At 37.3% G+C, this 72,089-nt stretch overlaps 4 protein-coding genes and 1 long non-coding RNA gene across 9 annotated transcripts; 4 read left to right on the top strand and 1 right to left on the bottom strand.

Annotated features, from left to right (window-relative positions):
* Window positions 1–2,260: 2,260 nt before the first annotated feature.
* Window positions 2,261–4,870, top strand: LOC132177158 (uncharacterized). Its single transcript, XR_009439740.1, has 3 exons — window positions 2,261–2,314; window positions 3,451–3,574; window positions 4,810–4,870. It is a non-coding gene; the product is annotated as an uncharacterized LOC132177158 (long non-coding RNA).
* Window positions 4,871–14,733: 9,863 nt separating this feature from the next.
* On the top strand, window positions 14,734–20,381 carry LOC132181135 (protein SLOW GREEN 1, chloroplastic). 3 transcript variants are annotated; one of them, XR_009440224.1, is made up of 2 exons: window positions 14,734–15,957; window positions 20,363–20,381. XR_009440224.1 is itself a non-coding variant. In XM_059594222.1 (1 exon), the coding sequence occupies exon 1, from the start codon at window positions 14,883–14,885 to the stop codon at window positions 15,876–15,878; it is 996 nt and encodes a 331-aa protein (XP_059450205.1). In that variant the 5' UTR covers window positions 14,734–14,882; the 3' UTR covers window positions 15,879–16,181. The 3 variants fall into 3 exon arrangements, 1 of the variants encoding a protein (XP_059450205.1); XR_009440225.1 differs by lacking the exon at window positions 20,363–20,381 and adding an exon at window positions 16,456–16,578; XM_059594222.1 differs by lacking the exon at window positions 20,363–20,381 and having other exon boundaries at window positions 14,734–16,181.
* A 22-nt stretch (window positions 20,382–20,403) lies between these two features.
* On the bottom strand, window positions 20,404–36,964 carry LOC132167266 (uncharacterized). The gene is made up of 15 exons (XM_059578181.1): window positions 36,907–36,964; window positions 35,201–35,346; window positions 33,848–34,390; window positions 32,500–33,720; window positions 32,052–32,379; window positions 31,171–31,426; window positions 30,860–31,076; window positions 30,348–30,721; window positions 29,658–30,191; window positions 27,673–28,870; window positions 26,943–27,296; window positions 26,491–26,728; window positions 21,082–23,714; window positions 20,841–20,983; window positions 20,404–20,600 (listed from the first exon to the last, which is right to left on the bottom strand). The coding sequence occupies exons 1-15, from the start codon at window positions 36,962–36,964 to the stop codon at window positions 20,414–20,416; spliced, it is 8,430 nt and encodes a 2,809-aa protein (XP_059434164.1). The 3' UTR covers window positions 20,404–20,413.
* Window positions 36,965–37,456: 492 nt separating this feature from the next.
* Window positions 37,457–38,287, top strand: LOC132167275 (uncharacterized). The gene has a single exon (XM_059578193.1). The coding sequence runs from the start codon at window positions 37,457–37,459 to the stop codon at window positions 38,285–38,287; it is 831 nt and encodes a 276-aa protein (XP_059434176.1).
* Window positions 38,288–47,323: 9,036 nt separating this feature from the next.
* LOC132164354 (pentatricopeptide repeat-containing protein At5g13770, chloroplastic) lies at window positions 47,324–55,161 on the top strand. 3 transcript variants are annotated; one of them, XR_009438371.1, is made up of 6 exons: window positions 47,324–49,218; window positions 50,151–50,254; window positions 50,601–50,945; window positions 52,883–53,213; window positions 54,597–54,906; window positions 55,005–55,161. XR_009438371.1 is itself a non-coding variant. In XM_059574865.1 (2 exons), exons 1-2 carry the CDS (start codon window positions 47,364–47,366, stop codon window positions 50,609–50,611), a joined length of 1,866 nt encoding a protein of 621 aa, XP_059430848.1. In that variant the 5' UTR covers window positions 47,324–47,363; the 3' UTR covers window positions 50,612–51,065. The 3 variants fall into 3 exon arrangements, 1 of the variants encoding a protein (XP_059430848.1); XR_009438370.1 differs by lacking the exons at window positions 52,883–53,213; window positions 54,597–54,906; window positions 55,005–55,161 and having other exon boundaries at window positions 50,601–51,065; XM_059574865.1 differs by lacking the exons at window positions 50,151–50,254; window positions 52,883–53,213; window positions 54,597–54,906; window positions 55,005–55,161 and having other exon boundaries at window positions 50,601–51,065.
* The last annotated feature ends 16,928 nt before the right edge of the window (window positions 55,162–72,089 follow it).

Genomic DNA, 72,089 nt, shown 5'->3' on the forward strand with positions numbered 1-72,089 from the left:
TGCTTTCACTCTTCATGTTTTGTTGCTGAGATACTTCTCCTGCTGTGGCCTCAACTGCTTCTTCTGTATCATGTACTCGATCCATGGGTGTTTGACGAAGATGGCCGGGTTTTGGCTTTGATGGCCGAGACTTGAATTATGTTTTCTGGGTAACCAAAATGAGAGAGAAAGATAGAGAAGGTTCAGCTGACGATTAATATATAAAACCTTCTCCGCGAAATTTCTCGGAGCTTCACCTTCTGCATGTTCTACTTATTATTATTATTATTATTATTATTATATTAAGATAAAACAAACGATTTTATAGATCTGCATGGGTCGGTGGTGATGATGAGTGAATTCATGGAAGCTGTCAAGCATGCAATCAACAAGATGCATGTTAAAAATGGGTTTTGGGCCTAACTCAACTCAAAAGCTAGTTTAAGAGTTGAGGTTTCTCCTCATCCTTATAAATGGCCCATCTCCTTCATACCCAAGCAATGTAGGACTTCCAACATGCCCCCTCACATGTGACGGGAGGACATCCAAGCTAACACGTGCAGCAATGGGAGACGGTAGGACACAGCCAATTCGGCCTGGCTCTGATATCATGTCAAGCATGCAATCAACAAGATGCATGTTAGAAATAGGTCTTGGGCCTAACTCAACCCAAAAGCTAGCTCAAGAGTTGAGGTTTCCCCTCACCCTTATAAATGGCGCATCTCCTTAATACCCAAGCAATGTGAGACTTCCAACATACCATATTAGAAATGGGTCTTGGGTCTAACTCAACCCAAAAACTAGCTCAAGAGTTTAGGTTTTCTTTCACCCTTATAAATGATCCATCTCTACAAGACGGAATGCAATATTTTATGCTTTTTATTTCTCTAATACTAATCCTATATATACAAATGGGTGAATTTATCGTTGAATTTGTGTATACTCACATGAGTCTGCAAATCTAATGATGGATTCATTGAATTTGCAAAATAAAATGGTTGAAAGAATAATGTGTAATATACATTTTCATGATCATTTAAAATGGCATCAAATCTATAAAACTGTTAAATAAATCCTAACAAAATCATATTTTTCTTACTGTCCATCAATAAAAGAGTAATGTTAGGAACTATATTTTTATTTAATAATTATTTTATCATACTGATGTGGTAGTCTCAATCAACATTTTGATTTGTGCTATTAAAAAAATCCAATAATTAGTTAAAACGGTTGCATCAGCCTTGTGGGATCAAAATATAATGGGAAACTTTACTTAAAACCCCTAAACTACTACGCATTTTGAGAAGATTCCCACAAATTTCAAAAACTTCCAATTTCACCCGCTGAACCTTTAATTTAATGCAATGTATCCCCTCGGTTAATTTTTAAACGTTACAAGTAATAAAATGGCCTTTATACCCCCTGAATTTTTTATAAAATTTCAAATTAAAAATTTTAAAAAATAAAGTTATTATAAAAATAAAAAATAAAAAAACCTACATTGGGTCACCTTGGGACCACGGGTCTCGACTAGAGACCCGCCATGGGTCAACAGACCTACAGATGGGTCTAGTCGCTACCCAGTTGTGGGTCATGGCTGTAAGACCCGAGAAAATAATTAAGTTTATTATTAATAGTCTCATAGTAATTAGATTTAATTAATGAGATAAATAGCAGATGGGACCAATTAGAATAATTGATATAATAATAATTACTCTATCATAATTGAAATATAAACAAGATTGATTAATAATAATAATATTTGTGCGATAATAATATAATAACAATATTATTTAATGATGATATATTATGTAATGTAAGTTTTAAGTGATAAAGAGATTAACTGATAATAATGTTAGTGTGACAAATGATTAATAAATAAAATAGATTAATGGTAAGTTGTAGCTAGAATAAATAAAAGTAGTGTGGGGAATAAAAGAGGACAATAAAAATAGAATCAATATGTAGTGGGGTAATCTTGCAATTTTAAAAAGATGGAGCTTTAAAATAAAAAGGAGATCTAACTAATGCCACGTGTCGGGCTACCATTGGCTATATGGGATATCCCTTATCCCTTTATCCCATCTCTTTCCCCTACTCTCATCTCACGCACACCCTCTCTCCCCCTTCTTTCTTTCCTTCGTTTATTTCCTTCTCATCTCCTTCTCCCTTCTTTTCTTTACACACACACGCACACATGGCTGAGAGAGAGAGAGAGAGAATGATGGTGACATTGAGGGAGAGGAGCTGCTGACCATGGAGAAGAAGAAGAAGAAGTAGAAGAAGAAGAAAGTGAGGAATGAAAATGGGATTTCCAACCATGGATTGTTGTTGGGTAAATCTCTAAGCTGCTCATGATTTTCTCTTCTACCCATTGGATTGGAAGCTTGAAATCATAATAATTTGGGGAATTTCTACTTAGGTCCAAAAATTGAGTGAATTTTAATGAGAAGCCTAATTCCTATAATTAGTTTGGGGGGGCTTTTGTGGATAGTGGATTGCTAAGCATGATTTAAGTTTTGGGTTATTGAATTAATGAGTTGAAACTCTAATTTTACCTATTGGTAAAGTATGGACATAAACCCTAATTGGTATAGTATGAATTAAATTGGGGCTTTTGGTATGTGAACACTAGGATGGCTAATTGGATGGGTTAATTGCATTTGAACTGTTAATTAACCCTAGGCTTTCATGGGTTTAATAGAAATTGATGAATATGGGTTTAGGTTCTAATGTCATATTAGAATCATAGTAATTATCATAAGTGTTTATGAGTATTATAAATTGGGGTAAACGACAATGAGAATGGATATATACATGTTACGTATGATAAGGGAGTAAATAAGTATTTAATGTAATGAGTAGTAAATAGATAAGTAGATGGGTATATTGGTAAACATGTTGATAAACATAGAGTATGATAAGGTTATGTAATAAAATGATTTAAGATGAGATGATTGTATATTATTGGTTATCCAAATATAACCTTAAGGCATTAGAGTATTATATGTATAAATTGGTTATGTTGTAAAAATGCATAACTAGACTTTGAATTCACTTAGTATTGCAATTAAATATATATATATATATGTACAATAAAAGTGACATAAGCGCGTTATTGAAATTGGATTAACTTGATATGCGTTTAAATTATATAATTACCAAATATACTTTCATATCATGAATTAATAAAGAAATAAATTGCTAATGTAAAGATGGAATTCATTAAGTGTGTATTTAGTAATGAAGTTAATACATGGTGTAAGAATATGGTAACCTTGGGTGTCTTAGTGTAAAGCAATTAATTAGAATAAGGGCCTTAGTTGAGTTGGCTTATATGGAGGGTCTTTGGTGCTTAGTTAATGTCTAGGAGAGTAAGCGATGCTACGTAAGAGCATGTGGGTAGCTATGTGTGTGATAAGGTGTAGAGTTTGATAGTTTAACCAAGTCTAATGATGCGGTTAATTGCAGGCATGTAATGTGATATTGGAGGCTTAGGACTGGATCTAGTCTTCCAATGTGTGGTATGGGTAATCGGGTCGATGGAGCACTTCGAAAGGATTACTTGAGTCATGAGTCATTTGCAGGCTACAATGTAAGTATTTTACTTACTGGGCAAAAAGATAGTATGTTTTAAAGTATAAAAGATGCTTTGGATGAATGTATGACTATTTAATGATGTTCTATAAGATGTGTTGGATGAATGTTTGATGTAATGTTTCTATGAGCTTTTATGGGTTTACAAGATAATGTGATGATTATGTTGTTATGAGCATTGGATGGTTCTCATGGTTTATGACATGATTCTATGATTTTTATAATATGAGTTATGATAGTAAATGAGTTCAAGGTATTGTTATCATGAGCATGAGCAATGTAACAGAAACGGGGTTCAACTCTGGTAGCGATGACAAGTCTTATACCGTAGAGCTGGCACATGCATAACGAGAAAGGGTTCAACTCCAGAGTAATGACAAGTCTTATACCGTAGAGCTGGCCTCATGCATAACGAGAAATGGGGTGACGGCTCCCGGTAGTGATGACAAGTCTCCTACCGCAGGGCTGGCCTCATATGAAAAAGAGAAACGGGGTGACAGCTCCCGGTAATGATGACAAGTCTTTTACCACAAGGCTGGCCTCAAGCATAACAAGAAACGGGGTGACAGCTCCTGGTAGTGATGACAAGTCTCCTATTGCAGGGCTGGCCTCATATGTAAAAGAGAAACGGGGTGATGGCTCCCAGTAGTGATGACAAGTCTCCTACCACAGGGCTGGCCTCATATGTAAAAGAGAAACGGGGTGACAGCTCCCGGTAGTGATGACAAGTCTCCTACCGCAGGGCTGGCCTCATATTTATAAGAGAAACGGGGTGACAGCTCCTGGTAGTGATGACAAGTCTCGTACTGCAGGGCTGGCTTCATAATGAAAATTGCACAAGATGATGAGCATGAGAATGAGCATGCATGGCATATGATTGGTTGATGATCTTTATACTAGGCGTATCTGTATGCATATGTGACTGGTATGAGACAGACGCATATGTATACCGTTACGAATGGTTGCATATAATGGTATTTATGTTAGATGTATCAGTATGCATATGAAACGGGAGATGGAACCATGCGTATGTATATCGTTATGGATAGATGATGCATATTGACTTTCAATATATTTTATTGTTAAGCTAATTAAATTGTAAGCATGTTTTTAAATGATGACTCTTTTAGATAGCCCAGTGAGTTATATACTGCTGAGCGTTTCTATTTAATGGAGATGGCGGGCTCATGAAATCTGCCTGCATCATGGGTGGTGGTGATTCCCATGGTGCAGACGATGTTGTGGATGCAGGTACAGAGACGATAGATGAGGATCCTGTCGCCATGTATTTGGGCCATGATGTTTGAGGCCTCGATGCGTCGAGGGTTGATTTTGTTGGACTAGTTATTAGTCCTCTTTGTTAGAGCATTTATGTATATGTTTAGATGTTGGTATTTTGTCTATGGCTCGTGTCGCATGTGACACTTTGTTTAGCCATTCTTTTGTATATAAAGCTCTACTCACATAGATGTATTTGTTAGCTCTAATGTGTTATGTATGTCTTATGTTATTTATGTTCCGCAATAAATATATGAAATCTAATTAATCATGGACGATGCATATAGCTTTGTAAGACTTATGATATTGTCAATCAAGTTAATGCATGGGTTCGTGGCATACTGTGGTATCGTCATGCCACTGTGACAATCCGCTTTGTTGTGGGTTATTGGTTTTTAAAAGAAAAATTTTTAATCATGATTTTATCAAGCAAGTCACCACAATGGCCGGGACCCAGCCGTGGGCCACAAGTGGTTGGGTCACCTTGTAACTCCTTTTTTTTAAAAAAAAAAAAAAAAAAAAAAAAAAGAAAAATCGAGATCGAAGGGTAACTTGGTCTTTCAAGGATTTCTGTTAGGGTTCAACGACAAAAATTAATGGGGTAAATTACATCAAATTGAAAGTTCGAAGGGTGAAATTGAGAGTTTTTAAAATTTGTGGGGTTTTCTCAAAATGCATAGTAGTTTATGAGTCCTTTAAAAAGTTTCTCCAAATATAATTTTTAACACTTTTCATCAATAAAAAACATCTAAAATTGCAAACCGTTGGAAAGAACTTGGCAGAAATTTTCCTCAAATTATGTTGGAGAAAATTCTAGAATCAAATTTAATAAACTTACACGTGTCCAAACGTAGTTGTACACGTGTAACTTGATTGCCTTCAAGGTCTTAGGGGTTAATGTGCCATAACTGGTCAAACCCGTACTTGGGTTGCTTTTTTGTTAACATTGGTTTATAGTGGGTGAAAGTGCATGAATTTAGTGAGCCCTAGAAACTTGTAAAAGTTGCCTTTGTATTGCAAGTTGGTGCAAAAAAATTAGATACAAGTGAGAGACAAGAAGAATAGAAGAAAGAAGTTAAGGAAATATTCCTCTTCTTCACCACTTCTTTATGTTTTTTCAATGGGAAAAATATATAAAAGCTCCCAAAATTATCAGTTGTTTGCAATGTAGCCTCTCAATGTTCAAAAGGTACTAAAGTAGATTTATTATTTATGCTTTAGGTTTTCTTTTTCAATAAGGATTGGGTTTTTCCTGTCCTATTAGGATTTATTTTCCTTTTCCAATTAGGTGTGCTTTTTATTTTCCTTGTTAATTTAGGAGGTGCCTAGCCTATATAAAGGCATCTAGTCCTTGTTATTTTTCAATCCAGTTTATACTATCAATTAAATTTAAGTCTTTTAGAGTTATTTCACTGTTTGCTTATTTGTGGCACTTAGGGATTTTCTCTTCCCTATTTGTTATTTCCTCTCTTCCTGAATTCCCTTTTCTATCTTCAAATCTTAGTTTATGCTACTTTTATATGCTGTTAGAACAATCCTAGTTCTATCTGTCGTCAGTTGGTATCAGAGCTTAGCGTCTTCTTGGGGTGAATTTTTCATCAGTTTTTATGGCTAGTGGTCATGGTCGTGGTCGGCGTGGGCAGGTTCCGAATGAGGAAGTCCCCTACCATGAACGCAATGTACGAAACTTGATGATTGAAGATTTGGAGAGGCAGGTTGCAGAGTTAACCCAGCGTCTAGTGGCGCAAAACTTGGAGAGGGATCGCGAGATGCATGATCGCGATTCAAAATCCAATTTTGAGAACCAGTATCACAATCTTGTTCTGGGTCAAGAACAACATGTTCGGGATTGGCGGCATGGAGACTTAGGCTTCAAAGTTCAGCTTCCAGAATTTTCAGGCACTTTACAAGCCGAAGGCTTCATTGATTGGCTGCATGAGGTAAAGAGGATCTTTGATTATAAGGAGGTTCCAAATCGTATGAAGGTGAAGCTTGTTGCCATCAAACTAAAAGGTCGCACATCTGCTTGGTGGGAGCAGCTAAAGCAATTGCAAGATAGATAAGGCAAGCCAAAGATTTGTGATTAGGAGAAGATGAAGGGACACTTTTTACCCTTCGGATATACACATACATTATTTCAGCGACTTCATATGCTAAGACAAGGTGCGAGATCTGTTGATGATTACACTGAAGAGTTCTACCAGTTGGTTGCTCGGAATGACTTGTTAGAGACTGAGGAGCAGTTGGTGGCACGGTACCTGGGCGGTTTGTGGCAGTCCCTACAAGATGTCCTTAGTCTCCACTCAATCTAGACGGTTTTTGAAGCCTACCAACGTGCCTTGACTGTAGAAAAGCGGCAAGCTAGGAATAATACTAGATCTACACCGAGAGGAGATCAAAATACATGAGGAACCTGTCCTTAAGAGCCTCGTCCTAATCTTCAATCTACACGAGGTCAGAGTTCCAATTCCAACATTTGTTGTTTTAGATGTGGGGAGCTCGGTCATCGATCGATAGATTGTCGAAAATCTGCTAGCAGAATGGTTAAGAATCTCTTGATTGAGGATGAGATAGTAGAAGAGCAAGTCGACATCGGAGATCCTATTTTTGATGAAGGTAATGACAGGGATATTTTGTATGGAGATGGGAACAAAACTCTTGTTGTCAAAAAAAGCTTGCTTACTCCAAAAAATGATTCCGAAGAAGACTGGTTAAGAACCAATATCTTTCATACCACATGCACAATCGCAAAGCAGGTTTGCAAGCTTATTATTGACAATGGTAGTTGTGAGAATGTGGTGTCAAAGGAAGCAATTAAGAAGCTTCAGCTGAAGATTGATCACCATCCAAAACCATACAAATTGTCATGATTAAAAAAAAAGGGAGTGAGGTAACAGTAGATAAGAGGTGTTTGGTCTCTTTTTCAATTGGTAGAAAATATTTTGATAATGCATGGTGTGATGTAGTGTCTATGGATGCATGTCATTTATTATTAGGCAGGCCTTCGCAGTATGATCGAAGTGTTATTTATGATGGGCGACGAAATACCTATACCTTTAGCATCAGGGAAAGAAGGTGGTATTAGCACCTCAACGAGAAATAATCATTCATGGACCAGTAATTGAAAAGGGCACTAATCTCCTATCAATGTCACGATTCCTAGAGGAAGCAGAAGAAGAGGGAGTTGTATACGCCTTGATGCCATGTGAAGAAGGTGCCAATGTAGATGATGAAGTGTCCATAGAGTTACAAGAGGTGCTTACAGAGTTTGCTAATTTGATGCTAGAGAATCCACCCCCTGGTTTACCACCCATGAGAGATATACAACACCACATTGACCTCGTGCTGGGGTCAAGCTTGCCCAATCGACCAACTTATCGCCTTAGTCCAAAGGAATCTGAAGAATTGCAACGCCAAGTGACAGAGTTGCTAGAAAGAGGTTACATCCGAGAGAGCATGAGTCCATGTGCAGTTCCTGGTCTCTTAGTTCCGAAGAAGGATGGGTCCTGGCGTATGTGTGTCGATAGCCGAGCCATCAATCGAATAACGGTGAAATATAGATTCCCGATTCCTCGCTTAGATGACATGCTAGATCAGTTAGCAGGTTCTAAGGTTCTTTCCAAAATTGACCTTAAATTGACCAAGCTTAATTTTAGCAATGCCTACCACCCCCAAACAGATGGTCAAACTGAGGTAGTAAATCGAAGCTTAGGGAATCTTTTAAGGAGTTTAGCTGGAAATAAACCAAAGCAGTGGGACCTGGCTTTGTCACAAGCAGAGTTTGCTTACAACCGGTCCAAGAATAGAACGACTCAATTGAGCCTTTCCGAGATCGTGTATAGGCAAAACCCATCGGGAGTGCTTGACCTCGCACCTATTCCCCGTATTGGTCAATTGAGTATTAAGGCTGATGAAATGACGGATTATCTCCGAGGAGTTCATGACCAGGTCAAGAAAGCGATAGAAGATAGCAATGTTAAGTACAAAGCACAATCTGATAGCCATAGACGCAAGGTAACTTTTGAGGTTGGTGATTTAATTTGGGCTGTACTCACACGTGATCGTTTTCCTGTTGGTGAGTATAACAAGCTACGAGAGAGGAAGATTGGGCCTTGTGAGATTCTGCAGAAGATAAATGACAATGCATACCGACTACGTCTTCCAAGTCATTTAAAGACCTCTGATGTATTCAATGTGAAGCATTTGACTCCATGTTTTATTGATGCAAACACTGATGACTTGAACTCGATGGCGATTTCTTTCCAACCCTGGGAGATTGATGTAGGAGAATAATAATAATAATAAAGTAGATTTATTATTTATGCTTTAGGTTTCCTTTTTCAATAAGGATTGGGTTTTTCCTTTCCTATTAGGATTGTTTTCCTATTAGGATTTGTTTTCCGTTTCCAATTAGGTGTGCTTTTTATTTTCTTTGTTAATTTAGGAGGTGCCTAGCCTATATAAAGGTATCTAGTCCTTGTTATTTTTCAATCCAGATTGTACTATCAATTAAATTTAAGTCTCTCAGAGTTATTTCTCTGTTTGCTTATTTGGGGCACTTAGGAATTTTCTCTTCCCTATACAATTTTCTCTCTTCCTGAATTCCCTTTTCTATCTTCAAATCTTAGTTTCTGCTGCTTTTATACGATGTCAGAACAATCGTAGTTCTGCCCCGTGTCATGTATCAAACAGGCCAATTATTTCTTTTTTTATATTCATGTAATACCCATATTCTTTTAACAAATAAAATAATAAAATAATTGTAAAAAAAAAAACCAATTTTCTTTTTTTCAAAAAAAAAAAAAAACAAACAAACAAACAATTTTTTAAAAATAAAACAAAACCATTGGGTGAAAAGATAAATAAAAATAAAAATTGGAATAAATAAATTATTAGTCACTGTAGTTGTCCTAAATGACAAATTGCTTTATGTCGTATTAAAGTAAAATCAATTTGGTAGTTTGATGGGCTACTTTAATACCCTTTTTTTTTTTTTTTTTTGAATATCTCAAGAATTGTACCTTTGATTTTACTTTAATACGACATGAAGCAATTTGTAATTTAGGTCAACTACAATGACAAATTATTTATTATTTATTCCAAAAAAACTTCTTTTTTGTTTTTATTCACCCATTGGTTTTTATTTTATTTTAATTTTTTTTTTTTTACAATCATTTTATTATTTTATTTGTTAAAAGAATAGGGGTATTATAGGAATATAAAAAATAAGTGACCTTTTTTATACATTTTGGTAGTTTAAGGACTACGTACCTTTTAAACATTAGGGGGCTATATTGCAAACGGCTAGTAGTTTGAATGGCTTTTTTATATTTTTCTATTTAATTACCCTTCTTGCCTTTTGTTTTCTTTTTCTACTTTACTGCCATTTAAGTTTGTCTTACTAGATCAACCAGCCAACACAAGAAAATGGCATCAGCATTCATAGCAGCTTCCCTCTCACTTTCCATAAGTTTAGGAAACCAAACTACTTTTTACCTCCCTATTCAAATACACTCCACAATAACTTCTTTTTACAGTTCTCTATAACATTAAAATATTATTTGTTTTACTTTTGTTTTGTTTTTATATTCATTTATTTTGCATAGGAAAGTGTGAGAGTAGAAAGAATGTCATTTTATGATTATAATAAACTATATGGATTGGGTTCAACTGTAGCAAACCTAATGTATAAGGAAGATATAGGAAATTTGCTGTAGGTGAGTTTTTGTGATTTTTTTTTAGATTTTCCTTATGTAAGGTTAATGAAAATAGTTTTAGGGTAACTGTTGGTAATGCTCTAACTGTCCATGCGCAACATTAATTGACAATTATAAAACATTTGGGAAGCATAAACAGTGCTCCTCACCAGTAGAGAGTCATGTTCACTCCAAAAATGATTAAAACATAAAATAAAAAAAAATTAAAATTAAAAAACATAAAGAAATATTACTCAAAACCCACAAAATTACTCAAGTTCACTCCTATCTCTTTCTTTCCATTTTCATTATGTTGCCTAAATACATAGGAATATGACTTATAAATTGATAATGGTGAGGAGTTCAGATTTTGAAATACATGACCGTTAGGAAAATTGAAATTTTGAAAATATGACCGATTGACCATTAGAAAAAAGATAAATTTTCGAAAATGAACCATTAGAGAAAAAGACAAATTTTCAAATATATGAATGTTAAAAAATGAATAAATAAATTCTTTAAAAATAATATTTAAATCAAATAGTGAAAATGAATCCCTAGTTTAGGAAGCCGGATATAGGTGCTTAGAAAAAGTGAATAATTAAAATAGAAAAAGATGATTTTTTAGCTTAAATACATAATACATTTAGAGAGCCAAATGAGAATGCTATAAGATATAATAACTTGGTATATAATTAGTATGTGTAACATTTCTCTTATATATAATGTCAAAAGCTCGTAAAAGGGTTAACAAACTATAATTATAATTATTATTTAAACATTTGATCAGATTAATAAAAATTATTGATTTCAGCATAAAAATATTACAGCTCATTAGATGATTTTAACAAAGAAATTTCGGGGTGATTGTTGACATGTAAAATTAGCCACGTCTTTGTTCTGATGGTTTCCTCAGCGACACACTTAACGTTTGGACAAGTGAGAACTAGTATAAAATGTGTGTGTTTTTTTTAATTAGGTTGGATGAAATTTCTCAATGTGTGTGTGTTCCAATGTTTTTTTTAACAAATGGTAATTTCTCAATTTTCACAAAATTTTATACAAATTAGGTTGGATGAAATTCTTTCAACCCTGTCAGTTAAATTGACATATATTTTTGGAGTATCAAGAATGTGATTTTCATCTACATTTTTAAAGTGCATATGAGAATTTATGTAATCCGTTAATCATATTAAAAATGCATTTAGAAATTACATGCTTTAAGAATAAATATATGTTTAATAGACTAAATTTATCCAACTTAAAACAAAGAACTTTGATATTGTGGCTTGCTCATATTGCTCACATGACAATTAAAAAAGATAAACCATGTTTGGGGCATCATCTATTTTATTTTAGAAAAAAATATTAAAAAATTCCCCAAACTAATGGTCGTTTTTGAAAGAGCTCCAAAATGTTTAAAAAGTATTAAAGTAGTGTAGTAACCCAAATAATTAATTAAGCTTAGGTAGCTTAGTTAGAGGGTTAAATTGAGTTTTGGGTCACTAGGTACAGCTGGAAAGGCATTTTAGAAATTTCAGATTTTCTGACCGTACGCACGCATGGGAACCATGCAGACGTACGCTTGCAATAGTACGCGGACGTACACATAGGGACCACTCATACATACTCTACAAATAGTACGAGGACGTACGCATGGGGACCACCCGGACGTACGCTGACTTTTGGATAACTCCTAGTTAATGCCCGAACGTATGATGTAGCCTTTGGTCCACTGGCTAAACAGTATCGCACGTACGCCCTTATGGTACCGTATGTACGCTGCTTTTCAGAATAGCCCTGCAACACTCACAGCTTTTCTTACCTATAAATACCCTAACCCCCACGCGTCCCTTGAGCCATTTTTGCCCCCAGGCTCTTTGAAACCCCTTGTGTGAGTGTTCTTATGAGTTTTGTGGAGAAGGAGAGGTGATTCTTGGAGGTTTTTGGCTTCATGGAGGTAACCTTTTAAGCCTTACTTGTTCCTTAGTTATGATGTTTAAGTGTTTTTTATAATTAGCTTAGTTGGTAGTTTTGAGTCCCCAAGGGATAACTCAATCGGCTGGGGACCACGTCTTATGAAGCAGAGGTCATTAGTTTGAATCCCCCCTCCTCCCTCTTGTGTGGACATGTCAAAAAAAAAAGAAAAAAGAAGGAAGTTTTGAGCTTCTAGTTATGTTGTTTCCCTTTAATCTTCATTTAAGTTGGTTTAGCGTTTCACCTTTGTTGAACGGATTTCCTTATGCATTGAGGCATTATTTTGAGATAGGAGGTCATAGGAATCCTTTTCGGTAACCTTAGAACTAGTTTGGAAGGATAGGAGGACGCTTAGACCAAATGAGGTTTTACTTGAACATTCTAGTCAAACGTATGGCCATGAGCTTGGACATACGCCCAAAAGCGTTCTAGGAAATGCCACTTTGGCCAAACGTCCGATAGCCTTTGCTTTCATGTTTTAAGTTCGTTTTAGTTAGATTTAGAACTAATAATAGGTCTTTTCTTAGTATTTGAGGTTATCGAGCCTCATGGGGATTTTATGGAGAAGCCTTACGACCCAGGTAACTACAAACTCACATGGATACTTGTTGTTACTTTTCCTGCATTGCACGATTATTCTATATATATCAAACCTGCATATTTTGCAACTCTCATGAAATATATTTTGGAACTATTGTGAACTCGCTCTTGTGAAAATGTATGTTGATTAACAAAATAATGATAAGACTTGTAAAACTATGCATGTAAAAGACGGATAAGATTAATTATATCGTATGATATGGTACACCGGTACGTGCAGAATAATGGCCATGTGCTTACTATACATGTTAACTTTATGGTCAAGTGTGTGGGCCTTGGATCCAATGATTTTTGTGATTGGCGCATCCATTGCCAAATAGTTGGTCATTACAGGATGTACATCACTAGAAATGTGGGCCACCCGAGGTCGGACTCTGTCAGGCTGCTAATGGTAGAGGGTCGCGTACAATGGTCGGGGCACCGGTATTGTATTATAGGTCTCTCGGGACAGTGCCAACCCTACTAAGAAGGGGTAATATCTCGGGTAGATCATATTGTTGAGCTATGACATGATTATCATATTATAGCATATATTATATCTATATTGCATTCTTGATAAACTGTCATCTCATACTGTTGCATGTGCTTTATAAACAACTAAATTCACCATTTAATAATGGGTACGTCATATGCATTTATACTCACTAAGTCGTCGGACTTACCTTTGTATTCTTTCCCTTTTTCTCCATATGTACAACTATGTTGTTATAAATAGTTTAGCAAAAGATAGATACCGCGAAGCATCCGGTTATTGTGGAGGACTTACTCCGGGTGACACTTGATGACTTATTGCAAGATTATGTGGATGCTTATGGTAGGTCACTAGTACTTTTGGGCTATGTTGTAAGTTAACTTAAAAGCTTTTATGCATGCTTGCATATTAAGGTATAACATGAATCATTTGTAAAGATGATGACTTGTATTGTGTGATTTCAACTACTTTGATATTCTTTGGTAGATGCTCTAGTTGTAATGATTAATGTTTATAGAATCTTGATGTTTTAGCTGCTTAGTATCCTCTCTTTTCAAGAAGTAGAGATTCCTAAGTCTTGTTCCTCATAGAATATTGTTGGGAGACGAACCGTGGAGTTAATTACCAGTTAATGTTTGAGGCATTACAAGTAACTTATCAAATTATCAAATTGTGTCAAAAAGGCCCACAGAGGTGACTCGGCTATCCCATGTGGCCAAATAAGAGTGACTTAAACCACTTATGATTTGGCTAAGCCACCCCATTTATATGTGTTTGTGTTTGGGTGGGCGCAATTTAAAAAAGGGAGTGAGATTAATAAAAATAAAAATAATCAATAAATGATTTTATTGAAACATGAATATCACTTACTCTTCAAAATGTTATATATATATATATATATATATATATATAAATGATTAGTGTTAATAATTTGTCTATATTTCTCTTATATTATCTTATAAATTCAATTGATTAATTATTAAATTTGTGAGGTATACCATTAACTTAATTGAAGTAGTCATAAATTTATAAATCTAATAATTAATTTATGAAATACAGTAATTATTTCTCTTATAATTTGGCAGGTGAAGGTTGGATGACCCAATTTGCATTCAAATTCCCGTTGGTAAAAGTAAGAAGTATAGGTGGCTTCACCAATCCAACACCACCTACTTCTTTCTTTCTTTCTTTCAGCAGTTGCCTCCTGGGGTTGAAGAAAGAAGGGCAACCAGATTCCCCATTTCCCCGTAAACCCTAAAAGCAAAAGAAACAACCAAACAACCATGAGCTTCTTCACCTTGGCCTCATCATCCCCAACCTCCTCACTCAACACTCTCTCCAACTTCACCCCCAACACAAGACAATCCCCATCCCCACCGCCTTCTTCACTTGTTCGTTTTCCCACCCCAATTCCCCACTCTCGCCTCACTGTCTCCGCTTCCTCAAACGCCTCCCCCCAAACACCCCGACACCTCATTACTCAAACACTTGTGAAGTACACAAAAGCCGCACTTCTCATCGGCGCCGCCGCATCCATGATCGGGAAGCTCTCGCTGTTGCCGGCGAGAGCGGAATCTCCCTCCGTAGTTGCCCAAGAAGCCCCAATTCCTGAAGAAGCCCAGGCCCAACCCAATGACCAGGCCTCGCCCTTGTCCGAATTTCTCGAATCCAATTCAGAGGCCGTCGAGGCCTTGAAGTCGCTATTGCAGCAAAAGCTCGAGAGTGGCGAGGACGAAGAGGCTCTCAAGATCCTGGGACGCCTGGTTTCGGCGCAGCCTTCGGTGACCGAGTGGAAGTTCCTCATGGCGAGGTTGTTTAACGAACTGGGCGACGCCGAGAACGCGCGCAAAGTGTTCGAAGAAATTCTGGCGTTGAACCCGCTGTCGTTTGAGGCGTTGTTCGAGAACGCCTTGGTAATGGATCGGTGCGGGGAAGGCGAGGCGGTGATTACGCGGTTGGAAGAGGCGTTGAAGATTGCGGAGGAGGAGAACAAGGCGAAGGAGGCACGGGACGTGCGGTTCATAATGGCGCAGATACAGTTTTTGCAGAAGAATGTGGAGGAGGCTTTGAGGAATTATCAGGAGTTGGCGAAGGAGGACCCCAATGATTTTAGGCCGTATTTTTGTCAGGGGATGATTTACAGCTTGCTGGAGAGGAATGCAGAGGCCAGAGAGCAGTTTGCTAAGTACCGGGAGCTTTCTCCAAAGAAGTTTGAGGTGGAGGGTTACTTGAGGACCCCATTGTCAAGGATGAAGCTATTTGGGTCGGATGAGAATTGAGTATCTAGCTGGGAACATGCCGGAATAATGATGGGGAAATGGGTTTTTCTCCGCATGGTGAAGGCAATGGCTTTTTTGGGTAATCGGCTAATCCTATGCCTTTGTCAAGTTTTGATAGTTAGTTTACTTTTTTTCATTTGATTTTTTTGCTATTGATGTGGAACCACTGTTGAAGCTTCACAGAGGATAATTAGAGAAACAAGGAAATAAGAACCAAATTTTGTGGAGATAAAGATATAACGACCTTGTTGAATAATCTGCTTCAGCCGAATGTGGTTCTTTTCTGCTTTCTCTGGTTCTTTATCATTGTTGTGCTATGTGATTTTAGTTGATTTGCATGGTTGCTAGATTTCTGTTGTGTTTGGAGTAGCTGGTATGGATGTTCTGAGGTGACTGCCATGAAGACACCTGATGCCTGATATTTTGGACTAGGAGGAAATGCATGAATGAGTGTATGGTTAAGTAAATGTCTGAAAGTGGTGTCAGAAGAATAGGCTAAGCTAAAGGTCTAGAATTCTATGTGCATAGATGGTCCGCTGTAACTCAAAATTTGAAATGCTTCTTTTGGTAAATGTAGGTGCAAACGTTGATTTTTTGTGCCAATTTTTGGATCACCCAATTCTCCGCTATCTCTTTATCAAAGAAAGGTTCATAATCCACTTCAGATTTTCATCATATATTCAGGGTTGGTAAAAACATTTCAGCAATTAGAATGCTAGATCATTCTGCTTTATGATTAATTCTAAGCATATTCATGTCACATGCCATTTCATTATGGATTTATGATGTTACTTCTATATTAGAAGGAATTAGAAGAAAGGACAGGAATTTGAGGGGGGATTTCTGCAAAGTGAATCATCATTGAGTATCAAATCCTTCGGAGCATAGCATTGAATTGGACTTTTGGTGGCACGTATTACTTTAACCTCTATTTATTCTGTCGAACCAAGACAGTCACACATAAAGGGGTTCATTCTTACTAATTTCCTTGTGCTCTGGCCTAACTCTTGCTTTGAAGAGAATAAGAGTCAGCTTCAAACTGTTCTTTATTTAGGGTGTCAACCAATTCTAGGCTGCTCTTGTACGGTTTAGCCTTTAGTGTATTAGGAAGCTTGCTCAAACTCACTCACTAATATTATGACTCAGCTAAACCAGACTTTTCTGAACTCAGTCAGCCCCGAGCGGTACGTACATTTAGTACTAAGTCATTATGTAGAACATAATTTAAGGTATAGTTCTAGGAATTTTATGTATAAGGTGACACTTTCTGTTTTGAAACCGCAATTTTCCTTACCTTACCAAAGATTTCATGGAGTATTTTGCTTTTCATTTAAGATTTCGTGACTTTGTTAAAACTTACTGTCCTCCATCTTTTAGTTTCCAATGCTCTATGAAGTCTGTACACCTTTAAACTTACTGTTAACCTTATGTATCCTTGGGAAGCTAGGGCACTGTTCTGCTGCTGATTGGGCATAAAGTTTGAATTTGTAGGACAACCCAGTGTAGATGATCATTGTGCTTACGAATTAGAGAAAACGTCTAACCTACGTCATAGTCACTCGACTAAAAGATGGGCAATCTCCTTTGATAACCTTATTTCTCTATAACCTTGCGAACCATAAGGAAATATGACACATATGACATTGTAACAGCTTTCAACTCTTATACAGCGATTTACTGTTTCCAGCCTCCTTTACCCCCTCTTGTTTTTATGAACTTGCGCTTCCTCTTGTTCTTTCCCTCCTGTTTTTGCTTTTGGCTCCAGATACAACACCAGCTTTTGAAGCCTTTGGTTTATCAGCATGGATCAGATCTTGTACCCCAAAATGTTAGACTTTGATTGGGTGGGTGGATTATAAAAGTATTAATGAATGCTAAGTATTACATTACTTTCTTATTAGGTGAAACTAGGCTTTTATAAGTGATTGTAAGGAGTTTCAATTGTAATTTGATTAGTCTTTTTGGAGCGATTGGATAAATGTGACCAACACTTTTCCTAAGTCATTAGAAATGGTATTAGATCAATCTAGTAACATCATGTGGCGCTAAGGTACTACACATCGTCGACCCTTACGTGGATGTTAGGGATTTAGTGGGGGAGATTATGAGAACCCAAGATTTATTAGGAAAGATTATGATACTCCAAAAAGTTAATTCTAAATTAGGTGGGTAAATTATAACGGTGCTCAATTCCTTTCCTCTTCCTTAAGAGTAAAGTTATTTACTATACTCTTGTACAATTGCCATACCATTAGATGGCGTGATAGTAAAAATCAGTCATTGAATTAGTAGTTGTAAAAATTAAAAAAAAAATCAATTGTTGGTCCAAGAGCTAAATTTTACTGCCACTCGTCTAGTTATCTGATAACTGTATAGGAATCTACTAAATATAATTACTTCTTTCATCACTAATAATCTTTTACCTCCTTTGTTTATTTTCTTCTTCTTTTTTAACAAAAATTATATATTCGTTGTCAAACATCAACATTCTTGCAAGACACGACGTTATCATCATAGTGTTAAGTTGTATTACTTCAACATTATATTTTAATTTATTTGATTTTTGTACAATTATTAACTGTAAAGAATATTTACACTGTTTATAAGTTTTTTTTTTTTGGTCAATGTTAAATATGTTTGGTATAAAATATGGCCATATATATATATTTTCTAAAAAAAAATGAATTCAACCTCGGAAAGAAGCGCTTGATAAATTTGTTGTTAGTAATAGACAAAATATTACATCAAATTCAACTGAAGAATTAATAATTGAATAACCAATTATTTTAATAGAATTAGAAAACAATATTGAAATAAAAAAAATGGTAGTGATAATCAGAATATTATTGACAATACATGTAATAGAATTTTATTTACGCTCAATGATATCACAAGAAAGATTAAATGGATTTAGCCATATTATTTGTTGAGAATAATATATTAACAAAACTTGAATATAAAAATTTGATTAGTAATATTGCATTTTAAAAAGCGAGAAGAATAATATTTAAATAAAAATTTAAAATTTATTTAACCATTAAAGACTTAATAGGATTTAGGTTGTTTACAAAGAAAAAAAAATTAAACTTATAGTGACGGAAAAATGATGTATAAGTAAAAGATAAAGGATAAAGTTTTCCTTTAATCTAGTTTATTAAATTGACATCTGTCCTTCTAACATACATTTTTTTAATATAAACAGATATTTGTCCTTACAGTATAGAATTCTCACATGCATTTTTAAAAATACATGTGATAATTACATGCTGAAAAACAAATATCAATTTAATGTTTGGAGGAAAACTATGCAGAAAGTCAAAACCAATGTTTCCTTTAGACATTGGTTATTCATTTATAAACCGCACGCCGTTTCTATAAACTACAGTTATCGTGGCTCCATGCCATATACTTGGTACATGTCGCTTTTGAAGCTTAAACCAAGTTTTGTTCTAAAACCACATCTTTCCGCTTCGTTTCTAGCAACTTCACATCATTTCCATAAATTACATGTCGTTTCTAACTGCTTGCCATAACCATGTGTCCCATACTTGTTGCAAACTTATTTGGTTAAGAAATTTTCGTGGGTTTCAAAGTAGAAACACCTGGTAACTTATAGTTGGTTAAGAAACTTTCTTCAAGAAGTGGGGTTTAAGGTAGAAACACCTAGGAAACTTTTCTATGATAATAAGGAGACAATTCATATAGTCCCAAACCCAGAATTGCATGAGCGCTCACAGCATATGGAAGTCCATTGTGACTTTGTTCGTGATAAATTGACTAATAAAGAAATAGTTACTCCATATGCTAAGACAGAAGATCAATTTGCAGATTTGTTATTTATCTATTTGTAGTTGGGAATATGACATATATTCTCCAACTTGCAGGAGAGTGTTAGATTATGATTAACTATATTTTTTAACTATTTGTTATTTGATGATGGAGATGAGATCAAGTATATGTTGCTATTAGATGTATTTGAAAAACCTTTCTAGTACCAGAGACATCTTAGAATGATGAAGTCAACTTTCCTCTATTTAGTAGCTTCTAATGTAGTTAGAATCCTCTACGAAGTCCATACACCTGTAAACTTTCTGATCCTTAAGAAGCTAGGACTCTTTTGTGCTACTGATTAGGCATGAAGTTTTTACATGCTTAGAGTTGGGGGATTAGAATTTGCGAAGCTAGGGCACAGAAAAACCTCTAAGTAGAGGGAAAGACCCACATCATATTTATGCACAATCATGTTGCCCTCAAATTGCAAGTGCAGACCAAATATCGAGCTTCATTGATCTGTTCTAAAATGCTATATTGTTCAACACTTTTAAAGAGAACATATGAGGAACATTTCTGAAACATATCATGTCAGTCATAGCACCTTCCAACTCATGTTTATTTCTTCCTGCCTCCTTTACCCTTCTTTTTCTTCCCCTTGTTACCCTTCCCCTTATGACCTTTTTCCTGGCTGTTTTTCTTCTTGTCACCAGGCACAAAATCAGCTTCTAACTCCTTTGACTTACCCTTATCAGCACCAGTATCTATCTTAGCCTCGCTACGACTGTCCTCCTTTTCATCACACTGCTCAACAGATGTCTCTCTACCAGAAGGGTTTTGCCATGTTGCAAGAATAGCCGACTCAAGATCGGTTCCACTTTTGGCCTTCTTGACTGCAATCTCTTGGAAAGTAATCCAATTGTTGACATATTGTTCCCAAGTTCTGGTTCACTGAGAAGGTGAAAAAGCAAATCAACGAAATAAAAGCAGGATTTTGATATTCCGTGGAAACTAACTATACTACAGTTTTAAAACAAAGTTAAAAGTGGGTCCCATATAACGCGCCAATCACAGTCATCATATATAGCATCAATCATGGGTAAGTTTGAGTTAATATTCAGATCCATGAGAAATTCAAGACATTTTAAGATTTTACCATAAAAGAAGGAAGGCGTGTCAACCTATACTGACCTCACATCCAATGAAGCAGAAAGTAGCTTTAGTTCATCAAGCATGCTGGCTACTTCATGCTTTTCATCCTCATGGCAAGTAGTGTTCTGAAGGCTTTCGTTCGTAACAGTACTTGCAAGGTGAATACTTTTGTCGACATCCACCTGATATTTACACAGGAAAAGAGGAAAATTCAGTATGGATCTCATGTGCATATGCTTTTCCTTGAAGTCACAAATAATGTTGAACAATTTAGCATTACCTTCATTGCTCGAGCATTGGACAAAAAGCTCTTTGGATCTCCACCATTCTCCAATGACTTCAATGCTTCAAACATTTCCCAAAAGTAACTATAATTCATTGGCAGCTTGCTTCCATTTATGTTGTTCAAAGCACAGTTTGAAGGTGCAAGCTTACAACCGTCCTGATTATAACTGCCTGAAGAAAGCACTTCACTGCAAGAACTACTTGCTTCCACTTCAATAATTCCAGTTTGGCTTTGCACGACTTTGACCGTCTTTGGAAACAAGACTCTTAACATGTCCTCCCTGCACTGTTTTATTGTCATGTCGACAAAAATGGCATCTGGACATTGATATTGTGGACAGTTTTTTCTCAAACTCACAATTACAAGAGGATTGTTAATTTTTTTGAATGCTTCAGCAAGAACATTTATGTGGAAATTCCTCTGTTGAAGTCTTCTCCGAAGGACATCATAAAATTCCCATGGAAGTTGCTCATAAATATAGCTCCTACGAAGCAAATGAAAAAGTAAATCTGAATAGTTCCCATAGTTCAGATGAACCAGACATAATATGGAAACCAATCTCAACAACAGCAATGGATAGTAGTCTTTTGCATATATCCTAGACATTTTGATCCATTCCAATGTACCCACCTTATTGTCAAGAAGGTTCCTAACAACATTGGCAACAAAGTCACAGACCCTTCTGAGTAGTTGCACTTGCACTTTAGCCACTGAAGTGGAATCTGGGTTGGTATCTTCCTCTTGGTAGATAAACCATTCAGTGAAAGAAGACATTGAAGTGATAAAGTAACCCTGGGAACATGATGCCAACATCAGCAGGCGCTCAACAAGATACAAAAAACAATCAGGTGAAATATAGTCCTTTTCTGTCTTCCAATCTACCCTGTAAGTATTTACCAAAGCTTCATATAGCGTCCACGGAAGGGACAACACTCTTGGAGATTCACTGCTATTGTCAGGCATGGTAGCATGTGGAACTTTTGATGCCATATTCCCACAGAGAGTTTGAATGAAGATCTTCCAGGGTGCATTTCCGTAAACCCCATCAAACCTTTTCAAAATCTCCTCATATAAATCATTGTTAAGCTTACCCAATCCAAGAATTATCATTACAACTCTTCCAATTTGCCCATAAGTCAGATTACCCCTTGAGCTGATGTTTTTTAATATGACTTGTTTTAGTAAATTCTTCGAAACATCAGTTCCTCTCAGAGAAAACATGTTCTCTGCCAATAATTTCCGCCAGTCCAGAGGAAATATATAGCCAAAGATATTAGTGGAAAGTTCAACATATCCTGACAATGTATTATCAGTATGGTACTTGATGTCCAGATATTTGGATTCCCTAAGAAACTTCGCAATCTCATAGATATGAGTAAGAGATATGCTTTGGCAGAACGTAGAGAGAGAACTCTTTAATGAGAAATAATAAAGGGCTTCAAGATTGCCCAAAACCTTCATGCCAACAGAAAGTAATTCTGAACACCAGTAATTTCGAGCAGTTGAAACAAACTGGTGAACATCAACAGAAACCAGCTTCCCATTCCGATGAAGGAATCTATTGTCCAATTCTCTCACCCAATAAGCATCAGAGTTGAGCAAAAGATAGATGGCATTATCATTTTGAAATTGCTTCCGAACTCCAAAGTAATTCAAGCAGAAATCTCCATATTCATTAACATCTTGGGTTTTAGAACATCTGAGGTATTCAATAATGTTCACAATCTTATCTTTCCAAATTTTCCAAAAGCAAACTAGTGTTTCTACAGACATCTGATTTGTAGAGATCTTCTGCTCTGAATGCTTTATCAGATCAAAAACAAAATTATCTTCCCATACATACTTTGAGGAGTTTGAATGAAGATGAGCATCTAGAATTTTTCGAGCAGATATAATTTCACCTCCAACACTCTTATGTCTCTGAGATGCATTCAAATAATTTTTCATCATGGACAAGTTACTCTGCTCATTTGACAAAACATCAGCCTCAGTACAAACAAACCCAAAAAAGTTTCCTGACCCATTCTTTGCAAATGTCCTGGCTTTTGCTAAAAGCTCCTGCTTCTGTGTAAACTGCTTCAACGGCCAGCCTTTGCTTCCAGGTGCCCAAATTGAGTTGGACAGAACATAGAAAAGAATTAACAAGGATGCTTCAGTGAAATTCCCAGCCTTCCCTAGGAGATCAGCTTCATGTAGAATCTCCCCTTTCAGTCTCGCTATGTTTGCAGCCATCAAGAAGTTTCCTGATTCTTCTTCCAACATCAGAAGCTCATCAAGGCAACCACAAGACTTCAAAAACTTGCGCATCAAATCCATGGATTGAAAAGCTTTAACAAATTTCATCATGGATCTGTTGTCTTTAAGCTTATAATAATGAAGAGCACAACTCTCTAGAAACTCTTGTTCAATTTTGTCCACACTAAAATCCGTAGTTGCATGTTTCCAATACTGAATGTACTGCAAACCCATGTCAAATAATTTTCCTTTGGTGCAAACTTTCAAACAGTCAGAGAAAAAATAGCCCCTAGCATAGACATCAGCTGCAAGTTCATAGCACCCAGCTAGAGAAAAGCATTCCCCAGCTCTTTTCAGCCCAGTCTCGCCACATTTTTCCAAATAAAGTCTCCCTGAAACAATAAATTGAAATGTTCAAAGTCAAAGTCTACTCAAACTTTGGCAATTATAAACTAGAGCATCAAAAAGTTTTTCATGCGCCACAAATAAAAAATAGCATTCATGTTGATATTTTTGTCCTCATCAAGGTACCAGTTATCCCCAGAAATTCAGAGATCAATTCAGGAAATTTCCCATTGTCACATGACAAGTTTTCAGCTACAAACTATAACAGATATTCTAAGAAGATTGCAACAAATAATGGAAAAGAGATTAAAGTAAACAGTAAAAAGACTACAGAAGTACACATTTTTATAGTGGAAGAAAAACCAAAATAGTTGGACAAGACACCAAGGCTTCAGTGCACACTGATTAAGAGAAAGTGGGATGGAAAATTCTATTTTATGCAATGCAACTAAAGTTTTGTACTTGAGACAAGGGGTAGTTGCATAGTATTAATTTTCAAGGATATAACCGAGTTTACCCCACTCCAACCTGGCAACTTGATGATATTCTTTTCACTTATCAAAAAAAAAAAACTTGATGATATTCTTATCATATTTTATTTTGGTTGCAATTGAAGCTAAGACCTGGCCTTAACCCACCCAATTTAGCACTTGAGCTAAAGCCCATGCACCACCAATAACTGAAGTCCAGCTTCTTAGGATACACTACATCAATATTTTGGTTTGTTAATGTGAGCTGCTGACTGAAATAACTAGTTGCACGCAACCTAACTTCTGCACAATATTCTAGTGTCCACTGCAATATGCAAAGTCAGAAAACCTGCACATCTTATACCTGCAGGGTTCTCAAAACACACTATGGCAACAGCTTATTTTGATCAAACAGCAATAGTAAGTAAGCTATACAATTTGTGACACATTTCCCACTATAAACTATCACCTCAGTGACTCATTTCTAAAAAGTGTTATTACCCAATGCTAGTTCAATCTAAGTGGGGTCTGGAGAGTAGCTTGGATGTGGTACTACCTGCAATGTTTTCTCATGAAGTGGCCATTCAAACAGGCATGTGCACCCGTACTTGGAAGCACATAACTTTACCATTGCACCAGTAAATGGTCCCTCTCCCCCAACTTATTTCTATCATAAAATCCAGCCACGAAACAGAATTCCAACATAGATTTTACATCACCAAGTTGTATTAAAGGGTAAAACACCTTTTTAGTACCTAAGGTTTAAAACCTTTATCTTTTCTTCCCTCAGTTTCATTTCATATCAGAGATGGTACCTAGCTTGTAGCCAAAAACCAAAATGGTCCCTCTGTCCAACATTCCGTCCAAAATTTAACAAAAACCCATGTGGCCAATGGAAGGGATGACACAGCCACATGCTCATTAAAAATTAAAAGCTTAAAAACTACAAATATTAAAAAACATTAAATATATATATAAACTTGAAAAAAAGAAAATAAAGAAAAAAAGTAGCTACAACCACCCCATGGCCAGCCACGGGTGGCCGAACCATCCCAAATGGCCAAACCCTAAAGAAATTTGAGTCTAAAGCCTATAGCCATTGCAACAACCTCAACATGCCATCCGGTGCACTCACTCAGCCACGCCTTGTCACTCTGCCACTCACCAAATCCATGTTCAACTCCAGCCCTAGACTCTCTCTCGGTCTTGTATGACACTGCCTCTTCTCACTCAGAACTTATTAATATGATTATCATCATTTCTTATTCTTTCTTTTGGGTTAAGGAGAATAGAGGAAGAGCATGAGAGCAGATCTGGCAGCGATAACATGAATGGCGATTCTGGAGACGATCAAGATGTAGCCGACAAACTCTAAGAAAGAAGTGTTACCACTAATACACACCATAGCAAATCCAAGAACTCAAATCATAGAGGAAAGCATACAAGAAGGTTTTTAAGAACTCAGCCTCCAAAAATTGCAACATCACAACCATCAGAAACCCCATTCGGCTGTTCTCAAACCGAAAATCTAGAGGCCCAAATTTTTCTGCCCTCATACCCATTCGGCCAAGGCAGAAAGGAAAGAACCAAAAAAAATTCGTCTCCTTCGCCTACTCATTCAATGATGGCAGGAGAAAGACCAAGAATTTTCCTCTCCTTCACAAACCCATTCAGCCATGGCAGTCAAAATACCAACCAAGAAAATCCAACCCAATCTCAATCAAACAACATATCCATTAGTTGCAGAAAACCCAAAAGCGAATATTCAAAAACAAAATCTAAATTTTTCTCTCCTCCCCATGCCCTTATGCAGACAATCCATGCCCAAGATGTGGTGCAGACCAATCAAGGCATAGTAGAGTCCTCTCTTCTTGTTTAGATTGTTTTCTTTTCTCTTTTTTCTTTCGATTTTTTTTTTTTTTTTTTTTTTTAAATAATAATTTTTTTTTAATATTTTTAGTTTTCAAGCTTTTTAATTTTTTAAATTTTTAATGAGCCTGTGGCCATGTGTCATCCCTTCCATTGGCCACATGGATTTCTGTTAAATTTGAACATAATGTTGGACGGAGGGACCATCTCGGTTTTCAGCTATAAACAAGGTACCATCTTTGATATGAAATAAAATCGAGGGATGAAAAACTAAGTCGGTAAACCACAAGGGGGTGATGAGTGTTTAACCCTATATTAAAATTCCAAACATTTTAAAAGGTTAACTTTCAATTGTGAGACAGATTAAAGATGATGTTTATGTTCAATAAAAATGATATAGTTGAGATAGTAGAACCTAAACACGAAAATTTTCCTCAAAGATGGTAAGTTATAGTTGACCCATGTCAGAGAATCCAATGCATACCTGCTCTTTCATGCTCCCCCAAATCAGAGAAACATTGTGCAGCAAAATCAGCCTTGCCTATGGCTTCAAATATTTCAGCAGCTTCCCTAAGGATAATATCTGCCTTTTCTGGATTTGAATGGCGCATGAGGTCAGCAGTGGCTCTAAGGCCAGAAGCCTTAGACCTTCTTTCCCAATGAGTATCTCCAGCTCTCTCAAAGCACATTGTTGCCATTTCATAGTTACACTCACGATATAACTGCAAGAAAATAGACAAAAGAGTTAGACATCACCATTCTTGTTTTAGACAGTTAATTTTTGAAACAATTGTAAGTCTCATACAAATAAAAATGAACGATCTTATTCCTTCACCATGATTTGTTCCATGCAATAACCCAATATTTTCCATTAACAACCGCAGCAAAATTTGTTTCAACAGTTGACGGTCAAAATCAATGGCATAATGTACTAACCTTAATTCCCCGTGATCTCCACTCCTCTGGGCTGCTAGCAACTTGCATCGCCTGAGCAAGTGATTCGTCCAATTGTTTGACTTGGACAATATACTTTTTCTTCCAATAGTCAAACATAGGTCTGCAGAACTCATCTTCATTCTCACAAATCCACAACCTCTGCCTCGTACGAGTGACAGCCACATAAAGTTGCTTCAGTTCTGAGCACAAGACATTGTGTTTAGCCTCATTGAACCTTGGAAAAGGGCAAAGTGAAGTTGGGTCGAGTAAATCTTGTTCCTTCATATAATTATATATCACCCTCCACTGATTTTTCAGAGGTGATGAACCAAAAAAGTTGTACAACAATACATCCTACATGAAGAGAAATATAGGAGTCACAAATGGGGAGAAAAGTATAACTCAACAAACTACTGACAAAGATATATATTTTGAACAAATAAAGTGATGATTGTTTACATCTAAAATAAATTTTGGGAGGACAAATTTTTTCATTTTTTGTTACTGCACCAGACCTCTAACAAAACTGTGTTTAGACATAAAGCTTAGAACTTTAAATTTTTGCAAGAAGATTGCCATATATGTACTTAGCCGTATTTTGATACTGGATTTTGGCAAACATACTGTATTTGTAAGAAAATTAGCAAACAAATAGGCAAATGAAACTCCTCATGATAATCACCTCCACATAAACCAGTAAAATGAATAAATAATGATGAATTATAACCACCTGAAACTCAAGGCCCTTGCACTCCACAATGGTTAGAACAAGAGCTTGCTTCCCAACAGCATTGGTAATTTCCTTCCGAACACAATCATCTCGTACCAATATTACCTGCTCGGCACCAAAGCCAACAATACTCCTTCCAGCTATTCCACTATTTCCAAATATAGTTATGATTGCATTTTGATTGTTCCCTGATTCAAGCAAGATTGGAGCTTCACCGTATATAAGACTAGTCTCAGGCTGCAAAACATCAACAGATTGAGGAAAGAAATGATAAAGAAGTTCGATAACACTGTGTGATAGTTTAAGAACCCCATCATGAGTACGGAAATTCTGGCTCAAATGGAAAATATCTGAGACTATTCCTTTCTCTTTTCTTTTATCATGTCCACAGCTTTTAGATTCCAGTAGAAACTTATTGTAGAATAGAGATCGTATATCCTGAAATCTAAAATCGATTCCCCTTGCAATTGTCTGTGCTGTGTCACCAGAGAAAACAAAACCTTCTTCTACATTTTTGCAGATATATTTGAATAATGCAATTTGGCTCAATGTGAGATCCTGCACCTCATCAACATATACAAAATCAATTTCATCACCTTCGTATCTTTCAACTCTCAATCGACGATGAAGATCAATTACAAGATCCGCCATATCAAAGTCACCATTTTCAATCTTCATTTTTTCATAATTTTGAAAGAGTTCATATATTTTCTCTCTCTTCTCTTTATTTAAACTGGACACTCGGCCCTTTGATAGGGAAACATACTCCTCACGACTGAGTTTACCATCACCTGCCCCTACAGCGTGTGGGCCACCTTTTATATGAGAAATAATCTCTGTGAAAACTCTTGAAGAGTCAAGCTTCTTAGTCAATTGGGTATTGAAATGGGGCCAGTATGATGCACTAAAGCTCTCAAAATTAACTTCTTTCTTCCTTATAAATGTCTGCAAGGCAACTGATCCACCAAGAACCTTACCATGAGAGTGTTTCCTTACTTCATGAAATCTTTCAAAGAATGAATTACCCACAGTTCCATCAAGCATTATCAGAAAATTATGAAATGTAATGACAAGAGGGTATGAATTGGGTGGAACATCAAGAAAAGTATCCGGGACATCCTTGAATTGAGTTGCATCATCTAAATCATCAGTATCAATTGAACTGCTTCCTTTTGAAAAATTACCACCACAGGCAAAGCTGCACGTAAAAAAAAATAATAATAATTAAAAGGCTTATCATTAGATATAAAACAACTTTTATGCAACAAAAAGTGGATATCACAATTATGGAACAAAACAACCAATGCACATGAGGAACTAAAAGACATTAAAAAAATTTATCCAGAAAATAGAATCTGATTTGGGGTTTAGAAAACATGGTGGAAATGCTTATCAGTTTATTAAGACAATATGGAATATTTAAGCCAGAACCTAAACATTCATAGAGATGGATCTGTCCCCTAGATACCAACAAAAGAAAGACATATTTTACTTCATGCTTATGCGCTACCTTAAGCTCTAATCTCCATATCACAGATTTGAAAGCTAAACATATGCAGAAACGCTCCCGTGTAAAATTGATGGGAAAAGAATAATGATGGTCGGACATATATGTTTGAATCAAATCGAAGAGTATAATAATTTAAAAGCAACATAAACGTTTGGCTTCAATATAACATATCCACCCAACTTAAAATTATAATCCCACCCAAAAAAAAAAAAAGTGACTGGGATTCTGGGACCCATCAATGGCTTATTGAGGTTTGTATGCATCCAAACAAATGTTTGGACTTTCTCAAAAAACTTAAAGAAATTAAAGTACATGCAGAGTACCATAGTTTCTAGTGAAAAATTCAAGCAATCAAATTCAAAAAGAACTAAATTTTCCCAAATTGAATGAAACTCAAGGCTTCATACTTTCACATGAGAAAAATATAGGAGTGATAGCAGATTGCAACCACCATTTCATCCAATAATCTACACACCTTTTCAAGCGAGACACATGTTGTTTGACAGCATGACACAATTTATTACTGACTGTCACGAAAAGCTGGTGCAATGTAGTTTCCTTTTTTTCTGCAATAGTCTCCTCCTCAGCCTCCTTTTCCTGACTATGCACAGGTCTATCGCTCTTGACACCATAGAAATCTTTTGCCATATGGTGCAGTTTTTCTTTCTGAAATAACTTCATAGTCAAAATAGTTGTTTTCCCAGTACCTGACCGTCCGAGAATAAAGGTGCTTCTACGAAAAAGGATTATCTCCAACTCTTGCTCATTTACCTCAAATGGAAGATCCAATTCGCTACCATCATTGTTAGAAAGCAAGTGGCCCACTACACCTAATGATAAAGAGTAGAATTTCATCAGCATCAGACTCTCACTCACCTTTACATTCTCAACATAACTTCTACCATCAGAAGCTGAATCAGTTAAGTCGATCTCATTTTCACTGTTATCAAAATTCTTAATCCTGACAATTTCAGAAGAACATGACCAACTCTTCGGAACTTCCAAATCCCTATGCGCAATGAAAAAAAATAAATCAAGGTTAAGCCAATTGGAACGTCAAACATAAAGAAGAGATGCTTATAAATGTAAAACATTCAAATAAGGCATCATTTAAGTTTCAAAATTTAGCATACAAATCAACTAGAATGCAAAAGAACCTACATACCCCTCAAGACATCTCTCTTTGCAGTGATTAATAAAGTCATCTGTGTATTTTCCAAACATACTATCAAGACGTTTGATTAATTTTGAAATATCTTCTACAGGTAATATATCCCAAATCTTCAAAACTTGATAGTAACTCAATTCCTTCATTGCGTCACTCCATTCTTTTACTATGTCATTTGCACAAACAACATAAAGACCTTCAACCTTAAATTGCTTTAAAATCTCTGAAGAATCTCCACAAATGGGATCTACATTCTTCTTCTTGGGTCTCCAGCCGCTGGAAAGTTTAAGTAGAAGGTTTAAAACTGACTTCTTTGTCTGTATAGACTTCAGCTTTTGAAATGATTTCAGAAAGTTATTACTGAAAAGAACCTGTTGATAATAGAGTACATAAGATTTAATAAGAAAAACTACAGAACCAATTTAAGAAAGAATACAAAAGTTGCCACTAATGGAAGTTACCAATATAAATATTTTGAATGAAAAGTATTACTACGGAATGCCATGTACCTTCCACCTAGCAGTTTTGAAAAGTATACTATCCCCTTTGAGCAAATCATCAAATTGTTCTAACTCTTTCTTCACATCTAATATTGCCTTGTTCAAATCCTTGTCCTCATCACCATTAAAGAAACATTGACGATTCTTCGCATCAAGGACCAAGGCTTTCCAAACAGATTCACTATTACATAGCGTTTTTTCATTTCCCAAAATCCACAGACAGTGCCTGAAAGGCATTATAGGGCCACTTATTATTCACCACACTTGTTAAAATGGAAAAGCAAAAGCAAACTTACCAAAAGAGTTTCCATAAGTATTACCTAGCCCTTGTAAGAGCAACATTAGTTCTCTGAGGATTTGATATGAACTCAATTGATGCACGACTATTAGATCTTACAGTTGATATTATTATTATGTCCTCTTCCCCACCCTGAAACCCATCAACTGATTTAACCTTCACTGCAAACCCATCAAGGTTATCATACTTCCGTCCTAGTTTCTCTTGAATTGCAACTACTTGAGCAGCATAAGGAGATATAACACCAACACTGAATTTCTGTTCCGAACCATCCCAAGCTGTATTCAGAGCAAGCGACAAAAGAAATAAAAAATAAAAGTTAATTAAAGGTTTAAGCACTAGTTTCTCTAGGAGAAGTAGTAGTATCGTCATGAGATTTGGAGGGAAAGACAATATAACAGGATAGACAGAACAAGAATCCTCAAAGACAAAAAGATGTTTTTAAGTCGTTTTAATGGATTAACACACTGACTTTTACTTTCTTTTAGACGCCACCACATGTACCAGTCCTATAAGCTGAATTAACATACTTTCAAGGTAAACATGTACATGACCTACCATTGCAAGTGTCTCATTTCATTACCGTATAACATAGGCAAGATCGTTAAGCATTTTAACAAAACTCATCAACTTACTCTGTGTACACCATCCGTGGAATTAGAAATAATCAAATCAATCTATACTGGCATCAAATTAATGACTTAAATTTGCAAAGAATACAAAAATATAACGGATTATGCAACTGGACAATAAAATAGCTTTAACAACTAACATCGTTCTTTAGAACAGTAATGTCAACCGTGTAAAGTGCTCATAAGCTACATTAAGCTGCACGGACTTAATGTTGAAATCACAGAAATATCTTTTGATGTCATAAGAATATGAGAATTCAAGTTGAGTAACCTTTGAATAATTTCTGCAGTATTTTCATAACGACAGCAACCTCAACCATGTTTCTCCTGCTACGCCCAGCATCATCCTTCTCCTCTCTTCCACCCACTACATTTATAATAGAATAGGGACCAAACATTGGCCAAGGAAGATAATGCTTTTCGTGGCTTTTTCTTTTAACATTCGGAGCATCTAAAATCTGTTCACGATAAAATTTTGAATTTGGGAACAAACTTATGGATGGATGCATTCGGTACTGTATATTGAGAAGATGCTTTGAATGACCCAATGAGCTCAACCTCTCAAATAAACTTCTTCCAAAGCCAGCTTCATCACAAATCTGTGAAAAGAAACATGATAGATTTTGAAAGAATATTAAAAAGAAAATTAAAAAGTAATAACCAGTTTGCACAAAAACAAAGGGAGGGATATGTAAGATAACCAAATGACATTTACATACATTGCTTTCAACCATTGCTGGTAATTGGCACTCATCGCCAACAAGAATAGCATGTGTTAAACCCGGAAGTTGTAACGGTATAGTTGACTCGCACTCCTTTAATTGTGCAGCTTCATCAATAACCAGAATGTTCAGTGGTTCCATTTCCACTGAGTGCAGCTTATACGAACTTGAAGCAGTGCAAAAATGTAAGGAAGCTGTTGAAAGACAATATTCCGCTATAGACCGTTTGTTCATAACACTTGGGAGGTCAAGTTCAACAAACGAACCGTTAAGTGTTCTTAAAACAGAAAGGCATTCTCTTCTCCTTTCATACAACAGGAATGGCATATCCACAAATGAATGCGATATATCTGCAGCTAATTCCGGCTGAGAAAAAAGCTCCTCAAGTACTTTAGACTCTACATTATCTTGAAAGAGCAAGGTTTCAAAAGACTCTAGTAGGCCGAAAAGAGAGACCATGTTTTGGAAATTGTGTTCCATAACATATTTTTTTGGTAAATGTCTACAAAAGACGAGAATACAATTTTTGAGTGATGATGAAATCAAAACAAATCTTTTCCTCAGAAAATCAAGAAATGACTTATACTTCCTCTCGCTACCATCACTTTCATCCCCACCTCCTTTCTCCTTGATTTCATTTTGATTGTTGAGTTCTCTCTCTTTGATAGATTCATTTTCCAAAAAGATGTTATACTGAGAAACACAATCTTCAAGAAGATCAATCATTGAAGCAAAACAATGCCTCCAACCAGTCAGAGGCCCTAAGCACTCTGTAAGCCTTTTGACCCGATAATCCAAATGTATCTCTTCAATGTCTGAACCAAGTTTGAGCCGCTCCTTATTCCCAAATAAAAGAATATCTCCCAGTGAGAGAAAGAAAGCATCAATTCCAAAGTCTGTTTCAAAGGATTCTTTCACCAGCATTAGGGTGCGAGAAGCCACTTGTGTGATTGCAGCATTGGTTGGGGCACAGGTAAGAGTCCTACGTCCCATTCTTAACAGGGTGAAGAGCAGTGTACTAGTGGTTTTTGTTTTCCCTGTACCCGGTGGACCCCATATAAGTTCCACAGCTGACTTGTGGTTACAATGCATCTTATGAAGACATGCCAGAACTGCCTTGGTTTGGGATTCATTCAGTTTAGAAGCAACACCGGTCCCAATTTTCTCATCCCAGCTCCCACCTCCCTGGGCAGAACAGAGACCACAATCTTCTTCAATCTGTTGTACAACATCAGAAAAGGCAAATAATCAATTAATGTCGGTAAAACAAATATGAATCTGGATAACCCAAAACCAGCTTCTAAAACATAAAGGAAACTACAACATTCATCCCCCAATTACTTACCAAAGGATCAGTCCTTAAAACTTTTTTGATAATCTCCAGATTCCTAGACATGTGCAACGCTTTCCATATTCTCTTGTTAGTAGTCGTATTTATCAAGAAAACCACAAACAATGATTTCTGGTGCCCAATGACTTCAGTTTCTTTCAATGCCTTGACTTTAAAACTAGTAGATGTGCTATTGTCCTCATTTTCATCATCTGGGATTTTAGAGACCGTCACAAAGGTCCATTGCCTTTCTATTCTTTGTAAATCAGAAACATGCTCAGGTTTGGCATCTGCTAAAACAAATATATCTCCGGGCAACGTTTTGTAGGGCTCCTTGCCATGAACACCGAATCTGTTTCTCCAGGAATCAACCTTAACATCATACAAGTTTGACCCATAGGGCCTAGATTCATCAAATGCAATTACTTCAGCAAAGGGTGCTTCTGATATAATCTCAATACTTGAATGCAGTTGTGCACGCGTTTCTTCCAGTAAGGGGTAAACATACGATCCCAAATACTGCTGGACAGATTCAAACAACTGTGGAATTTGTTCTACCTATAAAGAATCAAACAAGTATTCAATTCAAAAATGGAGTACCAAAAAAACTTCGTGGAAGTCAACAGGCTCAAATACCCCAATTAATCCACAGAAACATGCAACTTAATTGTGTATTTCTTTCTTGTAGATGCAGCAACACTGATTAAGCCACAGATAAAAGGATGTCTGAAGGCTTCAACAAAATTAGTTTTACATATTTTCTGCTAGACATGATCTACAAGCATAGACCAAACGGTTCAAGAAGCCTAAACAACGCAAAATGAATATCCAATTATATTTGAAGGCCAACATATGTCAATTTAAATCACATTGTGTAAATTCCTCCTACCAACATATCATTATCACTCAAATTAACCTAAGAAAATAAAAATTTAAACAAATACATCTTTTTTTTTACTAACCCATTAGTCAATTCAAAATCTTGGTGGATTTTTCCAATAATGGCATTCAAGGAACGAAAATGACAAGCAAAAAGGAAGAAGCAGTCCATAATTTTATTTCTTTGTTCTTTTTAATCTTTTGGTCTTGATATATTATACACATTGTAAAAGAAGAAAGAACAAGCGTAGAAAAACTGGGCCTGAAATGATCAAGCCCATGAAGGCAAACAAACTGGGCTAAGTATAGAAATAAAATATTAACAAAAAGTAAAACTCTTTTCTTTTCTTTTCTTTCATTTTCTTTTGCAAGCATCATCAATAAAATCATCCTCAATGTTTCATGGAGTATTAAATGCTATAAATAATCGAAAAGGGATTGTAATAAACAAAACCAAGAGAGCGAAGAGAATGTTGGATTAAAGCAAACCTGGTTGTTGTAAAGGTTTTCATTGTCAATGTCTTCAAGGGACCAAGAAAGAACAATATCTAGGAAACCATGATCATTAGCAAGTGCTGCTCTCTTTGTTTTTGAGCTTTCTCCCATCATCGTTTCCACTCTTCCTTTCTTCTGATCTGCAGGCAATTATATCAATCAATGATTTGGAAACCTTAAAAACTCTTTACAACAAGCTAGATATGTAGTAGTAGGAGAGAAATGAAGGGGGAATTCTTAACAAGAAAGCAATGAACTTTCAAAGGAGAAGGCAACTAGGAATCATCACTACAAAGGTAAAGGTAAAGGTAAAAAAGAAAGTTCTTTGGGCAGGTCTTCTCATTTCCTGATACCTTGTTGACCTTTAAAGCTCCTTCCTTTTCCTCGTACTATACAGTCTTTATTGTGTTCTTGGAATTTTCAAACTTGTTTGGTCGGTCGGAAAAGAAAATTAAAGGACATGTCACTTGGACAGTGTGATAAATGATTTTGGCAAGGCAAAGCAATCTCCCATTCTCTTATGTTTTTTTACATCATATTAATTATTTTTTATTATAATTTAAATAAAAAATTATTATAAAATAAATTTTTACTTTTTTATTTTTTCAAAAATAGTATTCTGACTTTTTTTAACACTAACTAATTTTTAATACAGTACAAAACCAATGCCATAAAAAAGTTTGTCAAACACACCAGGGAAATCCGCTCCATGGTTAATATATTAAAAAAAAAAAAATGAGGAAATTATATATATCACTCACCGTCGCTTTCAATTGATAATTTTTTTTTTTTTTTTGATATGACTATGAAGGAGAAGCTGAAGAGTGTGAAGAAGGCACAGATAAAAAGCTTCAACAACCAGAGGAATCCGTTGCAAAGGTCTCCATCTCGGAAAAAAAATGAAACGAAAAAAAGTCGGGTAAAGTGTAATGTGTGGGCCCTTCCACGTCATCAAGGTATCGTCATACTATGACGTCTATAGCTAATGCTAGTATGAAATGGTGGAATTGACCCGATCTATGTTTTCTCTTTTCTTTATTATTAAAAAAGAAAAACAAAAATAAAGTATACCTTCTATATATTCCTTTCATTTAGACCAAATAATATTTAGTAAGGGTGTATGTTACACATAAACCCACCGCCCGAGCCCACAGGTCATCTCAAGCCCGCGGGTTAAGGGCCCATGAGCCCAAGAAAGCCCGATACATCCAAATGTGCTCACCAAATGTGCCCAATGCAAAACAATGGATACGACATCGTCCCATACGCTCTCGGACAACCAGAATCCAGGCACAGGATCACTATGAACCTCCTGCACTTGACGTCCGGATACACAAACAGCCTGCGCCTAGCAAGATCACCGGGACGGTTACGATCTTGCTCTTAAAGCCACCTCGCAGGTATAGGCAATCATCGGATCAACGTATGTAACGGCCTCCTATCGGTCGTAAAGAGAGGGAACACATGCATTAACATTTCCTACCGTTACGACCAAATTCCGGATCCTCCGCCCGGCCATCATAACCACCTCCGCATGCTCAACTATAAAAGGCCTCACTCCGAAGGTATGAAGGACCACAAATTCGCATACTAAGCTAATATACATAATGACTTAAGCATCGGAGGAGGAACCGCCAGCCAACACCCGGCGTATCCTCTTAATGTGTGCTTTGGTTTTGCAGCTTTACTAAAAGACTCACAGAAATACGAACAACGAGAGGCGTAGCTCGAAGACTTGGGCCCCCTTTGATTCACCATGCCGAAAAACTGCTTCAACAATTTGGCGCCATCTGTGGGGACGACTGTTCGTTCTTATAAAAATAAATATCCGCAGCAATGGTGAATACAAGGTCAAGAAGCCAAGCTCGCACCAAAGAACTACCGGCGCAAGATAATCAGAGGCCCCCACCGATGCATCAGAATGCCAGGGACAAAGAGCACATTGCTTCACTCGAAGCACAAATGGCGCTTCTGATCCAGCAGAATGAGGAGTTGCGGCTCCAATTTCTGTCTCCATCTCAAGTCAATCAGGCTGAACAGTCAGATGGGCTAAGAAACCACGATCATCACTCTAATGACCAGAACCTCCACTCTGATGGTCACAGCAATAAAGGCGAGAGTCGCCCTCCCCCACGCAACCATACTCGCAAAGGTGAAAACTCCCATAAAACGGCGGAACCACTACCAATCACAGCTCCGCAAGGGGAGGTAGACAAATCATTGGCAGAGCTTAAAACTTAGCTAGAAGTCATGGAGAAGAAAGAGAAGTACAAGGCTGCAGTGGTGAGCAAGCTCTTCGCTGGGACGGAGACACCCTTCACCAAACAAGTGATCGATCATCCACTCCCCCACAAGTTCAAAACACCGCAAATTCCAAGCTATAGTGGAGTTGGAGATCCAATCGAGCATCTGAAGAACTATCGGATACATCTGACGCTGCATGCTATTCCCGACGAGATAGCATCCAGAGCCTTCCTGACTACACTCTCGGGAAACACTAGGGAATGGTTCCGAAGCTTAGCCCCTAATTCTGTGGCTACCTTCGAGGATCTAGCTCGGATTTTTCTCACCCATTTCCTAGGTTCCAGAGAAAGGAAGAAACCGTCCAGGTACCTATTGACACTCCACCAACGAGAAGGGGAGAGTTTAAAGGAATTTATGATTCGGTTTAACACCGAAAAATTGAAGGTGGAAAATCCTACGGATGGTGTAATCTTCTCCGCCGTCTACAATGGAATCTCGCCCGACGAGCCCGTGGCGAGGAAGATCGCAAGAAAGCAACCAAACACCCTCCAGGAGCTATTGGACAAAGTAGAGGAGTTTATTAATGAAAAAGAGACCTTGAAGGCCATGAGGTCGGCCCAAAAAACTCCTAAGAAGCTGGAAGAAAAGAAGAGGAAAGATCTACCAAGGTTCGACACCCCAAAGCATTTCAAGAAGAAGTTTAGTAATCACAACTTTACTCCACTCAATGCCAACATTTCCAAGGTCCTGATGGAGATCAAGAAGGATCCAGAATACCGAAGACCTCTCGGGGCCCCGCAGAATCAGAACTCAGATCGGTATTACGAGTTCCACTAGGTTACCGGGCATTACACAAAGGGCTGCATCGCCTTGCGGCACCTCATTGAAAAGTTTATCCAAAATGGTAAACTTGTGCGATTCTTGGGAGAACAACGGAGAGCGGCTCCACCTTGGGAAAACTTCATCTGAGAAATACACTACCTTCCTCCCAAGAATCAATAGTCGCAAGAACGGTACCGAAGCAGAAGCTCTAACCGTCGAAACCAGGACAGGTATCCTCGGGAAGAGAGAGTAAGGCGAGAAGAGCACCAAGGAAGGCCAACGCGCCCAACCCATGAACCCCAACATCAAGCTAACCCCGAGAAATCTGCACCATAATTGGAGGATTCGTCGGGGGAGGAGAATCAGGGAGAGTGAGGAAGGCTAACGCTCGACAATTGGAAGGCTCTCACGAAGTCTATATTGTCGGGAGGCCCGTGAAGCAGTCCTGAAGAAGCGAGATGGTGATCGGATTCTCGGATGCGGACTACCTGGGTATCTCGCACCCACACACGGACGCCTTGGTTATCACCCTAACGGTGGCAAATTATAACGTCCACCACATCCTGGTGGACAATGGAAGCTCGGCAGACATCCTGTATTGGTCTACATTTAAGAAGCTGAATCTGGGACGGGAGAAAATCGTCCCAACCAACTGCCCCTTGATGGGATTCACGGGGGAACAAGTACAGTCGGTCGGATCAATTGAGCTACTGGTCACAGCCGGGTCATACCTAAGACAGGCAACTATAATGGTACGTTTCCTATTGGTCAATCGACCTTCAGCTTACAATGCCATTATCGGGAGGACGGCTCTCAATGAACTAAGAGCCATCACATCAACCCCACACCTCAATGTGAAGTTCTCGACGAATCACGTAGTCGGGAAAATTAGGGGTGATCAACGGGCAGCCCGGCAGTGTTATAACATTTCTATGAAGGAATACCCGAAAATCCCAGCCCCGGGGTACGCCAGTAAGGAGGAAAGATAGCAATTAAAGGACGGTGAACTGGTTGAAGATCTTAAGGAATTCTCGTTCGGCGAACCCGACAGAATTATCAAAATTGGGTCCCAACTAGACCCAATCACCAAGAAAGAGCTCGAGTCCTTCCACCACAGTAACTACGATGTATTCACCTGGAGTCATGACGACATGTCCGGAATAGCACCTTCAGTCATAGTGCACAAGCTAAACACTGACCCTAATTTCAAACCAGTACAACATAAGCAAAGGGGATACTCAGTTGAAAAAAGTAGAGCGGCCGTTGAAGAAGTCAAGAAATTACAGGAAGCCAGATACATCAAGGAAATCCAGTACACCACTTGGTTGGCGAATGTGGTGCTGGTGAAGAAGTCAAGCGGGAAATGGAGGATGTGTGTTGATTTCACAGATCTCAACAAAGTGTGCCCTAAAGACAACTATCTCTTGCCTTGAATCGACCAGCTTGTGGACTCAACTTCAGGACATGAGCTGCTAAGCTTTATGGATGCATTCTCCGGATACAACCAGATTTCTATGCCTGAGTCCGACCAAGAAAAAACGGCTTTCATGACCAACACGGATCTATAATTCTACCGAGTCATGCCATTCGGACTGAAAAATGCAAGAGCTACATACCAACGGTTGGTCAGCAAAATGTTTCACAAGCAAATTGGATGAAACATGGAGGTGTATGTAGACGATATGCTGGTAAAAAGTATACGGGTTGTCAATCACGTAGCGGACCTAGCCGAGGCATTTGATATGCTAAGGCACTATGGGATGAAGCTCAATCCCTCTAAGTGTGCATTCGGAGTAGCTTCGGGCAAGTTTCTCGAGTTCATCATCTCCTGAAGGGGAATTAAAGCTAACCCTGAGAAAATCAAGGCGATCCTAAACATGCAAGCGCCTCAAAGCACAAAGCAACTTCAACAGTTGACAGGCAGAATAGCAGCATTGAATCGGTTCATCTCTCGCTCGACCGACAAGTGTCTTCCCTTCTTCAAAATCCTAAAGAAAGCCTTCTCTTGGAGTCCAGAGTGCGACAAAGCTTTCCAGGCATTGAAAGAATACCTGGTCAGCCTACTGTTACTAAGCCAACCGGTTGAAGGGGAAGCTTTATACCTATATTTGGCGGTATCTCCATCAGCTATAAGCTCGGCCTTAATTCGCTTTGGTAACATCCTCTTGGAGGTTGAGGCCATATTTTCAGGCACACATAATCAAGGTATTGATTTAGTATTCCTTACGAAAAATCCTGCAAAAGCCAGATTTATTAGGGAGATTAGTCAATTGGGCCATAGAACTTGGAGAATTCGACATAGAATTCCATCCGAGAACATCCTTGAAAGGGCAATCATTAGCCGATTTCTTGGCCTAATTTTATGACGTCTCCGAGGAAGAAGGAGCCAATCCGGGAGAGACATGAGTAGCATCTATAGACGGGTCCTCAACTCGAAAATGCAGCAGGATCGGAGTGGTGCTCGAAGGACCCGACAGTGAAAAATGTGAAGTAGTTGTACAGCTAAAGTTTAGCACCACCAACAACGAGGCTGAATATGAGGCCATGATCCTCGGTATGAACATGGCAAGAGAAATGGGGGGTCAAAAACTTGGAGGTTAGAAGCAAATCCTAGGTAGTGGTCGGACACGTTCGGGACAAATATGAGCTCGGGGAAGCAAAATGAAGAAATATTTGGCAAAGATGAAGGAGATCATGGAATCTTTCAACAAGATAATCTTTACAAAGGTTCCTAGAGAAGAAAACTCGCAAGCAAATGCCCTAGCTCTATGGGCTCCGCAGCCGAGGAAGAAATCATAACGGTCGATTGCCCAGTCCAGAAACTAGCCGAACCTTCAATTAGCCAAACAAATCAAGTGGCGTGCATTGAGGAGAAAGAGCAGTGTCCAAATTGGGGGCGTGACATCCTACAGTTTCTCAAGGAGTGCAAGCTGCCATCCGATAACAAACTAGCACGGAAGATCCGCATCCAAGCAGCACAGTACACGCTAGTTGATGGTGTTCTGTATCGAAGGGGTTACACCCTCCCTCTGCTCAAATGCCTATCCAAAGATGAGGCCGCATACGTGCTCAGAGAAATTCATAAGAGGGTGTGCGGTAGCCACTCGGGAGGGAGAATGTTAGCCCATAAAGCCATCCGAGCAGGGTATTATTGGCCGAGAATGAATCGAGATTCCCATGAAATGATAAAGTATTGCGACAAATGCCAACACTTTGACAGAATGCTGGCCAATCCACCCTAAGAATTAAGCCTAGTTTCAGCCTTGTGGCCCTTCGCACAATGGGGGGTTATTTAGTGGGCCCACTTCCAATGGGAAAAGGAGGGTGTCGGTCTATCGTGGTTGGTGTTGATTATTTCACCAAGTAGGCAAAGGCAGAAGCATTGGCTACTATAACCACTGGAAATATAAGGAATTTCCTCAGGAAAGTGATCATATGTCGGTATGGTATCTCGCATGCTTTTGTAACCGATAATGGAAAACAATTCGATTGCGAACCTTTCCAAAGTTGGTGTGCCGAGCTCCATATCAGAAATTATTTCTCATCTCCTAGACATCCTCAGGCCAACGACCACATAGAAGAAACAAATAAGACTCTGATGAAAACTCTGAAGAAGAAAGTCGAAGACAAGAAAGGAGTGTGGGTAGAGATTCTTCCAGAAGTGCTATGGTCCTATAGAACAACCATCCGAACACCAACGGGAGAAACTCCTTTTCCTTGGCATTCGGATCTGAGGCAGTCATCCCAGTGGAAATCGGCTCGATCAGTTTCCGAGTAAAGCATTACAACCCTGAGATAAACGAAGAAGGAATAAAGCTTAGCTTGGATTTGCTCTAGGAAAAGAGGGACGATGCTCAGGCGATAATGGCAGCCTATCAACAAAGAACAACCAGATATTTCAACAAAAAGGTCAAGCCGAGGCAGTTCAAGATTGGGGACTGGGTCCTCCAGAAGGTCAGCATAGCCACTCGGGATCCAGCGGCAGGAAAGCTCGGACCAACATGGGAGGGACCATACAAAGTTATTCGAAGCCATAGACAAGGAGCCTATTACCTATAAGATGCAGAAGGAAAGCCACTGCCAAGACACTAAAATGCCGAGCACCTAAAAAAATATTATCAGTAATTTTCCATTGCATTCATTTCTTGTAATTCTTGATTATTTATAAAGATCGATTTATGGCGACTCATTTGAGTGTCGGAAAACCCTTGGTCAAAACAACCATTGGGCCTAGTGACAAATTCCTTGTCTTGCAGTAAGCTCGGAACAAGGGAGAAAATCCTTAACAAAAAAAAATCTTCTCGCCTCGGAACAAGGGAGAAAACCCTTGACGAAAAGAAAAATCTCCTCGCCTCGGAACAAGGGAGAAAACCCTTAACGAAAAAAAATCTCCCATCTCGGGAATTAGGGAGTAAATCCTCAGCAAAAAAATCTCCCATCTCGGGAACTAGGGAGTAAACCCTCAGCAAAAAAAATCTCCACTTCGGGAACCAGAGGGGTAAACCCTTGACAAAACCCAACTGGGCCCTTAACTAGGAAGATCGAGGATTCATCAAAATATGATATTTTCAAGCACGACAAAACAAACAAACAAAGCCAAAAGACAAAGCACAGCAAAGGAGTCAAAGGTAACCATTTCATTTAAGACTTTGCATCACCAGAAGATCAAGAGTTTGAATTCTCTCCTTCCAACGTCTCGGTAGAAGGAATTCGGGGGGTAATTGTTACACATAAACCCATCGCCCGAGCCCATGGGTCATCCCAAGCTCGCGGGTCAAGGGCCCATGAGCCCAAGAAAGCCTGGTACATCCAAATGGGCTCACCAAATGCGCCCAATGCAAAGCAATGGATACGACGTTGTCCCATTTGCTCTCGGACAGCCAGAATCCAGGCATGGGATCACTGTGAACCTCCCGCACTTGACGTCCGGATACACAAATAGCCCGCGCCTAGTAGGATCACTGGGACGGTTACAATCTTGCTCTTAAAGCCGTCTCGCAGGTACAGGCAATCCTCGGATCAACGTATGTAATGGCCTCCTACCGGTCATAAAGAGAGGGAACACAAGCATTAACCCTTCCTACTGTTACGACCAAATCCCGGATCCTCCGCCTAGCCATCATAACTGCCTCCGCATGCTCAACTATAAAAGGCCTTACTCCGAAGGTATGAAGGACAACGAATTTGCATACTAAGCTAATATACATACTAACTTAAGCATTAGAGGAGGAACCGCCGGCCAGCACCTGGCGTATCCGCTTAACGTGTGCTTTGGTTTTATAGATTTACTAAAAGACTCACAGAAAAGCGAACCACGAGAGGCGTAGCTAGAAGAGTTGGGCCCCCTTTGATTCACCGTGCTAGAAACTGCTTCAACAATGTATAAACATAGTGGATATAACCGTCTCGTAACCGCATAATCAATTTTGTAAGTGGTTATAAAAACCGTTAATCACCTAGGACGGGACTATTAGCAATTTTAGGAGTAGAAAAAAGCGGTTAATAACCGCTAACCGCCTACCCTTATATATAATAATATAAATATATATTAAAAATTATATTATATACAATAACCACTTTAGACGGTTGCGATTAGTAGTTTTAACCAATAATCGCAACCGCTTGAACACCCCTAAATTATTTAGCAGAGTAGAAGGTTTAAACTATTTTATTAATAAGAGTAAGCTATTTTTCTTGGATCCGGATCCCCTCTCATTAATAAGAAATATGAGATGCTCATATTCCTAATATCAGCCCTATGATGAATCTAAGGGTTCAAAATATCCCAATATCAAAACCCAACACTAAACACAACCACACTAGATTATATATCAAATTTGAATTAAAAAAATTAATTAATTAATTTTTTAAAACAAATTGATTAAAAGAGGCGGCTCTACCCATCTGGGGGTGGCGCACGACCACCTTTAGGCCATGAGGGTGGCCGACTCGTGAAATCCGAGGTGGCATGGGGTGGCAGCGTGGCCCACCCGATTCGGGGGGTGGCCCTTGGGATACCAGCCTAGGAGATGCTTGATGTGTTAGCCCGCTGATTTTTTTTTTCTTTTTCATTTTGTTTAAAAATAATTAATTAATTAATTTTTTAATTCAAATTTGATATATAATTTAGTATGGTTGTGTTTATTTTTGGATTTTGATATTGAGATATTTTGGACCCTTAGATTCATTTAAGAGTTAAAATTAGAAATACGAGGATCTCATATTTCTTACTAATGGGAGGGATTCAGATCCATTTTTCTTACTCAATGAACTAGAAAATAAAGAAAAAAAGAAAAAGATGTGACTAGTCTTGACAGCTTTTCAATTATGAGTTGACAATGCACGAAAGCTCTCAAACAGCAAACGAAAATCATAGAGGGGGGAGGAGTGTTGGGTTTTTTTATTTTTTATTTTATTTTTTTATCTTAAAGAGATATCATTTTTTAGAAAAGTAAAAAATAAAGTGATTTATATTTCTCTTATTTATTTTTTAAAGAATAATATTAATCAGCAAGAGAATGCCTAATATTTCTTTAAATAAAAACACCATTTATATATTAAAAAAATTAAAAATTATTGCAACACACTGGATAAACTGAGTTGAATTTGTTCAACATCAATGGTCTGTTAATTAAGCATTTTAACATACCTTAAAAACCAACGGCCATCCAGTATTCCTCCAACTGCAACCTTTGGATTGGCTTAATTACTTATATTTTCGATCTCCGGGGGGTCAATTTCTTCTTCTTCTTCTTCTTCTACAATCTTCTTTTTGGCCGGAGATCGAAGGTCATTTTATCAGCTCGCTTAACACGGAAAAGTGGGAAAGCTTGTGACGGTCAGCGTTCCCTCTAGAGCGGGAGAAGCTCAATGGTCTGCTCTACATTACCCGCGCCTGATCGCATCCAATTCGGGTGCATGCACCAAATGTTTTATAAATTTTTCAGCTTTAATGCTTGCATTTTAAGAAATGTACATTTCCCTTTGTTTTGATACAAAACATTTCTGTTAGAAAATAATTTCAGCTAAAAATATTTTTATAACTTTTAACCGTGGCTACAAATAGCTGGCGACTTTCGGCAACCTCAAGAAAACACCCGTTACAAAATTCCAGCGACTTCAGGTGGTGACCGACTGACGAAGTTCATTGAAAAATTCCGACGATTGTTGAAAGTGGTGGTCGGCGCAACTGGTGAAATCTAATGGCAAACATCTATTTCTAGCAACCTTTGGTGAAAATAGAGAATGAATTACAAAATGGAACAAGGTTTTCCCGATCAATTGAAAATGTTTTCGATTTGACTACGAATTTTTGTCATGCCAAACACTAAAAAATATGAAATTTTTTTTGTAAAAAATCATTTTACATCAAAACAAATGGAGCCTAAGTAGAGATTTTATTGCCATATATATATAAACCCATCACCCAAGCCCACGGGTCAAAGGCCTGTGGGCCCAAGAAAGCCCGGTGCGTCCAAATGGGCTAATCAAACGCACCCAGCACAAAGCAATGGATACGACGTCGTCCTCTACACTCTCGGACGGCCAAGGTCCAGGTACAGGGCCGTAATGAACCTCCCGCACTTAACATCCAGATGCATCTATCATATTAGGGACAAGGCTCGGCTACATAGATAGCTCACACAAAGCAAGATCACCGGGACATTTACGATCCTACTCTTAAAGACACCTCACAGATACATGCCATCATTGGAATCCTGTCAACATATATAACGGCCTCTTACCGATCATAAAGAAATGAGACACAAATATTAACTCTTCTAGTCGTTATGCCCAAATCCCGGATCCTCTGCCCGGCCATCATAACCACCTCTGCATGCTCAGCTATAAAAGGCCTCACCCCGAAGGTATGAGGGACCACGAAGACGCATACTAAGCTTATATACATACTGACTTAAGCATCGGAGGAGGAACCGCTGGCCAACACCCTGCGCATCCTCTTAACGCGTGCTTTAGTTTTGCAGGTTTACAAAAAGGTGAACAACGAATGGCATAGCATGAAGACTTAAATTCCCTTAAGTTCACCATACCGGAAACTGCTTCAACAATATATATTTTAGCATAATCCTTCTTTTGATTCACATTATTTTTTTATGCAATAATTAGTGTTTTGTAGTTTTTGGCAAAAGTTGGTTTTTCATATCTATTAAGTTCAACTTGTGGATGAAGAACATGTTGAAAAAGCTTAAAAATAAAAGTGCATTTTTGCAAGAGCAAAAACGTTATTAAAAAAAACTAGATTTTTATTTTTCTACCAAACATATTACAATTTTTGTTTGGCATAGTTTTTTATGCACTAAAAGTATTTTTTAAAGTCATTAAGGTAATCTCAAACATGTTCTTAGTTTAGTACTTTGAATTTTAACAAGATTTATGTATTTTTAGAGTCATTCTCGGACGACTAAGGCTTGTTCTTATTCTTATTCAATATTGTTTTTTTTCTTCTTCCTAAATTACCTTCCAACTTCAATATATAGGTTCCGTTTGTAATTTTACAAATAATTTTAGATGGGATAAAGTTTTACTCCAAATTAAATTAAATGAACTTCTTCTCATCTAATTTATAAAATTATTATGTATCATTTTGGTATATGAGAAGCACACATTTTTTTTTTCAAATAGCATGCAAAAAAACACTTTTTAAAAAAATAAAAAATAAAATCATCCAATTTTATCATTACTATAAAAAAAAAAAAGAAAAAAAAAACGAAGATAATTTTATCATTACAATTTTATTACCTGAATTAATTAAAATAAGTTTCTCCAATTGAATTCAACCTAAGGGAAATCTTTGTCAGTGGGCCCCAACAATAATCTCTCTCATCCAAGCAATAACCGACGCAAAAATGAAACTCACGTGGCAAACTCCAGGGCTTTAGGATGTTTTCATCCAAAAATGTTCCACGCGTCAGTTTTGTAGTGGCAGACACAATACCGTGCATCGCAAAAAAATGTTGTGGGGGGATATAAGATAATAAGGTGTATATATATATATATATATATTAATTATCATATATAAAGCGACACAATAGTAATCTCCTCCCCCACTCCCTCAAACCTTATCCGCAACATGGCCATTTCCAGTTGCTCAGACTGGCCTCTAGCTTGCATCAACTCTTGCAGATCAAATTCCCACGGATCAACACTCATCCCGGCATGCAAAATCCTCTCCATTCTCTCAGTGTCATGCTCAAAATTCCAAAATTTTCGGGTCAACTCCTTCGGCTGCTCCCCGTCGCCCATATTAGAAGAGGCTTCCGGCAGCCTACCCGTCGTCGAGTTGAACGTAGACTTTCCAGATTCCGAGCAATGCACCGTACCAGATTCTGACAATCTAAATGATCTTTTACGTCGGTTATTTGGAGATCCCAAAACCCAGGAACTCGCTTTCGATTACTATGAAAAACTGAAACAACGGCCTGAATTTAGACCCGACAAATCGACGTTAAAGCAAGTAATCAGGTATTTGTCAAGCTCAAAGAAATGGCATGCGATTTTACTTCTTTTCAAGGATTTTAAGAATTATCATGTGTTCCCAGATGCCTCCACTTGTTCTAGATTGGTTAGCAGTTGCATTAGAGCAAGAAAATTCAAAATTGTTGAGACTTTTCTTGAAGATTTTAAATCTAATAGGGAAGTCAGCACTGTGTTGACCTTTGGATCTGCAATGAGAGGCTATAACAAGCTTCATATGTATAGGAGCACGATAGTAGCATTTAGGAAAATGAAATCTGCCGGAGTTTTTCCGGATTCTGAATGTTATTGCCATATCATGGAAGCTTGTGGCAAATTGGGTGATTCTCAGAAATTGATTCAACTGTTCAATGAGCTTCAAAATAGGGATGAACTAGATTTTTATTCATCACCCTTTTGCACTCGGATTTATGGGATTCTTTGTGAGTCACTCGCCAAATCAGGAAGAGCTTTTGAAGCTCTTGATTACATGAGGGAAATGACAGAGAAAGGGATCTCCAAGGATTCTTCCCTTTACTCTGCTTTGATATGTTGTTTTGCGGGCATGCGAGAAGTAAAGGTTGCAGAAGAGATGTACGAAGAAGCAAAAAGCAAAAAGATGGTGAGAGATCCCGGGGTGTACTTAAAACTTGTGTTGATGTATGTGGAAGAAGGGCCACTGGAGAAGACTCTTGAGATTGTTAAAGCAATGAAAGATTCAGGACTCAGGATTTCTGATTGCATATTCTGTGCAATTGTCAATGGCTTCTCAAAGAAAAGGGGGTTTCTGGCTTCTGTCAATGTCTATGAAGAGCTAATATTGCAGGGATGTGAAGCAGGGCAGGTAACCTACTCATCCATTATAAACGCCTACAGCAATCTGGGCCTTCATTGGAAGGCCGAGATGGTGTTCTCAGAGATGCAACAAAAGGGGTTTGACAGATGTGTGGTGGCGTATTCTAGCATAATTGTAATGTATGGGAAAACAGGGAGGCTTAGAGATGCAATGAGGGTGCTGGCGAAGATGAAAGAAAAAGGGTGTCAACCAAATGTATGGATTTACAACTCCTTGATGGAAATGCATGGGAGGGCCAAGAATTTGAGGCAGGTTGAGAAGTTGTGGAAGGAAATGAAGAGAAGAAAGGTTGGACCAGATAAGGTTAGCTACACTAGTGTTATTAGTGCTTATAGTAAGGCAGGGGAGCTGGAAATTTGTATGAGATACTACAATGAGTTTAGGATCAATGGGGGTGTGATTGATAGGGCCATGGCCGGAATAATGGTCGGAGTTTTCTCCCGGAGTAGTCGGATTGATGAGTTGGTGAAGCTTTTACGGGATATGAAATCTGAAGGAACTCGATTAGATGGGAGGCTTTATCATTCGGCTTTGGATGCCTTGAGCGATGCTGGTTTGCAAGGCCAAGCCCAGTGGTTGCAGGAGTCCTTTGCCACCACCTACTTGAATTCTTCACGTAAATAAATAAACCATTTTCTTCTTGTATGAAATTTTCAATTTTTGACCTCGGAAACAGCCACATGAATTGCTTCGAAACCAGGTTGTTTTACAGATGATCAGACTGCCCCTGTTTTGTGAGTTCTTCGTGACAAATTCTGTACACACACACACACACACACACACACATATATATATATATATATATATATATATGTCTTAAAATACATTAGGGTGCACCAGTTTGGTAATTACCTTTTTTTTTTTTTTTTATGTAAGAATGATTATGTAATTACTTATTCTACTAGAAAATTGTAATTGCATTATAATATTTATTTTGATTAATCATGAACCTTCTTGACTTTTATAGTTTCATTTGACGCCTCTGTAAAATATCCATCGTAAAATTAAAGTCAAAATGAATTTATTGTCACTATTAATTTCTGCAATGGCTCTACCTCCTCCAACCTATTTACCGAGTAAATGTTAGAGATAATATGTGGGTTGTCCCACATTGTCTAAGTGAGAAGAGTCTTTGTCCATTGGCTTGTATAAAAGTCTCATCATCTTGTCTCACATTGCAAAGATACAAGGAGCTCTTCTTCCTTTAATTTCTATATAATGAAGCTTATATATAATCAAATTATTCAATAAAAGCCAAATGTAGGGTTTTAGTGTGTAGATATAGACATATTATCGAATCACCTTAATTTTGTCTTTCTTATTTATATTTCTGCTTTATATTATTTTTCACATTCTTTCATTGTATCAGAGTTAATAAAACTAATGCCAATTATTAGATTTGGTTTATTTATTATTTTTTAATCTGTTGTAATTTCTTACTTCTTTTGTTTTCATTTCCCTGTAATTTTTTATTTTATTTTTCATTTGACATTTGCTATTTGCTATTTTGCCCTTTCTCTTGTCTTTCTCCTTTTGAGCTCCACCTAGTTGAAACTCATGGCCGAAGGTAGACCAATTTCCTCACTATTATCCCAGACAGTAAGAGAAGAAAAGGCAACGTTGAGAGCCCAGATAGGATCAAGGCTATCTGGGTAATTTTCTTCTGAGTCCTTTCTCCCAATGCATCAATTTTTGGAATCTATAGCATTTGTGTTATTTTCTTTTGCATCTTTTAGATCAGATCTGTTATTGTTATCCATCTCATTGCTCATATCTATCTGAGTCATTTCGTCGAGCACCTTCCCTACTCACTGCTCACTCGTGTGAGCAAGTCACAGAGAACATCATTCCTCTTACTTCTTTCGAAAGGCTTGTGCTTCTTCCTCACTCTTCCTTTATTTTTCTAATGATTTTGCTATGATCATCCCATAATATCATACGGCAAAGCCATATGAGAGACAATAATATTTGTTTTGTTTTTCATTTTCGTTGTCGTAGATTGTTGGTAAAAAAAAATGCCGAAGAAGACATGACCCGATCCTCCTCCTCCGGCACCTTTCTCAGCTGCCCAACCACTGGCCGGCTAAGACCAGCGGCGCCCCACCTTCGCCATCGCATACCGCGTCCTAGATGCGCCGCCGCAAGAATCCACTGCCAGCCAAGCAGGCCGCCGTGCCAGCCAGCCGGCGTCGTTCCTCCGTTCATCCTTGACTCGTCGCAACCATTCACAGGTCAGATCCAGCACCATCCCATCCTGCCGGTTCAGCCACGGAAATTGCCCAGTGCTGCTGCAGACTTCATCCCACGGATTTGTTTTGTGATTTTGAGAAGACAAAATGTTTGGTTAGAGATTTTATTTACCCTTGTTTTAGTATTTATATATTCTTATTCTAAGTTAGGAATAAGATATTCTAGTTTAAATTCCAATTTTGGTTCTGTTTGGTTATGGTATCCTTATCCCAGCGTATCTAATCTGAGATTAGAGTCTTATCCCCAAAAAAAAAAAAAAAAAAAAATCAAAAGAGGCCAAAGATGCCCACAAAAGAGGCTCAAGTTGCCCACCAAAAGAGGCTCGAGTTACCCATATTATTTTGGCCCTTTGATTGGCCTAGTTTATTTCTCTTGGCCCTCTGTTGGCCCATTATTTGTAATTTGGCATTTGTGGTATTGTTTCAAACCCATGCCAATTTTAGCCCATAATTGGCTTTTCTATTTGGCTCATAGTTAGCCTCATGTATTTTGGCCTTTGTGGTATCGTTTAAAACCTAGGCCCAGCATTTGTGGTATTATTTTAAGCCCATGCCCATTTTAGCTCATAGTTGTCTTTCATGTAAGGCCTATAGTTGGCCCATTCCGGCCAAATGTTGCCGATGTTCAAGAACCGCCGATGTTTCAAATTTTGGCGCCATCACCTCCAGTCTCCACTGTCACCGATCAAGAAGCAAACTCAAAATTTCACAAGTTTTCAACTTGAGTTTGAGAGGGAATGTTAGAGATAATATGTGGGTTGTCCCACATTGCCCAAGTGAGGAGAGACTTTGGTCATTGGCTTGTATATAAGCCTCATCCTCTTCCTCTTGTCCCAAATTGCTAAGATACAAGGAGCTCCTCTCTCTTTAGTTTCTATATAATGAAGCTCTTATGTACAATCAAATTATTCAATAAAAGCCAAGTATAGCTAGGGTTGGCAATTTCGACACGACCCGACAACCTGACACAAACACGACAAGAAATTAGCGGGTTTGGGTTTACTTTAAACGGGTTTGGGTCATAAATGGGTCGATCCGTTTATGGGGTGTCTGGCGGGTCATGTCAAGAGTCACCCATGGGTGACCTGCTAGACACATTTACTTTTTTTTTCTTTTTTTTTTTTAAACCTAAAGGAAAAACGTTTATGATTTTTTCCTCTCTAGCTCTCCAGACTCCACCCTCTCCTCACACTGCGCCGCCGCTCTTCTTTCTCCATTGATTTTCCTTTCTTAGTCTCTTTCTCGGTTTCTCCCTCTCATAGACGCACTCTCTCCCGCTTGCCACTCTCTCTCTCTCTCTGTGCTCTCCTCTCGCTGCCGACATCGCTACCGCTCTCCCCCTCTCTCTGCTGCGCCGCCTACGCACTGCCGCTCTCTCTCTTCTGCCGATGTCGCATCTGATATGTATCTCTCTCTTCAGTCTCTTGCTCTCTCAAGTCTCATGCTATGATTTTGTGCGGTTTCTTGGTAGGCTGTTCGGTTATTGCAATGGTTGTTGTTTGCACATAAGATGGTGTCCGTGTGTTGGTGTGGCCTGTGTGGGTGTTGGCATGCATGAATCATTGAATCAACCACTCTGATAGACTGATTATAAGAAAAACATGTATATATCCCTCCCTGTTCTTGAAATGAGCATTTGACTATTTGTTAGAATTGAAAATTTGTTGTGTTTGTTGATAAATAAAAATCTATAATTGTTATTCTAGACTCTGATTCTAAGAAAAACATGTATATAATCCGATTGTTGTTCTTGAAATGGATATTTGTTAGAATTGAAATTTGCTGTTTTTGTTGATAAATAAATGCCTACAATGTATTTGATGAATGGTCTACTTGCTATTATTCTAAACTGTCAACAACCAAACGGAAATGCTTACTTAATTAATGACAACAAACAATGTGTTTGATGAATGACAAATAATTAATGCTTACTTAATTCTAGTTTTGTGGTAGCATTACTAAATCTGGTTTGATTCTTACTTAAAGCCATGAACTTATCTTTAACTAACTTAGTAACGATTATGTGTGTAGGTGACTAATGAAGATTCGGTTGTATTCGATGACGATGTGGTTGAAATAAATACAATAGAATATCCTTCTATTTATACGAATCCGATGACGAAAAAAAGGGTTAAGAAGAAGCGTAAGAAGACCTCAATAGTTTGGACCAATTTTGATGAACTTTCTTCTACAGATCCAAATGACCCAAGGATATGGGCAAAATGCAAGTTTGTGATCATAAATATATAGCTAATAGTTCACATGGAACTAGAAATCTACAGAAGTATAGGAAGGTTTGTGGGGGAAAAATGATCATAATATTCAGCAATTGCTCCTATCTAGAGGTCAAGGAACTCTGTCAGTAAGTGTCTCAAAATTTTGTCCTAAAAGATATAAAGAATTGTTGGTTGCTACTATTATTAAGCATGACTTGCCTTTTTCATATGTTGAATATGATGGTGTAAGAGAAATGCATAGATACTTGCATAGTAATGTACCATTAATCTCTAGAAATACTGCTAAGACTGAATTGGTTAAGATGCATATGTTGGAGAAACAAAAGGTTAAGTCTTTGTTAAATGTTTGTCTTGGGAGGATTAGTTTTACATCTGATTTGTGGACTTCTTTGACAACTGATGGATATATTTGCCTTATTGCACATTTTGTTAGCAAATATTGAGTATTATCTAAAAGGGTGTTAAGCTTTTCATTTATGCCTCCACCACATAATGGTGCATCTTTGGCTGACAAGATAAATATTTTGCTACAAGAGTGGAGGATTGATAGAAAGGTTTTCTTTATAACATTCGATAATGCTTCTGCTAATGATACTTGTGTTAACTAAAACAAACATTAAACATAAGGAAAGCCTTTCTTTGTGAAGGTGAGTTGTTTCATATGCGTAGTTGTGCCCATATTTTTAATTTGATAATGCAAGATGGATTGAAAGAGATCACTGATGTTATCCAAAATATTCGAGATAGTGTTAAGTATTTTAGAGGATCAGAAGTGAGAAAACAAAGTTTTCTTCAGGCTGTCAATCAAATGTCATTGGACAGGAACAAGGGGTAAGACAAGATGTGCCAACCAGATAGAATTCGACATATCTTATGCTTGAGAGTGCTATTCACTATAGGCGTGCTTTTGTTTATTTGGAGATGACTAATAAAAACTATAAGTTTTGTCCTAGTTCACTTGAATGGGAAAAGGTGATTGATATCAGTAGTTTCTTAAGTTGCTTTTATTGTATTATATGTGCCTTTTCTGGTACCAAATATCCCACAGCCAATTTATACTTTCCCGTAGTTGCATTGATTTATGTGAACTTGAAGCAAGAACTTGTGAGTGAAGATGGATATAAGCGATTAATGGCAAATCAAATGCTCACTAAATTTGCTAAATTTGAGAAATATTGGTCAGAATTCAGTGTAGCGTTGGCCATTGCAGTTGTCTTATATCCTCGTTACAAGCTTCACCTTGTAAAGTACTACTATACGAAGATTTATGGAGTTGATTCTAAGGAGTATGGGAATGTTTATAAAAAGTTAACCAAACTTTTTATGGAGTATAGTGCTCCTACAACTTCAAGCTCCACAGTTGTTCGGCCACAAGAAGACTCAGATAGGGAAAATGTGAATAATATCATAAGTTTCTTAGCTTGTTAGTAACTTACTAACTTAGTATATTATACATATACTCATAACCACTTACTAATTTTATGTTTATATTTTCTCTTTTCATGTAGGAATTTCTAGCATTTGATGGAGTCGATTCTGATGCACAAAAGACTCAATTAGAACTTTATTTAGATGTACCCAAGTATGTGGATAAGAATGCGACGTTTGACATCCTTTCATTTTGGAAAGGAAATGAATTTCGTTATCCTAAAGTAGTTGCCATGGCTCGTGATATTTTGAGTATTCCTATTTCTACTGTTGCTTCAGAATCCACTTTTAGTATTGGTGGACGTGTGATTGATCAGTATAAGAGTTTACTCAAACCTGATATTGTTGAGACATTAGTTTGCACTAGAGATTGGTTATATGGAGAGTAAGGTAATATTAGTTATTTGCATATTTAATTTTTTTTTTCATTTACTTGTATTTTTTTATCTTACTTTAATGACATTAATTTCTCTTATCTTTTGATATAGAACAAGCTTTAATGAAGGTGAATAACAAAGAAGAGGATATTCTGACATTGGATAGTTCCAATTCCTGTGACATTTTAAGTATATCTGGAGCATGTTAAAATGAGCATATTTGTGGATCATTCAACTATTCAAGAGTGGACAACAAATGTCAAAAATGGGAACCCAATTTGTATTTGTAAATTTGTAATGATGATGTAGTTTTTTTTTTTTTTTTTTTTGGTAATTTGATTAGACAATTAAGCCTATTAACTTATAACTATTAAGTGATTTGGTGTTGCTAGCCTGCTAGGAGTTTAATTTCAAGAGATAATTGCTAAATCTATTATTATTTCATTTAAAAACAAAAACAAATCATTTTTTTAGATAAACGGGTAAACGGGTTGTGTTGACTCGACATGACCCATTATTTTAAATGGGTCTCATGGGTCATGTTGGGTGACCCGTGAAAATTCCTGTGTCATATCGTGTCTGGTGGGGCTGACCCGTTAACTAAATGGGTCATGTTTGGGTGTACCTTAAACAGGTCGCGGGTACCTGCAGGTCGTAAACGGGTCGGCCTGCAGATTCGTTTTGCCAACCCTAAGTATAGCCTATAGGGCTTTAGTGTGTGGATATAGGCATATTGCCGAACCACCTTAATCTTGTCTATCTTATTTATATTTCTGCTTTATATTATTTTCGCATCCTAAATTCTTTCGGTAAATAAGCTCCAAAGGATTTAGAACCTTCTAACCAAAGAGCTAATAGGGGAATATATATTAAGTCAATTGTAATAATAAAATAGTCATCACTACATCACATCACAATAAAACATTCAAATATTACAAGCCAAGTTTAATGGTCAGGATCACCAATGCCAGCAGACATTCAGTCCCTCTGTTCGGTATGACAAAACACGTTGTATCTGGGATATTCCCTTTTGCATTCTACAAGCCATCTCCTCACCATCTCTTCTCTCTTAACCTTTTTCTTCTTCTTCTTTTTGTTTTTTTTTTTGAAAAAATCAAAATGTTAAACTGAAGAGATGGTGGGGAGATGGTTTGTAGAATGCATTGTAGCATTCCTCTATTGTACCCCCATCTAGAAATGACCTATGAACTTATTACCCAAATTCTATTAATATTTGAACCACAAGTAATCTGACAAGCCAGGGCCCAACCGTAAATACTAGCTTGGCAAGGTCGGCCAAAGTCATCAACTTCCTGTCGAGCACTCTAAGTTCCACCCTTTAAAGGGCAATCCACGGTAAAACAAGAAAATTTTACAGGTGGGAACATATCATTCTGTATAACCACGACTTATCAAGTAAAGTACACAAGGAAAATGTTATTAAGGTGAACAACAATTTATAAAAGATGTAGAGATCACATGCAACATTACATAAAAGGTCTTTTTTATTTTTTATTTTTAAAGAATAACAAGGCCATGATGATGCATAATAACAAAATAATAATAATATATGTAATCGAACAAGTCATAGTTACTCCTCTATATGGTATGTTCGTACCTTTAACCTTTTTACGGTGAGGTTTACGCATCTCGGTGACAACTGGTACAACATCGTAAGCTACAATAGCCAACCACCACTAGTGGCCCAACCGAGTCTAACTTTGTGTGGCCTACACCATTGGTAATGCCACAAGTTATGTTCATTATCCGTACATGGTTGCGCTAGTCACTCTTTCCAATTGATCAAAGGAAAACAATATAAAGATAAACTCTAGACCATAGGGTTAAGTCCATATAATAGTATGCACATGCTCCATATACTTCACAGATTTTTCTAATGGAAGCCATGTCATATGATGCAGTTAATCATTTTATTTTACATGCATACACTTTTAAGACTCACTCGATGCATCATTCCTTTTTCAAACACCCATATATACAAAACAGAGTTCACAACAATATACAAAATGTTTCATGCGAGTATAAAGTATGGACGTTTAATAATAAAAATAGACATGTTATAAAACTTTGATTAAAAATTTCACGTGAGTTTCAGTCACCTTTGTTGCAAAAGTCCTCTTTGTAATAGTCCATAAATCCTCCAATACAATCTCCTGCGAAAAGGCTTTACTATTAGTCACACCTCTAAGTTAGAACACCCAAAAAAACCCTAAAACGTAAATTTTTAGGCATTTTGCTAGCTGGCCAATCGATTGTTACTAGGCAAAGTTTAATCGATTAGAATGCTTTGAAGGTAAATACAAAGACTCCAAATTACACCTAGAGGAGGGGGAGGGGGGAGGGGTGACCCAGGAAATCATTTACTATAGAAGAAGGAGAAATTACAAGTTGCTCAAACTTACAAAACCTTTGTAGTTGACACAAACCCGTCTAGACAAGTGACCCTTCTTGCCTTTTACCGTGGGTAGTTCTCCTAGAACCTCTGGTACTTCTTCTATTGACCTCCCTTGCCAGAACTTCTTACAAGTTGCAAGATATATCGACTGTTTACACACAAGTTGCAGAAAATAATTTACAGCACAACTCTAGGAGAGTATAGAGACTAAGCTCACAAACATAAAACCTCTCCTAGCACAGAAGGAAAAATTTCACTCAAGCACTTAGAATTTTTCTCTCAATTTCATGCTTCTGTCCTCCGTTTTCCTTGATTAAAATGAGCAGCATGAGTGCTCTATTTATAGGCAAAAATGGGAAGGCCCTTCAGCTGAGTTAGTTAAAGTTTCTAATTGGCCGTTCGGACGGCAGCACTAGGCGTTCGGACAACCATGTCTTCACGTGTTGAAGTGGCAAAATGTGGACATCTTTCCCAGGATTCCTGCAAGAATTTAATGTGCGGTGCTGACCACCAACGCAATGACCGTTCGGACGATCTTGACTGCCATTCGGATAGTCAAGTCTTTATGGCTACCAAACTCCATGTTTTATGGAGCATTTAAGTTGTCAGCCATTTCTAGCTGTCTTCCCACCTACTTTGAACTGTTGGGATCGTTTGCATAAATATCGAAACTTTTTCTTTTTATGCAGCGGATTAAAGAAATACAATCCCCAAGAACTTTTGCCAACAAGATAAAACATACTTAGATCTAATAACATATATGTAATATTACTTACATGTAGCTTCGGCGTCTCCTAGGCATTGGGGCGAAGGAGCGCACAATCGTTTTTCCCATGATGTAGGGCCGAGCAATTGTTGTTCCAACAAACTTGCAAACTTATGGTATGAGTCAAATACTCATTCCATGTTTTTTTCATTCTTCGTGTTCTTCGTGTTAATCGCATTTTTGATGAACTTGTGGTTGATCTTCAAAAGGATCTTAATGAACAATTTCATCTTCTTGGATTTCTCCAAGAATAAAGGATTCAATTCTTCCGTCAGATCTTCTCTTCGATGATTGAATATGACTGTGAGTGTGGGTTCACACTATTTTCTCAAGAGGCTAGAGAAAACTAGAAGCAAAGACCTAGAGAGTAATTATCTCCCTTTGCCGTGTATTACTTTCAGAAGAGAGAAAACAGTTTTTCAATTCTTCTGTAAGTCTGATGTGTTTCCACACTCAATTCATTGTGTTTTTGCTTCTCTTTGGCACCTCTATTTATACTATTGGGATCTCAGGAGAAAATTGATTCTTAACCATGTGGGACTACCACTTGGTTTAGCACTTGGGTTTAGGTTTTATCCTCAAGCCCATTGCTCCTTAGACTTAACTTTAGACCTTTGGATTTAATTCCCTTGGGCCCAAAGTTTACTTACTAGCTACAAGAATTAAAACCAAAAAACCCAAAGCTTATTTTAATTCGTTAACCTGTAGGAATTAAATCACGAGCCCAATTGCTCTATTTAATTTCCTAAGTCTAATTTCTCCAACTTGGCCCTTTAGATTAATAAATCTCTGTGGCCTATGTTTTATAAAATAAAACATCCCAAGTAAATACACATAAATATAACAAAGGCCCAATATTTATACTAGTCAATTTACATCAGCTCAAAGAGGGACCCAAAGGAAAAAATATCAATAGCTTAATAGGTCCGCGACTATGTCTACATTGATCATATCATACGACTCTATTTAATCACAATTAATACCACTACATAACTATGACTGCACTCTAATGAATATTTTTGATTTAATCAATTAATCTTCGTGACGTACTTATTATGTATGTTACCCCTCCATGGAATCATTCCGTAGTCGAATCAAAGTCTATGTACTGCCACTTTGTTCACTACATCTTTCCTTGAGTCACCGATTTAACTTCATGATTATCCTTATATACCTTATGAGAAATATTCTTACCTTGTACATGTATAAGTTTTATTCATACCTACTGAAACACTCAGGCTTGACCTTCAAGATAATCTTTCCTATTAAATCTAAAACAAGGGTTCGTTCCTTGTCGCTTTGTCTTAGCTAAAGGATTTGGATTCCTTCTTGAAATCAGTGTTCCGACAATGCTACATGCGATCACCCAACGTACCGAGGTTAGATTGACCATTAATAGGTCTCATTCTTTTAATACATCAAAGTAATCTACACTTCACATCTGAGTTCAAAGAACTTCTCAAGATTTAAAGTAAATACTATAAGCCGTCGTGCACATACATCATTGTTAAGATAATATTAGTAACAAATGATGACACATGTAGTCCTGTTCGGTGTATGGCCCAAACCTGCCAATACTCCAACATATCAACTCGAAGCCTACCTGTAACGCCCCAAAAATTAACCTTGGCTAACCTGGCAGGATTACTGGCAATTACCCTAGTTAAACCAACTTATGGCTAAATGAGGAATCACCCCTCTAAGCATTATCAGATTTAATGCATAGGAATGTGAAATAAATATGAGAAAACTATTAAATCATGAAATGGACAAGTATATTCCTCGAAATTAAGACATGGAGCAACTAACAGTAATACTAAAAAATCCTGATAACCTTTAGAGCAAAGTCTATTGTGGCAGCCACGCCACCCTTGGGTTCTAGCAACAGATTTCCTAGAAAGGTAATAATAACTGATAAGTGCCAAAATATTCATATTTTAGCCCTTAACTTATATTTGTTAATTCCTTAGTTTTGTTAGTTTATGCTATTTTATTTTCATTTTGTATTTTCTTTGTTTTATAGGTTTTTGGAAGAAAAGAAAGCATTTCGGAAAAAGTTTCAAGCTTAAAAGGCAAATTGGGAAGACCTACAAGATATGGTTAAGCTTAACCAAACATAATAGATGACCTATATGATGTTGTTAAGTTTAATCAAATAAAGGAAATGATTAAATCAGAATTTCTTAAATTAGAGTCAAAATTGGATTGGATTCAAATTTGGATTCTGCATATGTCTCGGTATTTTGACCATAACTTTCAGCTCAAATATCCGATTGAGTGAAATAGCATTTTCCTAATTCGGACTACCGCTATGCCAAAAGCAGCCCGCAAGATAGGAACGCAATTTTGGATGAATCCTATTCTGATTTGGACTTTGGTTTTCTCTATCTTAATTGGACTAGGACTTAAATCTCCAAATTTCCTAAGATTACTACGGCTTCTAGGACTCTCTTAAGCCCTATAAATAGACCTCTACGCCTCACAATTTAATACACAATTTCAAGGAGACAACTTTGGAGAGAGGAATTGGAGGCTGCTTCTAGGAGCGATTTTTGGTTATTTCTTTATCTTTTCTTTTTAGTTTTATTTTAATTATGTGTAACTAACTCTTAAGGAAGGCTATATTGAAGCCCTAATTTTGTTTATTTAATATTTCAATATTGGTGCCTTTGTGATAATCATATTGTGTTGCTTAACTTGATTAATTCTTGTTTTCTTGAATTCCTCATATGTATGTGATTGACCATTATATGCATGTGGTATGGATTAGTTAATTAAATCAATTTGGATGACCGAGTCCTGGATTTAATAAGAATAACAAAAGAAATCCACACCGGATTCTTGGGTTAATCAACATGAAAAACTGGGAGTATACACCCATGCCCTAGGTTCCGTGTGTTTGTCAATTTCCATAGATTTATGCTTTCTTAAAGAACAACTTAGTATACACCCATCTAAATCCGTTGAGAAAGAAAAGAGTTAGAGTATACACCCATGCCTAACTCGTTGCTTTGGGAAATCAATAGCTTAAGGAGTATACACCCATGCCCTTAGGTTGACAAACATTAGGTATTTATAATATGATTAGATCATTGGCATATTGTTATATTATTTGAGCATGATTAGTGGTGGATATCAAAGTCCTACCTTTACCTTATCTTTATTTTTATTTATTTTCCTTAGTATCAATATCAATCTCGGGACAATTTTGGAATTTTAATTACTTCTAAAACAAAATCAACAATCTCCGTGGGATCGATCTCGTACTTGTTGCACTATACTATCGTTTGATTTTGTGCACTTGCGAGTAAAACGTACAATTATTTGCCTATTAATTTAGGTAAATATTTGCACAACAAGTTTTTGGCGCCATTGCCAGAGATTATTTGATTTTGTTTCAATTTTTTTTTTCCTTTAATTTATTTTTGTTTTAAATTTTTCTGTTTTTCTAGTTTTTTTTCGCAGTTCTTGTTCTGCCTCTGGAAGTGCGCTCGAGCGCCCAACCAGGGCGATCGAGCACACCAGTACACCGTGAGGTGCGCTCGATGGCACATTCGAACGGCAGCATAGTTACTGTACTAATAATTGATCTGATTTTTTTTTTCTTTTTTCTTTTCCTTTCATGCAGGGTCAGTTGAGTCTGCATCTTCGTACATTTTAATTTTAATTTTGTTTCTATTTTCCCTTTTTATTTTAACCTTTTGTTATTTTTGTTTTCACACATGTGGGGCGACATTCCAACTCCCCGTATACCATGTTCATGTTGCCATAACCCTTATCACCATGTTAAAGAATGTCCTACAATGAGACAAATTTCTAACAAATTTGATGGGCACATGAACACATCATTCTCTAGACCGGGGAATGACCGCTAGTTTGATTCCTGCAACCCATCATTGAGCCAACAGTTCAATCTCTCATAGCAAGCTCAAGCTCCCGAAATTCATGCTCCACAATCTCATGGATTGCAACATCACTCATATAAGCAATTCTATGATCATGCATATTCCTCTCAATCAGCTCCACAACAGCAATATCAGGTTGAACCACCTTCTCTTGAGTTTCCTGAAAATACATTAGCTATGATCCGTTCAGCAATTGAGGAGATGAAGAACTCTCATTTGAAATCAGTTCAAAGGACAGAGGCCCACTGTACACAAAGAACAGATTTTCTCAAAAAGGAAGAGCCCCAAAGTCAATTAGTTACCACTCTTCATGGACATTATATGGAGGAAGAGAGTAATTGCTATCATGAAGAGGAGCCATCTCCATAGTTCTATGATCATTCATAGTCTTGTCTTAGCCTCAGTCTGCGGCAATCCATTTTCAAGATAGAAGCTTATGAAGAGGTGCTATCTCCAATCAATTGGAATCAACAATACCAAGAAGAACGACATCCTCCAAAAAGTTATGCCTTAGAAGAAGTGAGTCCTACCTTTGAAGAAGCGCATGCCAACTTAGAAGAAATAATATCAGCTTCTCTTAGATAAATGGAGGAAAGAAATCGATCATTTGAAAGGAGGAAGAACTCTTGTATGCAATCATTTGAAAGGATGGAGGCTCATCTCAAGCAAATATCAGATATCCTCAAAGAAGAAGAGTGTCAAAGTCAGTTGATGAAAAACCCCAAAGGACAATACATGGAGGAAGAGTGCACCTACTATCAAGTGGAAGAGGGGAAGGAGGAGCAAACCGAAATTCCACAGGAGCCACATCAGGAAAAAGAAGAGAGCACTAAGATTTTTTCAACATTAGTTCTTATTTCTAAAACACCAAGAGGCCAGGAGAGAAGTCTGTTAGAGCTACCACATAAGCAAATTGAGGACATCAAGATAGAGAAGCTCCATGAGTTTTCTTCCTACTTTATTCCAGTTCATGATTCCCCATTGATGAGAAACTGTTTGATAAAACTCAAAGTGGTCCTCCCCGATCTATAGACATTTGGAAGCATCTTGCAATAGGAAGAATTCATTCTTTTTGGTGCAACAGAAGGAAAAATTGGTGCTTCAAGTTTAAAGTTCCACAGTCTGGCTAAAGACGTTCAATTTCGCGTTCATGGGAGGCACCTTGATAAGTGCCAAATATTCCATATTTGGACCCCTTTATTTACATTAGTTAATCCTTTAGATGTGTCGTTATTTAATGTTTTATGTTAGTTTTGTGTTTTTAGTATTTTGTAGGTCATTGAAGAAAAACTATAGCTTTAAAGGGAAAAATGCAAAGTTTGGAAGAAAGCATAATTTGAGAGGACCTAGATGATGTGGTTAAGTTTAACCAAACAAAGAAAAGGTTAAATCGGATTAAAGATTAGACTGGATTAAAGTTCAGATTGGATTAAATTTCGGATTGAATTCAAATTCACATTTTGTACATGTCTCAGTATTTTGACCATAACTTTTCTCTCAAATATCGGATTGAAGTGATTCAAGTGTCATTGGAAAGCTAACTCAAAATAATACAATTTGTTGTGAAATATGATTTTCCTAATTCAGAGAGTTACTATGGAAAAATCTCCCCGTAATTAAAGGACACAAATTTGGACGAATCCTATTTCGATTTCAGACTTCTATTTTGACTGGGAGACAGACCTCCGAATTATCTAGGTTTAATAGGGCTTCTAGGACTTCCCTAAGCCTATAAGTAGACTTCTGTACATTTAAGAAAATATATAGAATTCCAGAGAGCAAAATTATACAGTTTTTCTCTTTTTAGTTTAGGTTTTCTTTAGATGTAGGTTTTATTTTTATGTGGAGCTAAATTCCCAACTAAGGTTGGGGATGAAGCCTCACCGATGAAGAACATCAATACTTTCATGTAAGTCTTTATTTATCTGATTTTATTGGGTTTCATATTTCAATTGTTTTACTTCTTTTCAATCACATGCATATGAGAAATTGAAGAATACATAAATTAATTAAGTTAAGCAACACAATATGATTATCACAAAGGCGCCAATATGGAAATCTTAAATAAACATAATTAGGGCTTCAATCTAGCCCTCCTTAAGAGTTAGTTACACATAATTAAGATAAAACTAAAAAGAAAAGGGAAAGAAAGAACCGAAAACCGCTCCTAGAAGTAGCCTCCAATTCCTCTCCCCAAAGTTTTCTCATTTCAAAGATGATTATTCTCATGGTTTAGAGGTCTATTTATAGGGCTTTAGCAGTCCTTGTTATACTAGTAAACCTAAAAAATTCGTAGGGTTTAGTCCTATTACAAGTGGGACTTGGAATACCCTAATATGGAAGGAAAGGACAATCTGGCCACAGCTCATTGTTCTCCAGTGCACGGGTGCGCTCGATCACAGCCCATGTGCTCGATCGCAGTGCGACCGATTGTATGTCTCTTGTGCTCGATCGCAGTGCGATCGACCGTATGTCTCATGAGCTCGATCGCACTACCATAATGTTTTTGCTTGCTTCAAGTCTTCTAACTTTTTTCCAATTTTATCCTTTAAGTCCGATACTTCCAGGAATGCTTTCTTTTCTTCCAAAAACCTATAAAACAAAGGAAATATAAAAAGAAAGTAAAATCGCACAAACTAACAACACTAAAGAATTAACACATATAAGTTTAAGGGCTAAAATATGAATATTTTGGCACTTAACACACCCCCAAACTTACATATTGCTAGTCCCTTAGCAATACAAAACTAAAAAAACATGGAAAAATAGAAAACAAAAAGATAAATCCATCTTTCTTGGGATATACGATTGCATTTAGCACATGCTACAAGCCTTTTAATCCCCTAGGAATTCCCTAGAGGACGAGTGAAGTCTCGTGAGGGTTTTCCAGGAATGTTACCCACAAACATCATGCAAGAGTTCATGCTATCCAAAAATTAAGGCATCACTCAAAATCATGATTTTCATTCATTTGCAAGCTTAAAATGATAAACTCTATCTTCATAATGAATTGGAATTTTAGAGTCTAATTACTTACAAAAGACAAGTTAAGGCATCACAGATTCGAAACAGCGTAAAGTAAACTAGCACATAAATATGAATGTTCTAATTATTTCCAATATGCAATGTTTCAATATCTCAAAGTTCACTGAAATTCCCATTAGAGTGAACAACAATGGCATATTTTTCTTTTTTCTTTTTTTCTTTTTTTTTTGGGTGTGGTTCTGCAATGTTTGGTTCCCTTAAGCTTTCTAATTGACCCATGTTGCGAGTGTTAGGCCAATGACTCCCAAACCAGATGGTTTTAGGGCATTAGGTGTAAAACACCCCTAAAGACTTACTAACTCGAGTAAAAAAGGCTCAAAACCAACTTAACCATGACATTTACCAAATCAAAATTCTTCACCTTTTGACATGAACACTCAATGCTTTGAGGCAATAGGTCCAGTTACTTAGTGAAAAACTTATTAATGATCATCATTTTTTTTTCCCTTTTTTTTTTTTTTTTTTTTTCTATACTCTTTTTCTCTTTTTATATATATAAATATGCCAAAGTATCCATCTAATAAGTCATTCAGTTTCATCCAAGACATAGAAACACACACATCAGACTTTTATGTCATACCCCACAAATTATGTGCTAATATGTTTGTGCAGATCATATCAAACATGTGAATTCTCAACTGCCAAAAGCAAGTAACCAAATTGAAAAATCCTATCATCAGATCATGTATTCAAAATTTTAAGCTCACCAATGAGAATCAAATCACAATTTATAATAAGATCAACCAAAATTTTAAGACAACATGAACATGCATATATTTATATTTTTTTTCTTTTTCAAAAATGGGACAAAGTGCTTATAAAGTGTCTCTCATACCCCCAAACTTAAATTGCACATTGTCCCCAATGTGTGTATAACATGGAAAGATCTTACCCGAGAGATGGATGACATGTTTGGAATGGCATGGCTCATTGCATACCCCCAAACTTAAACTGAAGCACACTTGTTCCTGAAAATTAAAACACTTAAGTAACAAAGGGAAAACAAAATGAAACTAAAAATAACCAATAGAAAAATAAAACAAATAGGAAATAAAAAGGATATGCTATGGGGTGCCTCCCATGAGCGCTAAGTTTAACGACTTTAGCAAGACTGTGGCGTTTTAAACTTGAAGCACCAGTCTTTCCTTCTCTTGCACCAAAGGGAATGAATTTTTTCTATTGCAAGGTGATTCCAATTGTTTATAGATTAGGGAGGACCACTTTGAGTTTTCTCCAACAGTTTCTCATCCGGGCGGGAATCAGGGAATTCATCTATCTTGATGTCCTCAATTTGCTCATCACATAACCCCAGCAGACTTCTCTCTTGGATTCTTGGTAATTCGGGAATATGGGCTAATGTTGAAGAAGTTTCAGTGCTCTATTCCTTTTCCCGATGTAGCTCCTTTAGAACCTCAGTTTGTTCATCTTCTTCTTCCACCTTGTTGTTCTCAGGTGTGGAATCCAATAAGGCCTTAGCTTAATCATGTATCATGTCAAGGTCCAAATCAAATTCATATGGAGCAAAGTGCTCTTCCAATGGATCCTCTAGACTTGGCTCACTAAACATCTCAGCTTGCTTGAGGAACTTGTCAAGATCTTGGTCAAATTCAAACTGATCAAAACACTCATTCAATGGATCCTCAAGACTAGGCTCATTAGAAGTCTCAGCATACTCAAGTAGCTTGTCCAGGTCTAGGTCACCTCCAAATTCATCAAAGCACACTCCCAAAGGATCCTTAAGACTTGGCTCATTAGAAGTTTCAGCATGCTCAAGTAGCTTGTCCAGGTCTAGGTCACCTCCAATTTGATCAAAATGCTCTCCCATCGGATCCTTAGGACTTGGCTCACAAAAACTCTCTTCAACAGTTTCTTCATTCCCAAGTGTGGTGGTTGTTTGCTCATAATAGTAAGTGCACTCATCCTCCATGGTGGATTGCAACCGTTGATTATTGGCCTTACAACGGCTAAGAAAAGCTGACATTGTTTCTTCTAAACTAGCAGAATTCTTCGGAGGAGGTATCTCTTCTTGGTATTGCTGAGGTGGAGAGGAATAGGAATAGTCATATATGGGAGATGAGTCCTCTTCATGAGCTACTATCTTCAAAATGGATTGTCTCAGACTGGGGCTAAGACAAGAATAGGATTGACCACATAACTGTGGAGATGGCTCCTCTTCATGAAGTTGTCGTGCTTGAATTGCAGGAGCTTCAGCTTGCCATGAGAGATTAGACTGTTGGCTCCACAACAGGTTATAAGAATCAAAATAGCTGTCGTTCCCCGATGTGTTCATATGCCCAAAAAAACTCGTTAGAAATTTGTCTTTTTGAAGGACATTCTCTAACATAGTGTTTTAGGTCATGGCATAATGAACATGGTCCATGGGGCGTCGGAATGCCTCCCCACATGTGTGAAATTGAAAATAAAAGAACAAAAAGTTAAAAGACAAAAAAAAAAAAAACAAAAACAAAATTAAAAATAAAACTTACGAAGATGCAGACTCAACTGACCTTGCATGAAAAGAAAAGAAAAAAATCAGATCTATAATTAGAACTGTTTATGTGCTGCTGTCCAGATGTGTGATCGATTGCACCGTGAGGTGCACTCGATCGCACTGGTGCACTCGATCGCCCTAGTTGGGTGCTCGAGCACACCTTCAGAGTCGGAACAGGAACTGCGAGAAAAAACTAGAAAAACAGAAAAATTTGAAACAAAAATAAATTAAAAGAAAAAAAAGATTCTAAACAAAATCAAACAATCCCCGACAACGGCGCCAAAAACATGTTGTGCCAAATACTACCTAAATTAATAAATAATATTTAGTACGTTTTACTCGCAAGTGCACAAGATCAAACGATAGTATAGTGCAGCAAGTACGAGATCGATCCCACGGAGATTGTTGATTTTGCTTCAAATTAATAAAAATATCAACTTGTCACTAAATTGATATTGTGAAAAAAAAAAATTAAAAAAAAAAATATAAAGATAAATGAAAAGGTAAGGATTTGATATCCACCACTAATCATATATAGATAATATAACAGTATGCCAATGATCTAATCATATTATGAACACTTAATGTTTGCCAACCTAAGGGTATGGGTGTCTAGTCCTTAAGCTGTTGATTTTCCTAAGCAACGAATTAGGCATGGGTGTATACTCTAATTTTTTTCTTTCTTAAAGGATTTAGCATGGGTGTCTACTAAATTGTTCTTTAAGAAAGCATAAATTTGTGGAAATTGACAAACACATGAGGCCTAGGGCATGGGTGTCAACTCCCGGTTCCCCATGTTGATTAACCCAAGAACCCGGTGTGGATTTCTTTTGTACTCTTATTAAACCCAGGACTCGATCATCCAAATTGATTTAATTAACTAATCTATACCACATGCATATAATGGCCAAGCACATACATATGAGAAATTCAAGAAAACAGAAATTAATCAAGTTAAGCAACACAATATGATTATCAAAAAGGCGCCAATATAGAAATATTAAATAAATATAATAAGGGCTTCAATCTAGCCCTCCTTAAGATTTAGTTACACATAATTAAGATAAAACTAAAAAGAAAAGGGAAAGAAAGAACCGAAAACCACTCCTAGAAGTAGCCTCCAATTCCTCTCCCCAAAGTTGTCTCCTTTCAAAGATGATTCTCATGGTTTAGAGGTCTATTTATAGGGCTTTAGAAGTTCTTATTGCACTAGTAAACCTAAAAAATTGGTAGGGTTTAGTCCTATTACATGTGGGACTTGGAATACCCTAATATGGAAGGAAAGGGCAATCTGGCCACAGCTCATTGTTCTCCAGTGCACGGGTGCACTCGATCACAGCCCGTGTGCGCTCGATCGCAGTGCGACCGATCGTATGTCTCCTGCGCTCGATCGCAGTGCGATCAATCGTATGTCTCCTAAGCTCGATCGCACTACCAGAATACTTTTGCTTGCCTCAAGTCTTCCAGCGCACGGGTGCGCTCGATCACAGCTCGTGTGCGCTCGATCGCAGTGCGATCGATTATATGTCTTCTGCGCTCGATCGCAGTGCGATCAATCGTATGTCTCCTGAGCTCGATCGTACTACCAGAATGCTTTTGCTTGCCTCAAGTCTTCTAGCTTTTACCCAATTTTATCCTTTAAGTCTGATACTTCTAGGAATGCTTTCTTTTATTCCAAAAACCTATAAAACCAAGCAATCAATCATGTGAAATTATCCTAAATCATCAAGTATATCCTTGAATCACAACAAGATATCCAAGATTCATTCAACACGATTGAAAATAAGTAAAACAATTGAAATAATAAACTCAATAAAATTGGAATAATAAAAACATACATAAAAGTATCGTTGTTCTTATCGATGAGGCTTCATCCCCAGCCTTAGTTGAGAATTTAGCTTTACATGACTATGAAACTAAAACCTAACCCTAAACCTAAAGAAAAACTAAACTAAAAATAAAAGCTGTGGATTACATTCTGTCTCCAAAATTGTATCCCCAAAACTAGTCTATACTTTGTATATGCATAGCAGTCTATATTTATAGGCTTAGGAAAGTCCTAGAAGCCCTAGTAATCCTAGAAAAATCATAGGTCTGTCTCCCAGTCCAAAAATAAGACTGAAAACCCAATTTGGCTTGGAAAATGAGTCTTTGCCACCAGCTATCAGACGAGTATGCTTGAGCGCATGGCTAATGCGCTCGATCGTACTCGGGCATGAGAATCTTCTCTTGCAGTGCATTGTGTGCGCGCTGATGGTATGTTTGTGGTTGTGGGTGCCCTCGAGCGCGAACCACCTGGGATCGAGCGCACATGTGCTCGAACGCAAGAAGGTGCGCTCAATCCTACTTCTAGGAGGCTCTTTTTTTCGACTTTCCTTTGAGACTTAGCAATTTTCCCTTTAAAGCTGTAGTTTTTCTTCAACGACCTATAAATGACTAAAAACACAAAACTAAAACAAAATATTAGATAACGTCACAGCTAAAGGATTAACTAATGTAAATTAAGGGGCCCAAATATACCATATTTGGCACTCATTAGGGAGGATCCATTGAATTGGTGTTACAAGGCTGAACAGTTCTTTGATCACTATTCTACACTAGAATTTCAGAGGCTGAAGATTTTTTCTTTTCATATGGAAGGTACAACTTTAATTTGGTTTCAAGAATTACATAAGTCGAATTATTTTTCTACTTGGGATGAATTTGCTAAAGCATTACAAACTAGATTTGGTATGGGGTCTTATGATGATCCAATGAAAACTTTGTCTAAGTTGAAACAAGGGGGATCTTTGGAAGAATATAAAAAACACTTTGATGTTTTAGCCAATAGGGTGGCTGATTTGCCTGAAGCACATAAACTGAGTTGTTTTATGGGGGGTTAAAAGAAGAAATTAGTTTGGCAGTGACGATGTTTAAACCTAAGGCTTTAGTGGATGCTTATTCTTTAGCCAAAATCCAAGAGGATTATATGTTCAATTTCAGGAAGAGCACTAAACCCCAATGGAATGTACTTCCTTATAATAATGCTTCCAAAAATTTTGGGGGAGAGAATAAGGGTACTAGTTTGTTGGGGGTGAAAACTAATCTCTTTGCTCAGCAAAAGAATTTGGAGAATGCTGCTAATGGTAATAATCAGATTAAGACTAATCCTCCTGTTTATGGTAAGGCAGTATTACCAATGCAAAAAATCTCTAATGCTAAAATGATGGAAATGAGGAAAAAAGGGTTATGTTACACTTGTGATGCAAAGTAGAGTCGTGGCCATGTGTGTGCTTCATCAAGGTTATTCTTGATTAAGGAGATTGAAGAGGAGGTAGACAAGTTGCAAGAGGTGGAAGTAATACTGTCATCCACCTATTGACAGTATTACTTAAAATTACCTTCACTCCAATCGATTCTGAGAAGCTGAATTCCATTTGTCTTGGTTAAGGAATTTCGTCGAACAGACGGTGGTTATCTACAACTAGAACTGTTTCTTGCAGCATCTTGTTTTCTATTTCTTCTTCTTCTTGCTCCAAGTTGTCTACATTCTCGATTTCTTGACACTCCTTTGCTTCTTTCTTGAATTCTTCTTGGGTCTCTACCTTCTCGTTCAAAGGCGACTCAATCTCTTCTTGCTGCCTCTCAACTTGCTGATCATGATAGGCAAGAGTTACAGTCTTACCCCATTTTTGCACTCTATCCTCTTCCTTGCCCACCTCCTGGTTTCTAAAAGAACCTCAAACAGGTTTTCCAAACTTGTTGTTAATCACAATACATTCCTCCTACATTCTTGCTAAAGCATATGCATCATTCAATGTTTTAGGATTAAACATTCTCACCGGCACTCTAATATCATCTCTCAATCCCCTCACAAACATACTCAATTTATGAGAATCTATTAACCTCAAAACTCTACTTGCTAACACCTCAAATTGAGTTTTATATTCCTCCAACGAACCAGTTTGCTTAAGTTTAGATAAAGTCTCCATAGGGTCATCATATGAACCCTTACCAAATGTACAAAGGTCTCCTAGGTGTCTTCCCCACCAATGAGCAGCATCAAAATGATCCGGAACCGTATTCTCTCCACCTAGATGGATAAGACCCTTATCCCTCCTATACCTGAAACGACCATCAACAGATGCTCCAATTTTGTTTCAATGGACTCAATTCTTTCCTTATTGTTTTGCTCAGTTTGTGCTTCTTCAGACATTGTGGATCTAGTTCTCATGAATACTAAAGGAAAAATCAAAAGCTAAATGGATCAAGGGCTTTGATACCACTTGTTACAGTGCTATTATGGAAAACACTGTAATACAAGCTAAGTAAGAGAAGAATGAAAGAATGGAAGAGAAGAAATGGAAAGACGAGAAGAAGAGAAGAACTTTTATTGAACAAAAGAGTAACTTCGAGGGTTACTCAACCTCCTAAGCATGTTCGAGTATGCCAAACTCCAAGTTCACAATGAACAATTGACTATCAAGATACTGATTACATTCTCATTCAGGCTATTTATACATCCTCCCCCAACTAACACTTTAACTAACTCTCAACTAACTAAACTATATTATAATTGTACCTATTACACTAG

Source organism: Corylus avellana, chromosome ca1 (genome assembly GCF_901000735.1).
Source record: "Corylus avellana chromosome ca1, CavTom2PMs-1.0".
Classification (NCBI taxonomy): Eukaryota; Viridiplantae; Streptophyta; class Magnoliopsida; order Fagales; family Betulaceae; genus Corylus; species Corylus avellana.

Bases quoted from the DNA above. Each gene is read 5' to 3' on its own strand.
- LOC132181135 (XM_059594222.1), top strand. From the start codon at position 14,883: ATGAGCTTCTTCACCTTGGCCTCATCATCCCCAACCTCCTCACTCAAC.
- LOC132167266 (XM_059578181.1), bottom strand. From the start codon at position 36,964: ATGGTGAATCAAAGGGGGCCCAAGTCTTCGAGCTACGCCTCTCGTTGT. The intron at 30,722-30,859 runs GTACATGGCATT...TATTATCAACAG, and splicing joins TCAAAACTGCTAGGTGGAAG to GTTCTTTTCAGTAATAACTT. The intron at 28,871-29,657 runs GTGTGTAGATTA...TTTTACGTGCAG, and splicing joins CATGTGTCTCGCTTGAAAAG to CTTTGCCTGTGGTGGTAATT.
- LOC132167275 (XM_059578193.1), top strand. From the start codon at position 37,457: ATGGAGAAGAAAGAGAAGTACAAGGCTGCAGTGGTGAGCAAGCTCTTC.
- LOC132164354 (XM_059574865.1), top strand. From the start codon at position 47,364: ATGGCCATTTCCAGTTGCTCAGACTGGCCTCTAGCTTGCATCAACTCT.